This window comes from Erythrolamprus reginae, chromosome 2 (genome assembly GCF_031021105.1).
Source record: "Erythrolamprus reginae isolate rEryReg1 chromosome 2, rEryReg1.hap1, whole genome shotgun sequence".
In the NCBI taxonomy this organism is placed as follows: Eukaryota; Metazoa; Chordata; class Lepidosauria; order Squamata; family Dipsadidae; genus Erythrolamprus; species Erythrolamprus reginae.
In genome coordinates, this window is record NC_091951.1 from 180,974,237 (window position 1) to 181,046,325 (window position 72,089).

The following is a 72,089-nucleotide window of genomic DNA, read 5'->3' on the forward strand; positions in this document are numbered from 1 at the left end:
GTCCCCGCCCAACTGGAGCTTCCCTGGCGGCGGCAGCAGGTGAGCTTTGGGGCCTGGCGGGAGAGCGGCGGCAGCGGGAAGGCGACATGTAGCGGGAGGGCAGCGGCAGCAGGCAGTAGCCATGGGGCAGCGGCAGGGTGGTCAGCTGTGAGGCGGAGCTCCGGAACAGGCATTGACGGCGGCGGCTGGATATGCTGGAATTGCGTGGCTGGCACTTGCCTGCTGGCTGGGCTGGGACGGAGGCTCCAGCCCCACGTTCATGCCCAGCGCAACGCCAGCATGTACGGCATCTAGCAACACGTCCAGCCGCCACCGTCGGTGCCTCCGTTCCGGAACTCCGCCTCACAGCTGACCACCTTGCCGCCGCCCCACGGCTACTGCCCAATGCCGCTGCTGCGGTGTGATGTAAGAGAAAGAGAGAGAGAAAGAAAGAGAGAGATGGAAAGAGAGAGAAAGAGATAGCAAGAGAGAGAGAGAAAGAGAGGGAGAGAGAGGGGAGAGATTGGGAAACACTGCCCTTAACCATGCTGTACAACAGAGGTCCCCAACCTTTTTTGCACCAGGGACCGGCTTTAAGCTAGACCAGTTTTCCATGGCTCGGTGGGGGGGGGAGCTAGCTGTCAGCGGCGCCGTAAAAGGGGCGATCAAGAGAGGAATGGGTGAATGAATGGACGGAGGGTGGGAAGGAAGGAAAGAGGGAAGGGACAGGAACAAAAGAAGGGTGCAAAGGAAGCAAGGAAAGGTGTGAAAGGGGAGAGTAAGAGAGGAAGGAGTGAAAGAAGGGAATGAGGGAGGAAAGAAGGGAGGAAGGAAAAGGAAAGCAAGAAATGGAGGGAGGAAAGGAAGGAAAGAAAGAAAGAAAGAAAGGGGGAAGGGACAGGAACAGAGGAAGGAAGCAAGGAAACTTATGAAAGGGGAGAGTAAGGGAAGAAGGTAGGAAGGAGAAAGAAAAGAAGAAATAGAGGAAGGGAAGGTAAAAGAGAGAAAGAAAAAGAGCAAGAAAGAAAGCAAGAAAGAGAAAGAAAGAAAGGCAACTTCAAAGAAAGGCTCACTGAACATCTCTCACTCTCTCTCTCTTTCTATCCCTCTTTCTTTCTTTCTCTTCCTTTCTCTCTCTCCTCTTCCTTTATCTCCTCTCTCTCTCCCTCTCTCTTTCTCTCCCCCCTCTCTCCCCCTTTCCCTCTCTCCCTCTCTTGCTATCTCTCCCCCCCTCCCTCTCTCTTTCTCCCTCTCCCTCTCTTTCTCTCTCTCCCCCCCTCTCTCTTTCTCTCTCTCTCCCCCTCTTTCTCTCTCTTCTTCTCACTTTCTCTCTCTTGTTTTCTTTCTGTCTCTTTTGCTTTCTCTCTCACTCTTTCTTGTTTTCTTTCTCACGCTCTTTCTCTCTCTTGTTCTCTCTCTTGCTATCTCTTTCTCTCCCCCCCTTTCTCACTCTCTCTTTCTCACTTTCTCTCTATCTTGCTGTCTGTTGCTCTCACTCACTCTCGTTCTCTCTCCGTTCTTCTCAGCGATGACGCGCGCACGCCCTGCCCGCCTCACCTTTGCGAGAGCACTTTCGCCCCGGGCTCTCAGCAAGGGGGTTTGCAGGAGAGGCGGGGCCGGCGAAGGTGATATTGAATGTCGGGGGAGAACGGGCGGTTGCGCGCGCTCCCTATCCCCCTGCTAGCCCACTCGGAATATTCAAAATAAGAAAAGCCTTCGCCGGCAAAGGTTTTTCTTATTTTGAATATTCCGAGTGGGCTAGCAGGGAGATAGGGAGCGCGCGCAACCGCCCATTCTCCCCCGACATTCAATATCACCTTCGCCGGCCTCCGCTGAGGAAAGCCTTTGCCGGCATTTCCTCTCGGCGTCAAGGAGGCACAGCGGCAGGCGGAGAGAGGGAAGGGGGGGCAGCGGCGTCCCTCCTGGCCTTGGCGGGCCGCCCAACCCTCCCCACCTCCTGCAAACGCGGCAGGCGGCGGGGGGGAGAGCGAGGAGCCGGTTCCGGCGGGCGCGGGGCTTGGCTGGCTGGCGGGGGGAGCGCCGCTGGTGGTGCGGAAAGGCCGAGGGGGCCCTGGCGCCGCGGACCGGCTGAAAAGCCCCAACGGCCCGGTCCCGGTCCGCGGACCGGCGGTTGGGGACCTCTGCTGTACAAGACACAATAGCTGGGCTCATAAAACAAACCAGGCCAAGCAAGCCCTATTTATAGTTCTGTGGCATAGAATCCATTAGCCATTGTGTGACCATCACAGATGGAAGCTATTTATTAAGATATTAATGACTGGGAGAGCCAGTGGTAACAAGGTCAGCCAATGAATAGGCATAGCAACTGAGTCAGTAAATAGATGCTGAACACATCTGAGTTTGTGCAGAGAATCGAAACTGAGAAACTTAAGGCTGGGCCTGGCTCAATCCCCACTCTGTTCTCTTCCACTCTGAACTCTGCTGAAATGAAACTAACTGTTCTCTGCTGCCTGTAACTGCTTGAAGAAGAACTCTGCTAATGGTATTGTAAATCCATCTGTTACTATGTTTATAAAGAAATTGATGAATCCAGCTGTCTCAGTCATCGGTGTGTGCTTCTGGTTTTGATTTTTATGCAGCAAACTTTAATACTATTGCAATCCACCAGGAACATAACTGGTAAGAATGGACTTCACGGACCCTTTTCAAAATGGTACCTTTGCCTTGTAACGTCTAAGGTAGATTGAGGATATTATAAAGAAGCTTATGAGGTTTCTTTATGGTTTGTTGCAAGATGCAGAATGCAATTCAGGTCTTTCACAAAAACATTTGCTCTCCGTTTTCTGGTGGTTCTAGCCATCCTCCAGTTGTGAAAAGAAGCAGTGTGTATGGAAATTTTATTAACATAGAAAACTAACAGTGTTCAACAGATGGTGTTGTGGTTAGCTCTGGCCCAGCTCCTGCCCCAAGGACTGTGGATGTGGGGGAGACATCCACATGCTGCAGGGCCTGTTTTGCCCCTGGTGGAATCTGCTGATGAAGGCTCCTCTGACCAAGAAGACATGAGTGACAGGGAGGAGGAGAGTGTGGCAGACAGCTCAGAAGGAGATCAATTATCTAGCTCTTCCTTGGATTCAGAACAAGAGTTAATGATACAGCCAAGCATGCAGAGAGCGATGCATAGGCAACAACAACTGAGAGATTATTATCAAAGAAAATGAGGCCACCTGTGGTTGGGTGGGGCTGTGGTAATTAGTGAGGTTGCTATAAATAGCAGCCTGTGGGTTTGGTCATTGTGGAGGATTATCTGATCGTTGTGTTTCGTGACTGCTTTACTGACTTTGACCTCTCGTGTGCTGATTTTTCCCCGCTTTGAAATTAAACCAGGGCAAAGTGTGTTTCACTTTGTGAAAGAAGAAGGACTGTGAATTGCCTCACAGCTGCAAGCTAAGTATTACAGAACTGATAAGGGACTTGTACAAATTACCAGTTTGGTTAGAGACGAGTGCTCTTTGCTATACAAAAAGAGTGCTTAGTTTAAGTGAATTTTCATTATAAAGAACATTGTTTTGAATTTTCAAACATGTGTGTGTCTGAAATTTGTACCTGTGAATTTTTGGGAGGAATGTACCAGAGAGCCCGACAGAGCAGATGTTAATCCTCCTTTCTCTTCTTCCCCATCACTGAATTCTAGCTGGCCACTGTAGAAGCGAATTGATTAGGCTTGGCACCAAAGGAAGCAACCTCAGGGATGTGCAGAGGAGTCCTCCCCTTTTATCATTCTTTCTCTTTGCTCCATTCCCCAAGGTGATGGTGAGGATTAGATCACGAGGGAAGGCAGTGAGTGGAGGGGTTGTGCTAAGAGGGTGGCTGCAGCTTCTTTAAAAGGTGTCTTGTCTGAAGACTTTTTCATCCAGGTGCAGCTGTCAATGTCCCAATTAACATCCGAGAAATAAATCAGAGTCCAAACCTTGGCCTTCTTCCAAGTTCCAATTTATTAACAGAGCCATGTTGGATATGACCTGTAATCAAACCAATAGTACGTTTTCCTACAGTTCTCCACCCAGATTAAGGGTCATCCCCTGTCATCATCAATATTATTATTCTTATTCTTATTATTATTATTATTATTATTATTATTATTATTATTATTTAGATTTGTATGCCGCCCCTCTCCACAGACTCAGGGCAGCTCACAACAATAGTAAAAAAGTGTACAATGAACAAATCTAATATTTAAAAAAATATCTAAAAACCCATTAATTTAGAAACATACAACACAAGCATACAATACATAAAACTATATAAGCCTGGGGGAGATGTCTCAATTCCCCCATTCCTGACGGCAGTGGTAGGTTTTAAGGAGTTTGTGAAAGGCAAGGAGGGTGGGGGCAATCCTAATATCCGGGGGGAGCTGGTTCCAGAGGGTCGGGGCCGCCACAGAGAAGGCTCTTCCCCTGGGTCCCGCCAGACGACATTGTTTAGTCGACGGGACCCGGAGAAAGCCAAATCTGTGGGACCTAACTGGTCACTGGGATTTGTGCGGCAGAAGGCGGTCTTGGAGATATTCTGGCCCGATGCCATGAAGGGCTTTATACCCACAAGTTCATCACGTGGACCACTCCAGTTCTTTCAGCGTCCATGATCCTCCCACGTACTTCCGGCTGGTGCTGAACAAAAGATGTCCTTGAACCTCTGGAAGGAATTTGTTTTGGGTAGTATTTCTTCCTCTCATGCAACCACCCCTCCCAAATTCCCGCAGTACTATTCTACTTGTGGCAGACCAACTCAAAACAATGACTTCGGCCTGACAGCAGCCTTAGGACCACTGTTCAACATTGACACTCTTTAAGAGGTGGTATGTGACATCACTAGTGGTAATAGTCATCTTCCTCATCATCACGACAAACCACTATCACCTGAAGAACATGAAAACCCTGGTTGTGGTGAGTTATGGCTACTCATCCCTGCCAGATGGATTTCTCCAAGAAATGTCCTCCCTTCTTTTCCCCCCACAGAAGCCACTGGGGTTTTTTTGCCTCACGTAGTCTGACAGCGTCAACTGAAGAGACGGAGGCCTCCCTCCTTCCCAAGCTTGGGCTGGAGCCTGCCTCTTGTTTCTCACCAACCCTGGGCTCATCCATCTTGCGACGTCTCTTGGCAGGGGTGGGGAAAGTCCTCATAATCCCATTAAGAGCCGCCACTCCGTCTTCGACACATCACGGCAACCAAGGCTGGTATGCCAGGATGGAGGGAGGCAGCCACAGCCCTGGAATGACAATGGAGGCGGCAGCCCAGCAGGAGAAATAGCTGGCATGCCTATCCTGTCACCGGGGACACCAATCCACTCTCTATCTGTCCGTCCCTCCTTCCCTCCGTCCACCCACCAACCCACCCTGGCAAGGATTCTTGGTCTGACTCTTCTGTCGGAGAACCAGCTTAGTCTGGGCCTGCCCACCATGCAATGTCACTAGATGGCCAAGCATCTCAGAGCAGCAATGGGTAAAGCAGAATGGCCTCCATGAGACCAGGGAGAATACCTAGAAATAGTGTATTAGAATTGTTAAATATGTTAATATAATATTGTGCATTAGTATTGAAAAGTACATTAATATTGTTAAATATAGTAATATAACATTGTGTATTAGTATTGATAAGTACACTAATATTGCTAAATATACTAATATAATATTGTGTATTAGTATTGGAAAATATACTACTATTGTTAAATATACTAATATAATATTGTATATTAGTATTGATAAATACACTAATAGTGTTAAATATACTAATATAATATTGTATATTAGTATTGATAAATACACAAATAGTGTTAAATATACCAATATAATATTGCATATTAGTATTGATAAATACCCTACTATTGTTAAATATACTAGTATAATATTGTATATTAGCATTGATAAATACACTATAAAATTATAGTTTTATTTTGAAGCATTCAGAAAATGAAATGAATGGCTACAGGTAGTCCTCAACTTACAACAGTTCACTTAGTGATTGTTTGAAGTTACAGTGGCACTGAAAAAAAGTGATTTATGACCATTTTTTACACATGATCATTGCAACATCCCCATGGTTACGTGATTTATATTCGGAGGTTTGACAACTAACTCACATTTACAACAGTTGCAGTGTTCCTGGGTCATGTGATTCACCTTTTGTGACCTTCTGACAAGCAAAGTCAATGGGGAAACCAGATTCACTTAACAACCATGTCACTAATTTAACAACTGCAGTGATTCACTTAACAAATGTGGCAGGAAAAGTTGTGAAATGGAGCAAACGCACTTAACAAATTTTTCACTTAGCAACATCAATTTTGGGCTCAATTGTGGTTATAGGTTGATGACTGCCTGTACATAAAAGGAAAAAAAATGAAAAAAAGATATAAGGGAGTGGATGGTAAATAAAATATCACTATTTCTGTTTAGAATGGCATTTACAATGCTGCTTTTTCAAGAGGCAACTGAATTTTCTTTCTTTTTTACTTGAAGACGTTTCTCTTTTCATCCAAGAAGCATCTTCAGGTCTGACTCAGAGCTCATTTCCTAAAAAATGCACCCTTGGGACCAATAATGGACAGCCAAAATTTTCACTGCCACACTGTGGGTGTGGCTTATTTTGTGGGTATGGCTTGATGGTCATGTGACTGGGTAGGAGTGGCTTGCCGGCCATGTGACCAGGTGGGAGTGGCTTGAACGATCATCATCATTCAAGTGAACTGTTAAGTCCTCGATTATAACCACCAGTGTTGCTTGCTGGGCTGACAATTTGCTTCGCATTTCCCACTCTCTCCTTCCTGGGTCACCCCCGCCTCAGGCTGGGTAGCTAGGTGAACGGGTGCTGCCAGAAGCATAAATGATGCCAGCGTCGCTTCCACCCACGCCTTCTGCTTGCACCTCAGGTGGGAGGTGGCCGCGTGAGGCTGGAAGGGAGCTGGGCAGGCGAGAGGGAAGTTCATCCAAGGCCAGGAAGGAGGAAAGAGGAAAAAAGCAAGGAGTTCAGATGCAGCAGCAGCAGCAGGGAAAAAAAGGAGAGCCAAGCTGAGACCAGTAACCCAGGAAGTGACAGCCGCCAATCAGCTGGAGCTGTGCACACATATTCATTTCCTCTGGTGGAACTGTGTTCCATCCTGTCCTGCCTACTGCCCACCCCTGCTTGGGACTACTATGATCTATATCAGTGTTTCCCAACCTTGGCAACTTGAAGATATTTGGACTTCAACTCCCAGAATTCTGGGAGTTGTAGTCCAAATATCTTCAAGTTGCCAAGGTTGGGAAACACCGACCTAGATGACTGATGATCTCCATAGACAACAGCATCAAAAGGTATCATCAAATTTAAAGCTCACTATTTCCCCAATTAAATAAGTGGGATATATAAAAATCTCATATCATCGTCAGAAATAATTGTTCATCTCATGGTTCATTCCTAGAGCATCTGTCCCCTGTCTGGTAGTTCTCATGTCATTTTCCTACACAGAATATGAATTAACTCCTTCTAAGCTATGCCAGAAACTACAATAATGGTATTATCATAAGGGAAATGTTTGGGATGGACAGCAAGTATTTTTTTCAGGACAAGGATAATGACATGGTCAGCCAGAGAACCACCAGATTGTGAAGATCAAATCACAAGGTATTCAAGTATTCTTTGCTTTAAAATATGTTGCCCCATTCTTCTTCTTAAGAAGTATTAGTAGTAGTTATTGCTATAACAAAGAAGCGTGTGCAAGACAATTAAATAGAAGCATGGTAGTTCTTCTCTTTAATGGTGTTTCTTCCTGGAAGTAGACACCGTTAACAATTAGTCCTAATAATATTGTTTCACGTGACAGTTTGCATTCCTAATTAAAAACCCAAGGATACCTTGCAGCTAGTTGTACATTGCTTACAACAGTAAGCCACAAATAAGTTATGTGGAATTATGTGTTTTTAGATAGTAAGCCCAGGATGGAACTCATGTTGATCCTGGTGGGTGAGGCATGATTACACCTACAATATATGTGTTATCTCCTGGTCGAATTGCATCATTGCTGGTTACAATGGTGATTTCTGAGAGGATTATTTCTGCTTGGAAAGTAGCCATGAATGGTAGCAAAGTTGTCCGAGTACAGTACTAAATGTCCAGCAAAAGAAGGACGTGGCCTCTTCATGTCTTCTACTGCCAGGCCTAGCCTTAAAATCAAAGATTGTCTAGATTTTTTAAATGTCTTTAAAAAAACACTTGGACAGTTTTTACAACAGAAGTCATTCAAACCTTGGGGTATTGTGGCCTTCCTTTCCCTCATCCATTGACAGACCCAGTGGCCTGGATTTATATTATTTGATTTTTTTGTTGTTGTTTCTAGCAATTGTCTTCTAGCAATATGTTCTTGAAAATGAAGACCTGTTGGAAAAATATTGAAGCTGAAGAACCAGTTTCAAACACCTGGAGGTCTACTTACATTTTGGGGGCAGGTTTTGCACTGTAACTTTTATTGTGGATGCCAAAAAAGTTAAACAATAAATGAATCCCTCTGCTTCCCCATTTGTCCTCCTTTCTAATTGTGCTTGTGCTCCGTGCCTTGTTCTGATAACTTCTCTCTTTTTTAAAAAAATAATCTTTATTAAATTTCTACATATAAAAACAGTCAAAACAAACAAAACATACAAAGAAAAAATAAGAAAGAAAGAGAAATGAGAAAAGAAGACAGGCAAATCAGCTTAGAACATATAAAATGTACAGTTTCAATGGTGTTTGATATATGCACATATAAAAGACATAATTTGTCGACCATATTGTTGACTATTACTATCAAGCAACCAGATATTAGGTATTGTGTCTAGTATGTGGAATTGTGTGTTTATTTTCTTTAGTTCTGTATACTATATTTGTATTCATTTTGGATATTTCTGAGGAAGGTACGAGTTCAATTTTAGGGGTTTTATGTTCCATCGATTTATGGTGCAGTTTCTATATTTTCATTATGTTTGGGTAAGAAAGGAAGAAGTGTCTAGTTTTACTTTTCCTTTAGGTTTTTATATGTATTTTTTCAGTTTGAACCATTTGTACCAACTTTCCCATATTTTGTAAAATCCGGATTTGTCTTTTTCTTGTAATTCCAAAGTCATTTTGGTCATTTCTGCACATTCATGGACCTTAATTATGAAACTTAAAGTCTGCTTGGAGATCGAAACCCTCTAGGGTTAATAGTCTGGTATTTTTGAGATGGATCCATTCTTTTATCCAGTTTAGTATTGCTGATTTATAATAAAGCTCCAAGTTTGGCAGACCAAGTCCCCTCCCTCTCCCTATGATCGTGTAATAGTTTGAGTTTAATCCTAGCTTTTTTCTTCGACCAAATGAATTCACGGAATTATTGATTAAGATTTGTAAAGAATATCTTAAGTTTCTCTATACCTCCTCTAAGGAAAAATAGGTAAACCAATTTTGATATTTTGCTGCCACATAGTGGTGACAGTGCCAAATGGCATGTTATTCTAACAGTTCATCTTACTATAAGTGGAGTTCATAAATGAATTTAGAATAGAATAGAATAGAATTATTTATTGGCCAAGTGTAATTGGACACCTAAGGAATTTGTCATTGGTGCATATGTTCTCAGTGTATAAATTTTAAGTATACAAGCAACAAGTTACAGTCATACAGTCATAAGTGGGAGGAGATGGGTGATAGGAATGATGAGAAGACTAATAGTAATAGTGCTACAGCTTTAGTGAATAGTTTGACAGTGGTGAGAGAATTATTTGTTTAATAGAATTATGGCATTGGGGGAAAATCTATTATTGTGTCTAGTTGTCTTGGTGTGCAGTGCTCTATAGCATAATTTTGAAGGTAGGAGTTGAAACAATTTATGTCCAGGATGTGAGGTGTCAATAAATATTTTCACTGCCTTCTTTTTGAGTGATGCAGTATACAGGTCCTCAATGAAAGGAAGGTTGGTAGCGATTGTTTTTTTCTGCAGTTCTGATTATCCTCTGAAGTCTGTGCCTGTCTTGTTGGGTTGCAGAGCCAAACCAGACAGTTATAGAGTTGCAGATGACAAACTCAATGATTCCTCTGTAGAACTGTATCAGCAGCTCCTTGGGCAGTTTGAGCTTCCTGAGTTGGTGCAGAAAGAACATTCTTTGTTGTACTTTTTTGATGATGTTTTTGATGTTAGGTGACCATTTTGGATCTTGAGATATGATAGATCTTAGAAATTTGAAGGTATCTACTGTTGATATTATATTGTCTAATATTATAAGAGGTGGTGGAATGGGAGGGTTTCTCCTAAAGTCCATGGCATCTTTTACAAGAACTGTAAAAGAACTGTTTACCTCTAAGAACTGTATTTTGTGAGATATAAATGACCATCTTTTTTTTTAAGGCAGGAATTCAAATTGAAAACTCCCTAATCTACGACTGTCAGCCTCTTCTTGAAGTCACCCACTACAGTAGAGTTACTGTATTTCCTTTGATGATTGGTTTCACTATCAGGATCCTCTGTGTTTTTCCTAATGTTCAAATCAAATAGGCATCTGTATAAGGTGCCATTATAAGCATGAATAAAATAGCCAGCAGTACCTTGCTTTCAATATCTGAAATAAACACACTAAGTTGCGGATGTTCTATCAAACTGTTCATCTGGGCTGCAATTCCACAGAATCAGAACCCAGAATACTGTATTTTGGTTGTTCAAGGTTTCTGCTAAATAAAATCCAGAGGTTTTTTTCTTACAGGGCAATTAGGTAGGACATAGCAGACATGCCTTGCTTCTCTTTTCCTCTCCTTTGCTCCATAGGCTGTGAACTGAACCATCTGCCAATCTTCCATCCCCTTCCTTTCTCTATCACGTCATCCTTGAAGCCAAGAATATTGATGGCAAGGTACCCAACTGGACTTTCCATCTCACAATCTTTCCAACAGCTTCATTTTGCTTAGCTGCCACTAAGATTAGGCCAATTCTGCTCGGAACATCTGTTTCGGTGCAGACATGGACTATTCTGAATTTACAGTGCACACAATATTTTATACATTCCTGCTTCAGACTATTATTTTGTGTCTTGCACTCTGAATTATATATAGCAAACCATAATTCATTCATTTGAAAAGTGCTATTGTGTCATCTTTGCTTTTGGCGCTAAGCATACCAAGTTTTCCTCAGTAATTGGACACATATTTGAGATCTGGTTAATGCAGAATATAGCAACAGTATTCAGGCTGCAATTTGAAAACTCTTTTTCTGCCGAGGCCATCTTCAAAGTGCATCTACCATTATTAGCAGTTATGTTGCACTGCTGACTCATGTTCTGCTTGTGATCAGCTACAATTAAAGGGGTTTTTTTTAAATTAAAGGTATCTCTATCGGGTCACTGAGAGTGAGTTGGGCAGCCACATAAATTTCCTTTTAAAAAAAACCAGTTCTGTGGGCGTGGCTGGGGAAGGATACTGCAAAATCCCCATTTCCTCCCGATCAGCTGGGACTCAGGAGGCAGAGAATAGAGGGAGGCGGGGCAAGTCACAGGTGGTATTTACCGGTTCTCCAAACTACTCAAAATGTTTGCTACTAGTTCTTCAGAACTGGTCAGAACACGCTGAAACCCACCTCTGCGGTATGTATCACAAATGAAACCCTGTCGCCTATAGTATCCGTGCATTTAATTATACTTTTTTCAATTGAGCACTTTGCATTTGTAAATGTTATTTATTTATTTTATTTATTTATTTTGTCCAATACACAATGAGGGTTTTAGTGGGTATATATCTATATACACATAGTAAAATACATGATGAAGGTTATAGAGGAGATACTCATAGTAAAATATATCTAAGAAATAATAGAAAAGAAGGTAGAGTAATAGAACATATCAATGAAAGAATAGAAGAAGATATATAGGAATAGAAGAAAGATATAGGAGAGCAATAGGACAGGAGACGGAAGGCACTCTAGTGCACTTGCACTCGCCCCTTACTGACCTCTTAGGAATCTGGATAGGTTAACCATAGATAATCTAAGGGTAAAGTGTTGGGGGTTTGGGGATGACACTATGGAGTCTGGTAATGAGTTCCACGCTTCGACAACTCGGTTACTGAAGTCATATTTTTTACAGTCAAGTTTGGAGCGGTTAATATTAAGTTTAAATCTGTTGTGTGCTCTTGTGTTGTTGTGGTTGAAGCTGAAGTAGTCACCAACAGGCAGGACGTTGCAGCATATGATCTTGTGGGCAATACTTAGATCTTGTTTAAGGCGTCTTAATTCTAAACTTTCTAGGCCCAGGATTGAAAGTCTAGTCTCATAGGGTATTCTATTTCGAGTGGAGGAGTGAAGGGCTCTTCTGGTGAAGTATCTTTGGACATTTTCAAGGGTGTTAATGTCTGAGATGCGATATGGGTTCCAAACAGATGAGCTGTATTCAAGGATGGGTCTGGCAAAAGTTTTGTAAGCTCTGGTAAGTAGTGTGAGATTGCCAGAGCAGAAGCTACATAGGATTAGGTTTACAACTCTTGAAGCCTTCTTGGCTATGTTGTTGCAGTGGGCTTTGGCACTTGAATCTTTTGTTATTAGTATACCAAGGTCTTTAACCGAGTGGGGATTATCTGTGATAATTAGATTATTCAGTTCGTATTTGGAGTTCAGATTCTTTTTCCCAATGTGTAGGGCAGAGCATTTGCTAGTTGAGATTTGGAGTTGCCATGTGTTAGACCAGTGTTTTTCAACCAGTGTGCCGTGGCACACTAGTGTGCCGCGAGACATGGTCAGGTGTGCCGCGAAGAAGGAAGCTCAGGTTCCGGTCTTGCAACTTTTTGCTGAGAGAGAGTGTGAGAGTGAGAGAGAGAGAAAGAGAGTGAGAGAGAAATCAAGAGAGAGAAATCAAGAGAGAGAAAGAAAAGAGAGAAAGAGAGAGAAAGCAAGAGTGAGAGAGAAAGAAAGCAAGAGAGAGAGAGAGAAAGAAAGAAAGCGAGAGAGAGAAAAGGAGAGGAAGGGAGAGAGAGAGAGAGAGAAAAGAGCAAAAAGGGGAGGAAAAAAGAGAGATGAGAAAATGATTGAGACAGAGAATGAGAGGAAAGAGAAACAAAAGAGAGAGAGGTGACTCTTGATTTAAAGCATATGATAAAAAGCACCCAAAGAATAAGAGAAAAAACCCAGCCCTCACCTGTTTTTGGAAATGGTTCAAGAGTGTGTACACACACACACACACACACACACAAGGGTGGGGAGGAGACAGGGATGGAAAAAGAGAGGAGAGTGTCTTGGGGTGTCATTTTGTGTCAATTTGGTTGGTGGTGTGCCCCAGGATTTTGTAAATGTAAAAAATGTGCCGCGGCTCAAAAAAGGTTGAAAATCACTGTGTTAGACCACTCAGAAACAGCGTCAAGGTCTTTTTGGAGAGTAGTTGTGTTATTGGTGGTGTTGAAGAGTTTTACATCATTGGTGAACAGAACACAGTTGCTTGTGATGTAATCGCAAAGGTCATTGATGTAGAGAATGAAGAGTGTTGGTCTCATCTAAAGCTTTTTTAAATCATATTGCTTCTATCTTCTATAATACTATTTTCTCCATTTTATGGCATCTACCTCATAAATGAAAGGGTTGATAGATACTTGGCCCAGGATTGAAAGTTCCAGCACACTGATGGCAAACCTTTCAGACACCGAGTGCCCAAACAGCATGCGCGCACATGCCCAAACTGAAAGATGCATGCATGCACACACTGACATGCTGCACATGCAGCTGCACAAACATGTTGCGCATGTGCAGCAGAGACCCAAAGACCAGCTGGCTGGCGGGAAGTGGGGCATCCCAACACCAGCAGCACGGCAAGAGGTAAGGCATTTTTCTTTTGTGAGCTTCTCTTTCATCGTTTGCAGGGAAACAAGCAGGGGTGGGCTACTGCCTGGACGGATGGGAATGCAGTGGGGTAGCGAAAATGGAGCTCCACCCCAGAGCACCCAATTTGCACTGAAAGATGTTGAAAGAAAATGCAGGGCGTCCTGCATAAGCCACATTCTTACTGCATATGGTAGTAAGAATTTTGGTAGCCCTTCACTGGAAACAAGCTCACAAAAGAAACACCATGGTGGTCTGACTTGGGGTGATGGCGTGCATGCCAGTAGAGAGGGCTCTGGCACGTGTGCCATAGGTTCGTCATCACAGCTCTAGCGCCTCACTTAATCCCCTATCCCAGTAAGTAAGCATTGATAAGTACGCACTGCACATGGGTTAACCTAAAAGATGTGCTTTTAACCAATGTTTTACTAGCTGGCTAGTCAGAATGTTCTTCTAACATTTTACTGAATCAAGATGTATTATGTCTGCTGCGTTTCCACAATACAAATAAACAAAGAACTTGTTTGACAAGTGTTGTGAGCTGGGGTGGTGCAGTGGTTAGAGTGCAGCACTGCAGGCTACTTCAGCTAACTGCTAGCTGTAGTTCAGCAGTTCAAATCTCACCACCAGCTCAAGGTTGGCTCAGCCTTCCATCCTTCTGAGATGGGTAAAATGAGGGCCCAGATTGTTGGGGAGAATAGGCTGATTCTATACACCGCTTAGAGAGGGCTGTAAAAGCACTATGAAGTGGTATTATAAGTCTAAATGCTATTCTTAATAGCTTCTAGATATTGTTACACTGTTTGCGATGTGTACAGATTGTTTTATGGTGTATTCCACAATGATTAGAGGGAGTTTAGTACAATAAGGCGGAACCAATGAAGATGTTCCGCCCCAGACGCCTGATGGACCCAGAGGGCTTTCAGACGGCGCTTGGGGTTATTCCAGAGGCACTTGTCCACAGTTCGCCGGAGTCTCTCGCGGAGGCCTGGAACACGGCTGCTGCGGAGGCTCTTGACCGGATTGCGCCTTTGCGACCTCTCCGAGGCGTTAGACCCCGTAGAGCCCCATGGTTCAATGAGGAGCTCCGGGAGTTGAAGCACCAAAAGAGACGTCTAGAGAAGCAATGGAGGAAGAGTAGGTCTGAATCCGATCGAACACTTGTAAGAGCTTTTATTAAGACTTACAAAGTGGCGCTCAAGGCGGCAAGATGCGCGTACCATGCCGCCTTGATTGCATCAGGGGAATCCCGCCCGGCCGCTCTGTTTAGGGTGACCCGCTCCCTTCTTAATCAGGGGGGAGTTGGGGAGCCCTTACAGAGTAGTGCCGAGGATTTTAACACGTTTTTCGCTGATAAAGTCGCTCAGATTCGGGCCGACCTCGACTCCAATTGTAAAACAGAGTCGACTGACAACGAGTCAGTCGAGGTGACTGGGGCACGTACTTGTCCACCTGTCTGGGCAGAGTTTGATCTGGTGACACCTGATGAAGTGGACAAGGCCATTGGAGCTGTGAGTTCCGCCACCTGTTTACTGGATCCGTGTCCCTCCTGGTTGGTTTCGGCCGGCAGGGAGGTGACACGGAGCTGGGCCCAGGAGATTACCAACGCTTCCTTGGGGAGGGGAGTTTTTCCATCACTCTATAAAGAAGCGCTTGTGCGCCCCCTCCTCAAGAAGCCCTCCCTGGACCCAGCTGTGCTTAATAACTATCGTCCAGTCTCCAACCTTCCCTTTATGGGGAAGGTTGTTGAGAAGGTGGTGGCACTCCAGCTCCAGCGGTCCTTGGAAGAAGCCGATTATCTAGGTCCCCAGCAGTCGGGTTTCAGGCCCGGTTACAGCACGGAAACCGCTTTGGTCGCGTTGATGGATGATCTCTGGCGGGCCCGGGACAGGGGTTTATCCTCTGTCCTGGTGCTCCTTGACCTCTCAGCGGCTTTCGATACCATCGACCATGGTATCCTTCTGCACCGGCTGGAGGGGTTGGGAGTGGGAGGCACTGTTCTCCAGTGGTTCTCCTCCTACCTCTCTGGTCGGTAGCAGCCGGTGTTAGTGGGGGGTCAGAGGTCCGCTCCGAGGTCTCTCCCTTGTGGGGTGCCTCAGGGGTCGGTCCTCTCCCCCCTGCTATTTAATATCTACATGAAACCGCTGGGTGAGATCATCCAAGGACATGGGGTGAGGTATCATCAATATGCCGATGATACCCAGCTTTACATCTCCACCCCATGCCCAGTCAACGAAGCAGTGGAAGTGATGTGCCGGTGCCTGGAGGCTGTTGGGGCCTGGATGGGTGTCAACAGACTCAAGCTCAACCCGGATAAGACGGAGTGGCTGTGGGTTTTGCCTCCGAAGGACAATCCCATCTGTCCATCCATTACCCTGGGGGGGGAATTATTGACCCCCTCAGAGAGGGTCCGCAACTTGGGCGTCCTCCTCAATCCACAGCTCACATTAGAACAACATCTCTCAGCTGTGGCGAGGGGGGCGTTTGCCCAGGTTCGCCTGGTGCACCAGTTGCGGCCCTATCTGGACCGGGACTCATTGCTCACAGTCACTCATGCCCTCATCACCTCGAGGTTCGACTACTGTAATGCTCTCTACATGGGGCTACCTTTGAAAAGTGTTCGGAAACTTCAGATCGTGCAAAATGCAGCTGCGAGAGCAGTCATGGGCTTACCTAGGTATGCCCATGTTTCATCATCACTCCGCAGTCTGCATTGGCTGCCGATCAGTTTCCGGTCACAATTCAAAGTGTTGGTCATGACCTTTAAAGCCCTTCATGGCATTGGACCAGAATATCTCCGAGACCGCCTCCTGCCGCACGAATCCCAGCGACCGATTAGGTCCCACAGAGTGGGCCTTCTCCGGGTCCCGTCAACTAAACAATGTCAGTTGGCGGGCCCCAGGGGAAGAGCCTTCTCTGTGGCGGCACCGGCCCTCTGGAACCAACTCCCCCCGGAGATTAGAACTGCCCCTACTCTTCCTGCCTTCCGTAAACTCCTTAAAACCCACCTTTGCCGTCAGGCATGGGGGAACTGAAACATCTCCCCCTGGGCATGTTTAATTTATGCATGGTATGTCTGGGTGTGCGTCTGTTAGCATATGGGGTTTTTTAAATATTTAAATATTTTTAAATTTGTCTGTTCACTTATGATTTGTTTCTACATGTTGTGAGCCGCCCCGAGTCTTCGGAGAGGGCCGGCATACAAATCTAAGTAATAAAATAAAATAATAAATAAAATAAATAAGATAATGAGGCTACAATGCAGCTAAACGTTGACTTAGGACCACAATGGAGTCCAAAATTTCTGTGGCTGAAAGAGACACTGGTTAAGTGAGATTTGCTCCATTTTATGACCATTTTTGCCACCGTTGTTAAGTAAATCACTGCAGGTATTAAGTTAGTAACACAATTGTTAACTGGATCTGGCGTTCCTCGTTGACTTTCCTTGTTAGAAAGTTACAAAAGGTGATCACATGGCCCCATAACATGCAACCAACATAAATATGAGTCAATTGCCAAGTGTTTGAATTTTGATCATGCGACCATGGGGATGTTGCAACGTTTGTGTGAAAAACAGTCATAAGTCACTTTTTTCAGTGCCCTTTGAATTGTCACTAAATGACCTGTTGTAAGGTGAGTACCTGTATCTACTTTCTCTGTACCTCTCATACTTTAATGCATGTCTAATCTCACTCCCACACACCTCATATAGTTCTCATTTGAACATGAGAAAAAGAATCTCACCCATTATTTCAGGACTTAGAACAACATTACAGAGCAGTTCAATATTTGTATAAGAGGATTACAACATTGGCTAAATTCATTTTAATTTTTTCTCAACATGAAATTTATCTTTTTTACAGCTTTGGGATTCAAGGCACCAATCTACTGTATATTGAATTGTGAACTGTTTCAAGAACCACTGAGACTTGATTTTTCAGTCTGGCCTCCAGAAACCATCTCATTCTTTACAATGTTTTATTCCTTTCTCAAGGTAACATAGCAGGTGTTACAAAACAACTAGCTTGTTTGCTTTTTACGTCATCCTTGAACATTGGCAAACGCTATGCAATTTGAAAAAAGTGAATGTTTAAAGCTTGGCATTCTTTTCATTCTGTATGTTTGGAGAAACTTCGTAGCTGAATAGATGTTGAATTCTAAAGAGCTTATCCCCCCCCCCCCCAAGAGTTAAGCATGTTATCCTGATATATTTCTATGGTCAGGATGTGGTGTTGTCCATAGTGTTTGAATCATGAATAGTTTGTTTGTAGAATGTCTGCATTTAAGTATAATATCGGTTTTCAGATAAAGCCACAACTCCATAAAAGATTGTTTACATAACTCATTCTGTATTACCTTGGCGTAGGAATTTAATTATCTGACAGGGCAACAGATATAATCATTGCTTAAGTTTCAGACATTATGGTAATCCAGTTCGCTTAATACCATCAGATATTTCCCTGCCTCTTGCAACTTCCTTTTCCAAATCAATCTCTTGGCCTATCATTTGTAATTCTATTTTGGGTACTGTATCTTGTCAGTTAAATTTGCTTCACATTTGTCATTGCCTCATTATCATTTTTTTTTTTTTTACATAATCAAGCCATGGAATGAAACATCCTTACTGACACTGTTCATTTCATAGCTGCTGATTTCTGACTCTGTTCTTCAAAGATGTTCTTCAATATTTCCAATGTTATGACAGTTTGCATAATTTTGTATGTCTCAGTTAACCAACTCCAAGACCAGGCTTGTATTTCTTTTTCCTTCTACTCAGAATCTTTAATCCCCACTAATTTCCAATTTCTAAAAACGTCTGTTATGAGCCAAGATAGCTAAAATAATTCTGGCTTCCATGAGAACTTTTTTATAATTTCAAAACCTTATAGTAAAAATCAATGTTCTGAATTTAACCAGACCTTTAATTAATTTGTAACTTATTTATATCAAAATCATATAATTTTTTGTTGTTTATTTCAAATTCTTTAAGTTCTTAAACTAGTAATTCATTTTTCTTTTGTACAGATTTGAAACTAAACTACATGGTGACTCTTCAAACTTGCTCCGAAGGTCTGAAAGCTTTAAGATAATTAAACAAATTCTGAAAGTCATTAGAATGTGAGGCTTGCAAATTTTTGTGTCTCCTAAAAGGGTCTGACACAATTGCAGGCAAAAATGGTTAATCCCTTCATCTCCCACTGCTCAAATTCATGAAAGGCCACTGCCCCCTGGCCTCTTCACAAGCCACAACCAACTGGAGCGTACATGGGCAGTCTCTTATCTTCTCCTTATTCTACTCCCCAGTCCTTCAGTCTTTGATGCAGTTGTCACCTCTGCTTTTGCAGAGACATTTGTAACACAAATCTTTGACTAATATTATAAATAAGCATAAATATAAATAAATACTAGATTGCACAGAAAATCAATTCCCTCCCACACCCATTGTCATAAAGCAGAGGTCTTCAAACTTGTCAACTTGTGGACTTCAACTCCCAGAATTCTCCAGCCAGCTAAATTTACAAGCCTTAAAGTTGCCAAGTTTGGGGACCCGGGACATAAAGCAATGGAATAATCTATTTGAGCCAAAGGTTGAGCAGTTGTGTGACTAGATAAAGGTATTCTGCAGCCTGAAATGTAAGGGAAGAATTACCATCCCTTAAATTTAAAAAATAATGAATATAAAATTTATCTGCAGGATATTTCTGGTTTACTTAATGAAGAGAGTGGCTACATGATCTGGGAGTCCCATCCTGCTAACCCCTTCAACCAAAATTTTTCTATGACATCTAAGAATCAAACTTTGGGATTTTCGTTTATTTTACAGATGATTGTTTATTGTTGTTTTTCACATTGCTAGAGGAGCATTCCAATGTTTTCACACCACTTTGAGTCATAACTCAATTTATTTCACGTTACTAGCATTTGAGAGTACATAAATCTTTCATCTTTTATTAAAGATTCCACGGAGAAGAATATTTGAATTTAAACACACACACATACATTTGTATCCCACCTTTATTATTTTTACAAGTAACTCAAGGTGGTATATTTTCCTCAGAACAACCCTGTGAGGTAAGTTGGGCTGAGAGAGAGTGTGTGTGTAGCTCAAAGTCACCTATCTGGCTTTCGTGACTAAGTTGGGACTTTGCCTCACAATCTCCTGCTTTCTAGACTGATGGCTTAACCACTAAACCAAACTGGCTCTCCAATGTCACCAATGTATGGGCAGGCGCAGGCATGCATAAGTGCACCAGAGTGCCTTCCGTCCCCTGTCCTAATGTTTCTCTTTTACTAGTATCATGTATGTAAATATTATTAGATCTTTGTATGCCAACAATACATACTTGACAAAACAAATAAATAAAATAAATATACCATTTTCAGAGTTTGGGTGGGATGATGATGATGATGATGACAAAAACATGAAGCAAAAGCTTTTTGTATTGAGGAAGTGAATTGGAGGTGTAATATAAAAAGCCTAATTTTATTTTATTCAGAACTGTAATTTATATCAAACATAATAAAGAATACCTATCCATGTTAGAACAAACATATTTTAGGTTGTTTCCTACCTCAAAACAGCATAAGGGGGCGCAGCGGGTAGAGCGCAGTACTGCAGGCCACTAAAGCTGACTGTAGATCTGCAGGTCAGCGATTCAAATCTCATCACCGGTTCAAGGTTGACTCAGCCTTCCATCCTTCCGAGGTGGGTAAAATGAGGACCAGGATTGTGGGGGGCAATATGCTGGCTCTGTTAAAAAGTGCTATTGCTAACATGTTGTAAGCCGCCCTGAGTCTAAGGAGAAGGGCGGCATAAAAAAAATCAAATAAGTAAGTAAGTAAGTTATTCAGTACTTATGCCTTGGTCACTTCTCACTGACTACTGTAATGTGCTCTACATGAAGCTGCCCTTTAAGAGTATCAAAAAGCAACTGGTGCAAAACACAGTACAGGTAACTCTCAACTTACAACCACAACTGAACCACAAATTTGTTGCTAAGTGAAACATTTGTTAAGTGAATTTTGCCCCATTTTACCATTTTTCTAGCCACAGTTGTTAAGTGAATCACTGCCATTTTTAAGTTAATAACATGGTTGTTATGTGAAACCTGGATTCCCCTTAGACTTTCCTTATCAAAACATTCCAAAAGGTGATCACATGATCCAAAGACCCTGCAACTGTCATAAATATAAATCAGTTGCCAAGCATCTGAATTTTGATCAGATGATCTCAGGGATGCAATGGTCAGAAGTGTGAAAACTGGTCATGTCACTGTTTTCAATGTCTCGTAACTTCAAATGGTCACTAAAAGAACAGTCGTAAGTTAAGGGCTATGTGTAATAGAGTCAGTTTATATGTTTTCAGCCATGCTGTGAGATGCCATCTAGAATAGTTCCTTGGGAGTTAACCTGAGATACAGGACCGATGGGAAACTGTTCAACCTGCAGATTCCAAGCTGTCACCAAGATAAAGGAGACTGCACTACATGATCTCCTCTTTGCTGATGACTGTGCCATGAATGCAGGAAATGCAAGCCAGTGTGGATAATTTTGCAACAGCATGCGACAACTTTGGTTTCTTTATCAACATAAAGAAGACCAAAGTGATGCATCAGCCAGCTCCAAAAGCCAAATACCAAGAGCCCACCCTCACAGTAAAGGGGACAAAATCTACAAGCAGTGGACCAGTTTACATGCCTTGGCAGCACCGTCTCCTGCGCAGTGACAATTGACATTGAGGTCTACTGCAGAGTTCTGCATTTGGCAGACTAATGATCAACGTATGGAACCGACATGGAATAAGCCTTGCTACAAAGCTCAAAGTCACCCTGTTGTATGCCAGTGAGACTTGGACTGTATACAGGAGACATGCTGTGCAATTGAACCACTTCCACATGACCTGCCTCCATAGAATTCTGAGGATCCGGTGGCTGGATAAGGTGCCTGATACTGAGGTCCTCTCCAGAACAGGCCTGCCATCAATTCCCACCCTGCTGATGAAAGCCCAGACACACTGGGCAGGCCATGTTGCTAGGATGCCAGACCATCGCATCCCTAAACAGATTCTCTATGTTGAGCTGTCTAAAGGAAAGTGATTGCATGAAGGACAAAGACATGCTGAAAGCCTCCTTCAAGTCCCTTAATATCGACAGCACCTCTCAATCTTGGCACATGCTGATCCACCAAGACTGCCAGACACCTGAGGCCAGAAGAATATTCATAGCAGAAGAGAAGCGAGCACTCCATAAAGCCAGAGCTGCAAATGCTGTGACAATGGTGCCCACATGTCTGCCCAACATGTGGCAGAACACAACACGTACAGCCCACAACCCATTAGATGTCAAAGTCCTCTTCTAACACGATGGACGAACATCATCATGTTGGAACTGCACATGAAACAACTCTACTCAATAAACTACATTGGTTGCCTGCTATCATCTATCTATAGTTCCACTACTATATTGTTTTTATTACTGTTGTGAGCCGCCCCGAGTCTTTGGAGAGGGGCGGCATACAAATCTAATAAATAATAATAATAATAATTATCTATCTATCATCTATCTATCTATCTATCTATATTATTTCTGCAAATAACTCAAGGTGAAGATCATATCTAACATACCTTCTTCCTCCTTTTTTCCTCACAGCAATAATCCTGTGAGATGGATTGGGCTGAGAATAAGTGACTGGCCCAAAATCAGACAGCTGGTTTGCATGCCTAGGATAGGATTTGAATTCACAATGTCTTGCTTTCTAGCCTGGTGCCTTAACCCAGTGATTTTCAACCTTTTTTGAGCTGCAGCATTTTTTACATTTATAAAATCCTGGGGCACACCACCAACCAAAATGACACAAAATGACACTCTAAGAGATTCTCCTCTCTTTTTCCATCTCTGTCTCCTCCCCCCCTTGTGTGAGTGTGTATACACACTCTTGAACCATTTCCAAAAACAGCTGAGGGCTAGGGGGTTTTCTCTCTTATTCTTTGGGTGCTTTTTATCATATGCTTTAAATCAAGAGTCACTTCTCTCTCTTTTGTTTCTCTCTTTCCTCTCATTCTCTGTCTCAATCATTTTCTCATTTCTTTTTTCCTCCCCTTTTTGCTCATTTCTCTCTCTCCCTTTCTCTCCTCCTTTCTCTCTTGCTTTTTCTCTTTCTCTCTTTCTTTCTCTCACTTTCTTTCTTTCTCTCTCTCTCTCTTGCTTTCTTTCTCTCATTCTTGCTTTCTTTCTTTTTTTCTTTTTTCTCTCTTGCTTTCTCTCTCTTTCTCTCTCTTTCTTTTTTTCTCTCTCTCTCTCTCTTGCATTCTTTCTCTCTCTCTCTCTCTCAGCAAAAAGTTGTGAGACCAGAACCTGAGCTTCCTTCTTCGCGGCACACCTGACCATGTCTCGCGGCACACTGGTTGAAAAACACTGCCTTAACCATAAGATCAAATTGACTCTCAATTTGTTTCCAGGTCAAGATGTCAAGACCTTTAAAGCTCTCTGTCCTCGATTGCATCTATTTGTTTCGCTAAGTCCAACAGGAAGGGCACCTCCTGTTGCGGCCACCCTTTGGAACTCACCCCTCCCCCAGGTGAGATTGGCTCTAATCCTATTTCAGAAATCCTCTAAAACCTGGTTCTGTCAATCAATGGACCCCATGGAAATAGAGACCACATAAATTGACTAGTTTCATAAATTGACTAGTTTGTATGAAATATTTTGAGGGCACTCTTTCCATGGTTTGGTTTATATATTTATTTTTAATGATTTTTAATATTTTAATAGCTTTTTTATTGTGTACACTTTTTTATTGTGTACATGATTCAGAGTTACATACATGAGATGGCGGCTACATACATTTGATAAACAACCAGAATATCCATTTTTGAAAACCCATCAGAGGCCACAAAATATGGGGCTCAAGGACCCCTCTCCGAAGCCCCCGCTCCGAGTCTCCGGGGAGGGACGGCATACAAATAAAAATAAATAATTATAATAATATATGTTGCCACAGGGCCATTAGGATATCCATCCCTGGTTTAGCATGTTGTGTGAATCCAAATAGTTGTTGTTTGGATTCTCTATAGAGTAAATCATTTCTTATTGTTGTACATGCTCATTGTTAAAGCTTGCTTTTGGCATCAAAGCTATATATATATACTTGTAAATCACAAAGAATATTTTTGATAATGTGCAGAGTAACTTTTTTTTAGTCAATATATCCATAGCCAGTGTTAAGGTACCTTTTCTTTATACATTTCCAAAGTGTATGCCTTTTGTGCCGACCTATATTACCAGAATTTTTCAACCTTGACAACTTGTGTAGACTTCAACTCCCTGAACTCCACAGCCAATAATTCTAGGAGTTGAAGTCCACGTATCTTAAAATTTCCAAGATTGAAAAATGTTCATATACCATATATATATAAAAGTCGGCCTTTATATATATACATGAGATCGGCCCATGAACGTATAGATGGCTGCAATTACAGTGATCCCTCTATTATCGCGAGGGTTCCGTTTCCAAGACCCCCTCGCGATAATCGATTTTTCGTCGATGTAGGGTTGCGGAAGTAAAAACACCATCTACACATGCGCGCCCTTTTTTTTCTATGGCCCGCGCATGCGTAGATGGTGGGAGTTTTGAGTTCCCTGCCGCCCACACAAAGGGGGAAACCCGATTCGGCTCCTCGCTGCTGCTGCGCTACCGAGCAGATCAGCTGCTGGGCGGCGGGGCCGAAGGAACCTTCCCTGGGTCTTCCCCCTCTTGCTGGCGGGCTGGGCGAGCGGCGGGCATCAGCGAGGAGCCGGGGTTTCCCCTTTGCGTGGGGCGGCCGGGGAAGACCCAGGGAAGGTTCCTTCGGCCGCCCAGCAGCTGATCTGCTCGGTAGCGCAGCAGCAGCGAGGAGCCGAATCGGGGTTTTCCCCTTTGCGTGCGGGGAAACCCCGATTCGGCTCCTCGCTGCTGCTGCGCTACCGAGCAGATCAGCTGCTGGGCGGGCCGAAGGAACCTTCCCTGGGTCTTCCCCCCTCTTGCTGGCGGAGCGGGGCGAGCGGCAGGCATCAGCGAGGAGCCGGGGGTTTCCCCTTTGCGTGGGGCGGCCGGGAAGACCCAGGGAAGGTTCCTTCGGCCGCCCAGCAGCTGATCTGCTCGGTAGCGCAGCAGCAGCGAGGAGCCGAATCGGGGTTTCCCCTTTGCGTGCGGAGAAAACCCCGATTCGGCTCCTCGCTGCTGCTGCGCTACCGAGCAGATCAGCTGCTGGGCGGCCGAAGGAACCTTCCCTGGGTCTTCCCCGGCCGCTCCACGCAAAGGGGAAACCCCGGCTCCTCGCTGATGCCCCCGCTCGCCCGCCCACCGCCCGCCGCCCGCCAGCAAGAGGGGGAGAGATAGAGAAAGAGAGAGAAGGAAAGAAAGAGATGAGAGAGGGAGGAAGAGAGTGTGAGAGAGGAAGAAGCAAGATAGAGAAAGAGAGAGAGAAAGAAAGATGAGAAAGGAAGAGAGTGACGTCATTGGGTGGAAAAATTGCGATATAGCGTTTCGCGAAGATCGAGATCGCGAAACTCGAGGGATCGCTGTATTTTAAATTGAAATGTTTTTTATACTGATTCATGTTCATTTTTGTTGTGAGCCACCCTGAGTCCTTGGGGAGTTGGGCAGCATAGGATGGATGGATGGATAGATTAGATAGATAGATAGATTAAAAAGATTAAATAAATAAAATTAAATAAATTCAAATCCCGATAAGTGTATGGCTAGCTGATGAAAGCTAAATAGCTTAAAATAGATCTATACGTCTCTCTTCAAATAGATCTGTAGTGCACGAGTATTCCCTTCAGCAAAAATATGTTACACACATGCGCACACACGCACACACACACCCTAAAAATATAATTTGTGCAAGTTGCCAAGCACAACTTTTTCACTTCACTTTCTAAGTGAAGGTTCTTCTGGCATAAGACCCAGACCCATCCCCCTGTTAAATCACGATTTAATCCACCCCATTTTCAGGATTCACAGGTACTGTGAATGAGTCACAAAGGGGGCCCTGGCTTGGACTCCTTCTTGGATGGAAGTAAGGCGCAAAGCCCTGCGTCTCCCTTCCCGTTGCCTCTTGCTAAAAGGGCCCCACTTGCTCTCTCGCTCGCTCTCCTCCCTCTGGGGCGGGGATGCGGGCAGGCAGGGGCGGTGCCAGGAGGCACTCTCAGCCTTGAGGTATAAGCCCCGGTGGTAGTTGCTGGTTCTTTCTTTTGCCCACCCCAGCCGCCTCCGTCTCCCCTCACTATGTGGCTCCGTGTCAGCCTCTCCCCCTTCCTCCTCCTCCTCCTCCTGAGGTGCGGAATTAGAGGCCAGGAGCAGCAGGAGAGCAAAAGCGAAACTCCGCTCCAGGAGCTGCAGATTGAAACCCTGGTAAGTGTGGCGGGGCACCTCTGCCTCGGAAGGCACAGGCGCCCTTCGCTGCCGCTACTTGCAGGGAGGAGCCGGCACGCCTCGGGCCTCCGGCTGCTTCAATTGACAGCTGGAGGCGAGAGGATGCCTAGCCCGGCGGCAGTTCCAGGCGCTCCCTCAGGTGGCCAACGCTTCGCCTCGAGGGCGGAAGAAGAATTAACCCTCTGCGGGACGGAACGTTTGCGCGCGCGTCTCCTCAGGGCGAAAGCTTAACCCGCTATTCCCCTCAACCGAGGAGAAAGAGAGAGAGGGAGGATGAGCAGCTGGCCGCCTCCCCCATCTTCCCTGCGTCTCTCGCTTTCTTTCTCCCCCCCCCCCCCCCCTTTTTCCTTTCCGTAGGTGGCGTCCCCTGAAGGCTGCACGGAGCGTTCGGCCACGGGCGACACTCTGGCCATCCACTACACAGTGAGTCAAGCCGGGAGGGGGGGGGGGCGGAAAACAAAGCAAAGCAAAGCCACACGAACACGTCAGCACAGCCTCCTCCCGCTGGGGAAGGGAAGGGGAGTGTGGGGGGGGGGGATTTCCCTTACGGGTGGGCGGAGTTTGCGAAGGGCTCCGCCTCCTTTCATAAAACACGAATCGAGAGGGAGGAGGAAGTCTCGCAAATGTACCGTGAAGTTTCCTGTGGGATGCCCAGACTAGGCTTGGGGGCAGGGGGCGGGGGAGGAGTCCAGCCGTTTTAAGGGAGCGTCCTTCCAATCGCGTTGGGGGGGGGGGGCAGAGACTGAAGGAGGAGGCTTAGTTCGTGACCCCGCTTAAACCGCCATGTGCCCTCTGGAAGTTTTGGAAGGCTTTATGCGCGACGTGTAGCAGCCATAGTGTGGGGGGTCTATAACGCCCAGAATTCCTGTGCTAGAATGATTGGCTCAGGAATTCTGGGAGTTGAAGTCCACAAGTCATAGAAGAACCAACTTTGCTGTAGGCTTTCTATATTGAAACATAGAAGATTGACGGCAGAAAAAGACCTCATGGTCCATCTAGTCTGCCCTTATACTATTTCTTGTATTTTATCTAAGGATGGATATACAGTATATGTATGTTATGTATATGTATGTTTATCCCAGGCATGTTTAAATTCAGTTACTGTGGATTTACCAGCCACATCTGCTTTAACTTACCTTAACTTGCCCCTGAAAAATAAGAGTGGGGGGATGTGTAGCCCCCCAATTTATGTGTGATTCCTCCAACTTAGTTTGACATCTGTCACCATATCTAGTCATTGGGTTTTATTGGCTGCGGGTCCCTTCTTAAGAGAAACAAGCTCTCCTTTGTTGCGGGTGTTCAGTGAAGTTAGAGAGCCATTTAACTAGAGGAGATCCTGTACTGTAGTGGTGTAGAAAATTGGGGGGGGGGTCACTTTTTTCAATGCTGTTGTAACTTGGAACAGTCACTAAACGATTGTTGTAAGTGATTTATGACCAGTTTTCGCATGACTGTTGTAGCAGCTGCAGGGTGGGTCACATGATTAAAATTCAGATGTTTGGCAATTGACTCAAGTTTATGACCATTGCAGGGCCCCAGGGTCACTTGATCCCCTTTTTGCGACTTTCTGACAAAGTCAAAGAGGAAGCCAGATTCACTTAACAGCTTGACTAAATTTAACAAGAGTGATCCACTTAATTGTGAAAAGAACAGTTTATAAAGTGGGCGAAACTCACTTAACAAATGTTTCATTTAATCGGAAGCAACAGAAATGTTGGGCTCAATTGTGGTAGTAAGTTGAGGACAACCTGTAGAGGGCTTAAACAGTTTGGTGCTCTCGGCCAGGAAATGGAGATGAGCACTGTAGAATCAGACATGACTGGACAGGGAAAGCTTTATTTTAACCTGTTCAATATGTATTCCTGCATGAGCCAGGATAGAACCTGGCTTAAGTTACACCTCGAACATTTTGATTCTAGGAATGTAGTAACATCTGATGGGCCAGTGTTTTTCAAATAAAGTCATTATTTTGCAGCCCAGCTCACCTCACAGGGTTATGGGAAAAACAGTAGGAAGAGTATTAGTATATTTGCCTTTTTATTGGGGGGAAAAGGGCAGGATAAAAATCTACCAAAAAAAAAAAGACATCTTAAAGTTGCCAACTTTGAAAAGCACTGGGCTGTAGCTTTTTCCACTCTCCTACATGCAGGGTGGATAATCCTGTGTCTCCAAATGTTTTAGCCAAGGTTGATGGAAGTGGCTGTCAGGAGGAGGTGAGGTGTCTATACTACTAATGCAAAAGAGCTATGCCAGTTAAAGGTGCAGAGGCAGGTGTAAAGTAGGCAAATGGATGAAAAGGTTAAAACAGGAAAGGCTCTGCTGTGGGAAGGCAGAAAACCCATCTTGTCAAGTAGCACAGCCCTTGCCCACACCTTTTGTTTTATGCAATTATGTAAAAAGGCCTGGTAGTTTAAATATCTGTAATTATTTGAGTGAAGATATTTGAAGCTAATGTAGAAACTCTTGGTTAGTACAAACTGTAATTACTAGTAGACTTTAGCCACAACTAGTCAGAGTATATTGTACATTCTTGGACTTGGCTTTATTTTGAATCAATTTTTTTATCACTTGCTACCCAGAGATCTACAGAGTAAGAGTTGAAAGCATCTTCAGATACTTTATCCTAACAGGAAAATGGCCAGTTCACTCTTTGGGGGCCTCCTATCTTTGCGCCCCGAGCCAAATTGAGATAGTGATCCAAATATCAGTATGTTTTTTTAAAAAGGTAAATTTTGCTCAGAACAGCATCATAACCAGCTCTTAGTATGTTTAATCGTCTGAAAGAAAGGGAGCGTGATTTACTTCAGTGGGAATTAGCCATTCATAAATTGATCACATACTGTAACACTGAATATGAATAAAAATAACTATTCAGAATTACCCTGCTATTACAGTAGTTGCAGGAAATGCTGTTATGAAAAAGATATCTCTGTGACTAAAGAAGAGGAAAAATAATACCCCATGCTTGCATACAGTATTTTTGTTTTGAAGTATAATAGAAAATTAAATTGGCCTACATGAAATTGCTATCCATACTTTTTCATCATGGGACATAATGATATTTCATTTCTTGCGAAGTTTACAGGTTGCAGCACTTTCTTTTGATTTAAAACAAAACAATTTTGGATAGGTCAATTGCTAATTGTCATTTGACGTTATAAATATGCACATGTACCCTCAATTTAAGGATTTCTTTTTAAAACAGGGTATTCTTGAAGATGGTCGTGTTATTGATACCTCACTCTCCCGAGATCCATTACAATTGGAATTGGGCAAAAGACAAGTCATCCCAGGTAGACCTCCATTCTTTATCATAAGATGCTTAGTTTAGCTGAGGAATACACCAAGGAAAGCAGTATTTGTTTGTTTGTTTGTTTGTTTGTTTGTTTGTTTGTTTGTTTGTCAAGCATGTACAATGTAGCAGGTACTGGTATCAATATAAACATTAGCAAAGTATGTACAGGTAAATTAGGCAATAGATCAGTAGGACAGAGATGTCAGGCACGATGATGTGCTTATACGCCCCTTACAGACCTCTTAGGAATGGAGTAAAGTCGACTGTAGATAATCTAAGGTTAAAGATTTGGGGGTTTAGAAAAGAAGCCACAGAGTCAGGTAGTGCATTCCAGGCATTGACCATTCTACTGCTGAACTCGTATTTTCTGCAATCCATTAAGTTTGAATCAATTGTGTGTTTGTGTATTGTTGCGGTTGAAGCTGAAAAAATCATTGACAGGTAGGATATTGTAGTAAATGATTTTATGAAATACATTCAGGGCAGATTGAAGGTGACAAAGTTCTCTCTAGGCTATCTAAGCCCAAAATTTCAAGTCTGGTAGAATAAGGTATCTGTTGTGACTTGTGAGCAGTGGAATGGAGAACTCTTCTTGTGAAATATTTTTGGACTCTTTCAATTGTATTGATATCTGATGTGCAGTGCAGGCTCCAGACAGGTGAGCTGTATTCAAGAATTGCTCTAAGCAAATGTTTTGTATGCTCTGGTTAGTAGATTAATATTGCCAGAGAAGAAGCTATGCAGGATTAGATTAATAACTCTTAATGCCTTTTTGGCAATGTTGTTATAGTGGGCTCTGGCACAAAGGTCGTTGGATAGGAATACTCCAAGGCCTTTGACAGAGTGAGGGTCGTCTATAAGGTCGTGTCCTCCAAGTTTGTATTTTGTGTTCTGATTCTTTTTGCCAATGTGTAAGACAGAGCATTTGTTGGTTGACATTTGAAGTAGGGAGACAAAAAATAAATCTGTGTCCACAAACAATTTTGGTCAGAGACATACTTGAAACTGTTTCTTCACTAAATAAGTATTTTGCGGAGAGGGGCGGCATAAAAATATAATAAATAAATAAATAATAATAATAATAATAATAATAAATAATAATAATAATAATTAATAAATAATAATAATAATAATTTTCTCACTATGCCACTTTCCTATTTTACAGTTGCCACAAAAGTACAGTTTGAATCTCTTCTCACTTGTAGGTGGCTGTGGCACCAAACATATTCCAACTTCTTTTTCCTGCTGTGTCCTCATGGAATTTGACTTCATCATTTGATCCCTAATTTATAACTGAGAACTTTCAGTCATCTTTAGCTTGTACCATTGCTGAAGTAGTGGTTTCCTCCCTTATCTTCCCAACATAGACTTTTCTCTGCACACAATCTGATATACTTTACTGATTGTTGAAGTGGTGCTCTCAGTTGACTTTTGGAAATGGGATTAGCCCAAATTCTCTTGTTAGTGCAGATATGCTCCTTCCCTTTAGGACACACATGATGGCAACATGAAGTGGCATGGTGGAATGGAGAGAGATAGAGACAACTATATCTCTTCCAGCCCTTTTAAATTTATTTATTTATTTATTTATTTATTAATTAGATTTGTATGCCGCCCCTCTCCGCAGACTCGGGGCAGCTCACAGCATTACACAACAATGTCTAATAAATCCAAATAAAATTTAAAATATTTAAAAGAACCCCATTTTGCTAACAAACACACACTCAAACATACCATATATAAAATGTACATGCCCGGGGGAAGTGTTTCAGTTCCCCCATGCCTGACGACAAAGGTGGGTTTTAAGAAGTTTACGGAAGGCAGGGAGAGTAAATATTGCTCAGGTTGCTTTTGGAATATCAAAAAGAATGGAGCCTGACTATGGCTTAAAAGTCTTCCATTGAATGGCATCCATGCAAAATGCCTGTACTAAAACAGAGCAAGATTTGACAAATGGCTAAATTTGCTGGTCTAGCCAGCAGGCAAAACTCATCTCCTCCCCAATTACATCCAAATATTGTACTTTCCTGATTACGGTTGATGCTTGGTAGGAAGAACCTGGAAACAAAGCCAGGGTATTCACCAGTTCTTTTTCCTTAAAATGTTCTGTATGCCTTGAGTTAGAACAGCAGCATTTGCTGATGATATCTTGCCTGTGGCAGGATAGACGCTGATGAGGAGTTAGCACATATTTCACTGATATCTTTTATGCTACCTCAAGGATTGATGGAAACCACTTGGCCATGAAGAAGGCCCAAACTCAGCATAGTACCAGCAGGATAGATTTTAGTTGAAAATTAGAAAAAAAATTAGTTAGAGCATTAGATCCTGCAACCTAGTATAGTGCTTTCTTTTAGAAGACTTCCAGCACAAGCTAACTACAGTAGTCATCTGGGAGATTGTGTAAGATTGTGATTGGCATGTTCTATTATATATACACCATTCTTTTTGTCCTAGGCTCCCAACTTTCTTTTCTGCCTGTTTATTATTATTATTATTATTATTATTATTATTATTATTATTATTATTATTATTTGTTTGATAGATTAATCTCAACCTGTGTCCTGGCAACCAAACAGAGATTTATCATTTTACTATGAAGAGCTCCTTTTATAGAAGATCTGAATGTTCTGGAAGGGAGGGGGGAGAACAGTAAGACTTCTAATTAAATTCTTTTTTCCTCCCAATTCAGGTTTGGAACAGGGTCTGCTGAATATGTGTGTTGGGTAAGTAACTCCCAGTAAGTAACCAGAAATCTTCATAGATAGTTGCTGTACTCAGGTCAAGCTTTGTTTTGAATTCTGTTCATTCTCTGTGAAAAGGCAAGGTGGGCTACAGTTTCCAAGCAACACAAAAAGTACTGTCTGCATTCCGATATTTTTTTTTCCTTATTTGCCTGTTCAGACCACAGTGGAAAAACTCTGGACCTTTAAATATAATACTGCATTTGCCAGCATTCCTTACTAGAGGCTGTATTCCTAGAAGTTATGGAACATGAATTAAACACCTGAAAAACAATATAGCTCCCATTCTTGTGATTATATAGAGGAGCTACTGCTAAAAGGGCAGTGATCAATAGAGAAGGGAAAGAGGCTGAAAAAATGTTTGCAAGAACGATCATAATAAAATAAAGATTGTACCAAGAGTAATAGGCACCTTTGGTGCCATCCCAAACCCTCTGGAGTGCTACTTGAATACCATCAGCATTGGCAAAATCACCATCAGTCAATTGCAGAAAGCAGCTGTTCTTGGAGCAGCTTACATCCTACAACATTCCCTTTAACAAATAGCACCTGTCTATCCTCGGTCCTTGAAAAAGACTGAACGGGTGGATAAAAATGCAAAATCCAGTTTAAACATCTGACAGCTGTAGGTATGATCAACCACAATATTTTAACTGCCCAACTCTCAACAGCTCCAGATTGCTCCAAGTTATTAAACAAATTACAAGAAAATCAATAGAAAATAAAGTAAAAGAGGGCAATTGCAATGAAGTAAAGGATTTCACTTGCCAAAGATAAAGATTTGGGGGACAAGAGGGGTTGCCTTCCAGTCAATCCTGACTCTTGGTGACTCCCTGGACACAATCCTGCAGTTTTCTTGATAAGATTTCAAAAGTGGTTTGCCATTGCCCCTTTTCTAGAGCTGAGAGAAGGGGGCTGGCCTAAGTTGGCTTTGTGCCCAAGGTGGGACTACAACTCAGAATCTCCTCCCAGTTTTTAGCCTGATGCTTAAAGATTAAGAAACTGGAATATGTGCAGAGTAATATGAAACAACTTTTGGAGGACAAAATGTAATTAGAAAAAATTCTCATTTAGTTTTCTTTCACACCCTTAATGCAAGCCCTCACCATTTCATTCTGTTCCCATCTTAACATTCACAAGTGTTCTAAACTTTAATTTCAAGAATTCAAATTCAAAAATTATGTTCCAGTTATGTAAATGTCACTCCACACATGAAAACAGGCAATCCGGTCAGAAAACTGGTCCAGCATGTCTGCCCAGTTTTTAACCGGACTGCCCCTTCTCTCAAGGGCATAGCTTGTTTTGCTGAAGGCCGCAATGCTTATTCTAGCTTAAGAGGTGATCGGTTGGCAAAATTCCCCTGAAACCAAGAACCTTGTGCACCTGTATCTTATCTGTACCCACCTGGCCTTTACTCATTTTGTTTTCTGGCAGGGAGAAACGAAGAGTCATTATCCCTCCTCACCTGGCATATGGCAAGCGAGGTTCTCCCCCAACTATACCAGGTAGGATTCAGTTACCAGCAATTATTTAATGGCCAGTCAGTCTACCAGGTTAGGAGGTAGCCAGATATTTAGCACCACATGGACAAGGACATCCAGCCCTGTGGCTTTGTAATGTTGATTGGATATGCTATCTCTAACTGGGCCAAGAAAGAGAGACTGGAAAGGAATTGACAGGGGGCATTTAGGAAGTAATATTGCAAAGCCTCATCTGGGCTGCAATTTTTATTTTATAAACCAAGGGAGGACTTAAGAAAAAAGTGAAATAAAACTCTGGTGAAGAGGAAATGCACAAAAGGATAGCTCAGGAATATCACTGCATGCAAATATATAAACTCAAAAATAATACTAGGTTTAGTTTGCCTTGTGGAATGTGGCATTATGTGTAATCTCTTAGCATCTTCTAAGAGACAGGTTTTTGTCTCTTTCCAGCTGATGCTGTTCTGCAATTTGAAGTTGAATTAATCCAGCTCTCCAGAGCCAATTACCAGCAGAAGCTGTTCAACGATATACTCCCCTTGCTCAGCATTGTGCTTGTCCCAGCCCTGCTGGGACTGATTGGCTACTATCTCTACAAGAAAGCCCAGATGCCCCGAATATCTAAGAAGAAACTCAAGGAAGAGAAGAAAAGCAAGGCCAAAAGGAAATAAAGTTCTTCTTTATATTTTTCAACATTGTTTCCCAGTGAAATGTGTGTGTAAGGGAGGGGGGTAGTGCTCACGCTGTTTCCCCCACACACCCCATATCTAAACAACTTAATTAGGCATAACTCTTACACAAAAGGCCAAGGATGGAGAATCAGTTCCCATCATTGCATAAACTTCATTGTATTGCCCTTTATGTGAGATCACAACTACTTCCTTCTAGCCAATGAGCTTTTAAGAAGACTGGATTCATGAAGGCTGATCTAATAGTTTGCACAGAAGTGGTACAGAAGGGTGATTTTGAATGTTTTTTACATACTTGACTTAAACATGTTAATTCAAGAAGTGGTCACTACATAGGTTCTATATAGAGCATCTATTAATACGCCTTTATAGTATAGATTTTACTTAAACATTCATACTAAAGATAGCTAAAATAGGAGAATGCTTTACAATTCCTCAGGTATATTTAATAAGTGCCGGAGAATGATAGGAATTTGTCCAATAATAGACTTAAATGGTACTAGGTAGCTTAACTCCAATTACAGTCCAAACGTACACTGCTCTAATGGCCATTCCTTCTCCCAAGAAATCATGAGAACATATAAGGATAGTGAGAGATTAATACTACTGCCCTGTAGCTGAACAACTACATCAATGACATTGGTCTAAATCAAGTGTACGTTTGTAAGATAAATAAGACCTTAGAATAAAGATCATCTTGATGGCTCACAGGCTGTGTGTTCTGGTTGTGAAGGTGTCAAAATAATGTCCTTGGGTTTTGTTTAGAGTTTCTATTCAAAGAGCGTACTTTCCACCTTCTCCACACTCGTTTCAAGTCCTTGAACGGGGAATTTTAAACATTGCGTATAACAGATTTGAGAGGCAAAAGAAGGTATGGTAAAGGGGGGGAAAAGCTTTATTAAATGTCCACTCTGCAAAGGCACAGAGACAGATGTGTTTCAAAGTTTACACATAGGCACGGGGCATATATTCAGCTTCCGTTGTGCAGGCCTTTGGATTGGATTCGCCATGGAAGAAAAAGCCACAAGATACATCGGGTACTATTTAATGGCAGTTCGGGGGAAATTTTCTAAAAAGGGCCTAGCGTAGATTGTAACTAAAACGGACTGGCTCTTCTCTGTGCTCAGCAGCTGTGTTAACACAGTAAAAAAGGACCACTTGAGCTCACCAAATGCCGATTCAGAGGATATGTGAAACTTCATGTGCTGCCTCTATAATATTATAGATGGGCCGCTTGGCTTGGGCTCCTCTGGCAGGCGTTGCCTGAGACCCATCTGAGACAGTTGTAGATTGATTAATTATCATCAGAGGATTGATCTGGCTCAGGACTTCATCGTTCACTGAGATGCCATCCAAATACTGCTTGAGGAGATGCCTCAACTTAAAATTGTCTTGCGTCAGTACTTCTTTTTTCCGCTCTAGCGAGAGCTGTTCCAACCTCACCTTGTTGTATCTTTGCCAAAAGCGCTCCAGACCCACGTAGTCCACCATCATCTATAAAAAGTTGAAAAGCCTTGATTGGTTTCAAGGAACTACATCGCAACTTTGAGCGTTCAAGATCTGCCTACATAAAAACGCCTGCTTCGTAGTTGCTGTGTGAAGCAGGCAATTCCCAAGCCAATTCTAAATTGGGAGACCCTTGTGGGACATATGCAACCACTAGAAAGGTTACAAAGTCCAGTTCCTTTAGGTAGGTAACAGCCCAATGCAAAATGAAAAGCTGCACTTCAGACAAATTTGCTCTGGCAGAGGGGAAAGCAAAATGCTAAAATGTTAAAAGTCCAGAGGCAAATTCTGACCAAATACTAAGAGAGTCAAACTGCACCAAATGCCAATCATCTCATCTGAATCAGATTTTCTCCTATGAAGAGCAGATTCATAAGTAATTGAGGATCAGGAAAGAGGGTGAGGCTTAATTTTTTTTCTTTTGCTAAGGCTTCAAGAAAACTTTCTCTGAGCAGCTGGTGCCCAACTCAGGAAAAGAAGCCCTCTTAACTTCAACAAGTCTTTGCCTCGATCTTATCATCCCTTCTGGGAGAGGCACAGTAAATGCCAACCAATAAACCCTGGAGATGCAGATTAATTTTAACATGCAGCTAGATTATTCCAAACAATGAACTGAGGAAGCATTTCTTCCATTTGGCAACAAAGAAGACAAAGGGGTATAAACCCAACTGCACCGCACCCCCAAATTTCTGAATTCAGATGATTCACCTGAGCAAGTGGTTCAATTGGTTTTTCCAAAGCCAACTTATCAACTGCTTTCTGTTCTTCCCAGTTGAGGGAAGTCGCATAAAATGGTACCACCTTCTCCTGTTCAGACTCCAGCCTACGACACATTTCAGCCAGGCGCAGAATTATCTCGGCCTACAAAAACAGGGGGGGAGGGGGGGGAGAGAGATTGGATCTGGTTTTTGCTAGGTTTTTTGGCACAGTATATTTAGAAAGCATAGTAGCCCTTGATTTATGACAGCAATGGAGCTTGCCTATTGGTCATGTGCTGTAATGGTTGTGAAACCATTTTATGATCTTTTTGAAGTGGACAATTGGTGGGCCATTGTGTGACACAGAATGCCGGACTCAACGGGCTTTGGCCTGATTCAGCATGGCTCATCTTATGTTCTTAAAATAAAGCCCTTTCTCACAGACCCAACAAATGGGTCTCTTAAAGTGGAGCATCCTTAAACAGTCTTTTCAGCCAGCCAAAATTTCTGGAATGGCTGATATCAAGATAGTCCCTCAGATAAACTAAGCCCGCAATGGCAAACCTGGCATATGGGAGGGTACGTGAGACTTCTCCATGTTTCAGCTCCAGCTACCAACTGATTTTCGGCCTTGGGAAAGGCCATTTCATTCATTCATTCATTCATTCATTCATTTATTGATTTATTAGATTTGTATGCCGCCCCTCTCCGTAGACTCAGGGCGGCTCATAGCACTAATAAACAATATATAACAAATCTAATAATTTAAAAGAAACACTAAAAGCCCCATTATTAAAAGCAAACATAAGCTGTGTAGGCCCAGGGAAGATGTTTCAATTCCCCCATGCCTGACAGCAAAGGTGGGTTTTAAGGAGTTTACGAAAGGCGAGGAGGGTAGGGGCAGTTCTAATCTCTGGGGGGAGCTGGTTCCAGAGGGTCGGGGCCGCCACAGAGAAGGCTCTTCCCCTGGGGCCCGCCAAGCGACATTGTTTAGTTGACGGGACCCAGAGAAGGCCCACTCTGTGGGACCTAACCGGTCGCTGGGATTCGTGCGGCAGAAGGCGGTCCCGGAGATATTCTGGCCCGATGCCATGAAGGGCTTTATAGGTCATAACCAACACTTTGAATTGTGACCGGAAACTGATCGGCAACCAATGCAGACTGCGGAGTGTTGGTGTAACATGGGCATACCTAGGGAAGCTCATGATTGCTCTCGCAGCTGCATTCTGCATGATCTGAAGTTTCCGAACACTTTTCAAAGGTAGCCCCATGTGGAGAGCATTTCATCCTCTGGACATTTCAGGGAAGCTTCCCTGAAGCCCCGGAGGTGAAAAAAAATCCTCCAATGGATAAACTGGAAGTTTGGAATAATGCACTTCCAGTTTGCTTGTTTGGGCATTTTTTTCAATTACCAGGAGTGGTTGGTTAATACCGGTGTGGGCCAGAGTGCCGCACCAGTAGGAACCCACTGATGATGTAATTTTCCACAATTTTTTTCAGGCATCTCCTCAGAAGGAGCATCTCAGCTGTGCTTCGAATAAAGGTTGGCATTAAGACGAGGGCGGGTGGGAGGGCTTCTTTCTACACAGGGATGCGAGAAAAAAATAGCTGGAAATTGCATCATCAGTGGATTCCTACCGCTGAGGCACTCTGGAGCACACCGATAGGAACCTACCACTGCCTACCAGGCTTCAGAAAGGCCTGTGCGCATGCATGGGGGCAGTGCAGTTAGGGTGCGCATGCGTGGGGAGGGAAGGCAGGGGTATGGGCACGTGCACACATGCTAGCACACCCAAAACACCCCTCTTGGCATGTGAACCCAAAAAGGTTCACCATCACTGGACTAAGCCATAAGCCAGTTAACATTTTAAAAGCCAATACTGTACTTCCAATAATAACAAAATATGCTCATGGTTAGGCTTTCAAAGCTGCTATATTTATGGTGGTTCATTTTTTTTTCATTCAAGCAGCATAGACTTTGGAAATTTGTTGGTGGGATGTTATCTTTATGGCTACCCTTCCATATCTGAAAGTACCAGTAACTCCCAAGATGATGAAAATAAAATTAGACATTTGCACAGTTTTCACACATTAATACATAGTTTCCCTTACATGGAATTTTCAGGCTGCTCAATTGCTTATTTAAAGAGAACATATGTCAATGTGACAAATAAATCTTTGGAAATGCAACCACCACAGAAGAACTATAAGTGGCAGCAGTTCCTTGGCAAGGAGAGAATATGTGACAGATTTTGTGCTACATAATATCTGGAAAGGTTTTCAGACATTCAAGACAAACAAGAGATGCTCCAAAGAGATCCATTAAACTCTATCAGGAATGATGAATAAAAATAGCCACATGCCCAAAATGTAACCAACATCTTCATTGCTATTGCTTATTCATCATCACAGATGTTTCATTTTGCAAAAAATCTCCAGCCATCATACTTTCTGTCCAGTTTGAAAATCCCAAGCAATTTATTCCTTTACCCCTTTTTATACTTCAACTTGGCTGAGTACTGTGTCTTTCATTCTGCATGATAAATGTTGCTGGGATTTTGGATGTTGGGAGAGGAATGATGGGTATTTTAATGGTTTCAGGTATTACAGTTTTTGTGGGAAATGTTCCTGGGAATCAGTGTGAAGTATAAGCACAATATTCAATAAAAGTCAAACCCTGTTGATTTTTATGCACTGGCCGGTCTCTGAACATTCTTGCATGTACATAGAGACCATTTTGTTTCTCTCTTGAACAAAAATAGCTTGGCCAATCTCTTTTTTCCTGCCTTGGCCTTGTAATGTTGTTTTAGTCTCATCGTCATCCCATGAATAAGGTAGCCTTAAATTGTCTCAAGCTGCACTGATATATCACAGGTATTTCTCCCCTTATTCCAACACTGACCAAGGACGGCCTCTCAGCGGCTTTCGATACCATCGACCATGGTATCCTTCTGTGCTGGCTGGAGGGGTTGGGAGTGGGAGGCACTGTTCTTCAGTGGTTCTCCTCCTACCTCTCCGGTCAGTCACAGTTGGTGTTAGTGGGGGGTCAGAGGTCGACCTCGAGGTCTCTCCCTTGCGGGGTGCCTCAGGGGTCGGTCCTCTCCCCCCTGCTATTTAATATCTACATGAAACCGCTGGGGGAGATCATCCAAGGGCATGGGGTGAGGTATCATCAGTATGCTGATGATACCCAGCTGTACATCTCCACCCCATGTCCAGTCAATGAAGCAGTGGAAGTGATGAGCCGGTGCCTGGAGGCTTTTGGGGCCTGGATGGGTGTCAACAGACTCAAACTCAACCCTGATAAGATGGAGTGGCTGTGGGTTTTGCCTCCCAAGGACAACTCCATCTGTCCATCCATCATCCTGGGGGGGAAGTACTGACCTCCTCAGAGAGGGTCCGCAACTTGGGCGTCCTCCTCGATCCACAGCTCACATTAGAGAAACATCTTTCAGTTGTGGCGAGGGGGGCGTTTGCCCAGGTTCACCTGGTGAACCTGTTGCGGCCCTATTTGGATCGGGTGTCACTACTCACAGTCACTCATGCCCTCATCACCTCGAGACTCGACTACTGTAATGCTCTCTACATGGGGCTACCTTTGAAGAGTGTTCGGAAACTTCAGATCATGCAAAAATGCAGCTGCGAGAGCAATCATGAGCTTTCCTAAATATGCCCATGTTACTCCAACACTCCACAGTCTGCATTGGCTGCCGATCAGTTTCCGGTCACAATTCAAAGTGTTGGTTATGACCTATAAAGCCCTTCATGGCATCGGACCAGGATACCTGTGAGACCGCCTTCTGCCGCACGAATCCCAGCGACCGGTTAGGTCCCACAGAGTTGGCCTTCTCCGGGTCCCGTCGACTAAACAATGTTGTCTGGCGGGACCCAGGGGAAGAGCCTTCTCTGTGGTGGCTCCGACCCTCTGGGACCAGTTCCCCCCAGAGATCAGGATTGCCCCCACCCTCCTTGCCTTTCGTAAACTTCTAAAAACCCACCTCTGCCGTCAGGCATGGGGGAATTGAAACATCTCCCCCTTGTCCATGTAGTTTTTGTGTATGATTCAATTGTGTGTTTTTTTAATATATTGGGGTTTCTTTTTTTTGGACTTTTAATTTAAAACCGTAACCTAGATTTTTAAATATTAGATTTGTTACTATGTTTTGTTCTTCACCATTGTTGTGAGCCGCCCCGCGTCTGCGGAGAGGGGTGGCATATTAATCCAATAAATCTAATCTAAACCACTCTAAACTCGACTGCAGGAAATATGACTTTAGTAACCAAATACTTGATGCATGGAACTTACTACCAGACTCTGTAGTATCATCCCCTAACCCCCAAAACCTTATCCTTAGACTATCCACAGTTGATCTCTCCAGATTCCTAAGAGGTCAGTAAGGGGCGTGCATAAGTGCACCAGAGTGCCTTCCATCCTCTGTCTTAATGTTTCTCTTTTACTAGTATCATGTATATAATACATGATACTAGTAAAAGATATATTATATATACTAGTAAAAGATATATTATATATACTAGTAAAAGATATATTATATCTTTGTATACCACCAATACATACTTGACAAAACAAACAAATATAAGTAAGTAAGTAAGTAAGTAAGTAAGTAAGTAAGTAAGTACGTACATACATACATACATACATACATACATACATACATACATACATAAATAGCTTTGGCTTATACTCCCCCCCCCCCGGGCTTAAATTCATGCCTGTTGCTGTTTGCCTTGACTTGCTTTGAAGATTGTTCTTTTGCCTTGGACCTTGCCCTTGTTTTATGGACTGCTTTGGCCCTTTGCTTTGCTGTGTCTTGACTTGGACCTTTTATTTGCCCTGAGGAGTGCTATCGTCTTGTACCTGGACTCTGTCTTGTGCACTGGACTTGGAACCCTGGACCTTGCCCTGTGAACGTGCGCCTACTCTGGGGACTTTATTTATACTATCGGGGCTCTTGTTTGGAGAACTAAGGGTGGCTGCCTTCAAGGTAGCATGGGGGTGGAAACTTACAGGTAGTTGGAGGGACATTTGCGGAGCCATTTGTTGAGATAAATTAAGGACTCTCTATAGGCCTGCCTTGCCTTAAGACACCCTATCATAATACTGTAAGAAAATAGTCTCAAACCAAGAGTGTAGCAGTCTCCAAAGAGCCTACCTTTCCCACCACATGTTCCAAGGTCTTGAGAGTTGCATTGCTTTCCTTTGTGAGCTTAGCCAGATTGCTACGGGCTTTAGCTCTTGCCCGGTTCATCTGGTTCTTTAACTTCTGCAGCTGTTTTAAAACCACTTCCTTCTCATCACGGACACGCCGATTTTGTTCGTCGCTCTCCCTTGCGTGGAGTGCAATCTTATTCTTCAGACCGGCAATGAGATCCTGGTGACCACAGAGGAGATATTTTCAGACTACAGAACATTTTTTTGTTAAAGGCAGAGAACGGGACGGGGGGAAGCAAAGAAAGGGAATAGAGAGAGAAAGAGAACAAACGATATTCTTACAAATTTGGCTTCATTCTTCGGCTCCAATTCTGTCAGCAATCCTGATCCACTACTCCCCCCACCCCGCTAGTCCCCTGACACATCCAAAATGCAGTCCCTGATTTAAAAGGAAGTTTTTCTATGGTGCTGAAAGTTGAAAAATAAGAGCAGCGTTGAAAATCCAATTAAATGACAGATTTAGACATGCTATCTACTCTTATTATACATCAAAGAAATCATAGGCTAGAGTATTATGGCTATTTTTTTAGCCTGGATGCTGAGGATAAAAGACGTACTATCAGTGATGGGCTACTATGGGAACGGTCAGGAACACTGTCCCGGTAGCAAAATTTGGAGCTCCACCCCAGAGCACCCAATTTGCACTGAAAGAGCACCCAATTTACTACCACAGTGTGGTAGTAAAAGTTTTGGTAGCCCATCACTGCATACTATGTTGGGAAAAAGAAAGTGACCAGTGGATGTGGCTTCCAAACCGTTTCCCAATGGGATCTTGGGAGTATGTGGAAGCTGATGAGCAGTTTATCAATAAGAAAACCCACAACTCGGGACCAAAATCTCTAAAGGTAGTTGCCCAACCAGGAGTGTAATTTAGGAGGTACTTTTAAATTCATGCAATGCGATAAGGAGGTACAGATGGACATCTCATTGGAAATGCCTAGATGCCGCAGAATCCTCTGCAATGTGCCAGGACAGAAATGCAAAAGTAGGGACAATTGAACCCAGAGAGAGCTCCCTGAAGTTAGAAAGGGTGAAAATACAAGTATTATTCGACTTAAAACAGTTTGTTTGTTTGTTTGTTTGTTTGTTTGTTTGTTTATTGGATTTGTATGCCGCCCCTCTCCGTAGACTCCATAGACTCCGTAGATTTCATTTAGTGACCATTCAAAGTTCACAATGATGGTGAAAAAAGTGACATGACCATTTTTTACACTTAACAGCCATTGCAGTATCCCCATGATCATGTGATCAAGATTCAGAGGCTTGGCAACTGCTTCCTGCTTATGATTGCTGCTGTATCCAAAGGTCATGTGACCACCCTTTGCGTCCTTCCGTCAAACAGTTGATAGGGAAGCCGGATTCATTTAACAATTGGGTTATTAGCTTATCAACTGCAATGAATCACTGAACAACCGCGGCAAGAAAGGTCATCAAATGGGGCGCCACCCGCTTAACAAATGTCCCACTTAAAAAACAGAAATTTTGGGATCAACTGTGGTCGTAAATTTACAACTACCTACATAGCTGAAGCAGTTTTAGCCACTCATTCAGATTCATGCAGGAAGAATCCTTACCTGTATCTTCTGCAATTTCTTCATCTGCATTTCTATCTCCCTGGTGCTCCTTTCATCCCTGAGCTTGAGACCTTCAAAAACAAATTTACGATCGTCTGTTGCTTCTGTGTAGTTACGTAATGCCTGTTGAAAGCGCTTCCACAGCTCTTCCACTTTCCCTTCCAACTGCATGCGAAGGTAATGTTTGTCCTCCAAATTCTGTAGGAAATGAAAATGGGTCAACACTCCCCCAATGCTCTCCCTGCTACCTTCAACTACCTGTGCTTTTTATCTATCTGATCGGGTGACATTTCTCAAGGGGAAAAAAACCCGCTTCCTTGCAGTCCCAAGAAAATATACTCAATTTGTTTGATTGCTTTGGGTCCTGTTAGCAGAACCCTTATTCCTTTTGATACAGTTCAAAGTATTGGAAATAAGAACAGCATCCATAACGAGTTATGGATTCCCAAACTGCCAGCATATTTCATAGTCCTTCAAGTTTAGCTCATGACTCATGTTATGCCCCGCGATATCTAGGAGAGTAGAGAAAATAATGCAGAGCAGAAATGGCTCCATATTTTATAATGCTTTGCTTCTCAAAACACATCAAGCCCTTTGGTTTTGGTTTGGCAAAGTTGTGAAAATGTGATCAATATAGTTGGTAGCATATGATTTTGTGTTGCATGAATCCTCCTAATAGTAGCTGTTTTCGATATATCACAGTCGCCCAATGATACCAACCCAATGAAAAAACCCACAGATTGTGCCCAGTTCAGCTACACTGCTACAGAATTCAACAACAGGTATCAGCTTGAAATAACAAAAAAACTATTGAGTTTCTTCCAAGTAGTTTGGTTAGAGAAGCCTGGCTCAACATACCATATTTTTGGAGTATAAGACACACTTTTTCCTCCCTAAAAGAGGCTGAAAATTTGGGTGTAGCTTCTTCAAAGCTTTTTTCCCAGACCTAACAAGGTGCTAACGATCTTCCCAGCTCTTATTTTACTGTCTATTTCATTGTTACTCTCTCTCAAGAATGTTTTGCCAGCCCTTAGTGTTTGCAGGCTTTTTTTCATTGCTCTACCTACTCTGAATAAGTTTCTTTCCAGCCCTAACAAGGTGCTAACGGTCTTCCCAGCTTGTTGGCTCTTTCACTGTTACTCTCTTCAAATAATGCTTTTTAAAGCCCTAACCAGGGAATAAAATAATGTGCTGAAGCTGACCAGACTAAGGATACTAGCCAGATGAATACCTGGCAGGCAGATCCCCCCCCCCTATTTTCCTCCCCCAAAACTAAGATGTGACTTATACTTCAGTGCATCTTATACTACAAAAAATATGGTAATATATTTTGTTTCACTGAATATGTCATAATCTTTATTTAATTGAATGTGTCATAATCAGCCAGGTTCACACGTCTTAAACCAAAAACTATAGTACTACCAGTATTGATGCCAACTGGATTCATACAATACACTAAACTATAACTACGGAAACCACACCATGGCTTAGTATAATTTATGAATCTAGCCAATGTATCCTAGCCAGGTGTAACTAAGATGACAATGCACTGGAGAAAGAACAACCTAGCAAAGAATATAGATTTGAGTATTAATAAGCAACAGATAACAAACATTGTAGCTTGAAAAGATTGTGAAGTCTGATATCAAACAGCTGATCTATTTAGAACCCATGATAGGATGTCTTGGATTGATTACTGCCAAACAACTCCAAGTTCTACTTACCGGTACTAGTATTTTCCTTTTTAAATCAACACACCAATATAAAACAGAAATATAATTCTCACATAATACTCTATAAAGCCATAAAAGTCAAGAAAAAGAGAATGTTTTCATAGGTAATGACTACCTTGTCATTACAGTTTGTTAAAGAAAAAAGTAAGAGTTATACAATTGCTAAAACCTGCATGTACAGTTTTTTTTTCATGCAGATTCATCTGTCTGCTCTAAATTGTGATCAAGGCATGGGATGGGATGGGATGGAATGGAGTAGAATAGAATAGAATAGAACAGAACAGAACAGAACAGAACAGAATAGAATAGAATAGAATAGAATAGAATAGAAAGTGATTGGACACACAATGAATTTGTCTTTGGCGCATATGCTCTCAGTATATGTAAAAGAAAAAGATATATTTGTCAAGAATCAAGAGGTACAACACTTAATGATTGTCATACAGTACAAATAAGCAATCAGGAAACAATCCCCTATTCAACAGCAAATTCAAAAATATCATAAAGTTTGCTCTCCTGTTTTAACTCACACCTTATTTTTGACATCATCTCGTGTACTTTGGAAGTCAAGTTTGGCTTCATATTCATTTTCAGCAAAGTTCTGCTCCATCGCTAACAATACATCCTGGAGATAGACACTCTCCTCATCATGATGGTTTAGGATTAACTTCCTGGCAGAAATGGAAATGGTCCCATGAGCGTCAAGGATTTCACAAATCAAGGCCCCATGACCATCTATCTCAACTCTATGTCCTTTCTTTTATCACATTCCTACCTCTCCGTGTCAAATTCCTTCTGCAATGCCTGCAACTCTGTATGGTAATCCTCTTCTAAGTAACCCAGGCGACAGTTCTGGAGTTGTAACAGTTGATCCATGTTGTGTAAGTGGCTACGCAGAGCATGGGTATACTGAGCTTCTGCTTCAGCTAGGTCTTTAGCAAGCGACTGGGAGACAAAGTAAACCATAACGTTAGGACAAAAAACAGGTTTGAAACAACTATGGAAACCTGTTGTGGTCTACCAGTGGCCTGTGCAGTTGGCAGCAGAGCCAGACAGCGAGGAGACACCTGAGCCAGGCCTAGAGTCTGGAGAAGGCCAAGTGCCAGCTGGGGCCTCCAGAACCTCCAGAGGAAGCAAGGAAGACGAACAGGAGGAGTCTGTTCTCAATGTGCACATGCGCAGAGCTGCCAAAAGGCAGGAGTGGTTTCTTACTCAGGAGTAAGGCTTGGGACTAATTGGCCACTCTCAGAGCCTATTTAAATGAGGAAAACCTAGGAGGAATTTGCAGGAAGTAACTTCACTCATTTCAAGTCGTCGTCTTTGAATCCAAGCCTCTGTTTTGCTCCTGTTTGAAATCGTCAAGTTTGCCTGCAAATTGTTCCCAGGCCGTCTGCCAAACAAGAGCAAGATTTGTGTGGGTTATCTGCTGTTATTTGAAAGACTTTACGTCAGACTTGTATTATTTTGCTTGCCGACTGTTAAGGAGACTAAGTAACAGCCCTTGCACAGAAAAGACTTGTTTATCCTTTATTTTGAACTTAGGACGATTGCTAAGTAAGACAATTAGCAGCCGTTACTATTAAAAGAAGATTTTATGTACACTGTGCTGTGGACTGTAATCAAGAAGCTGAATCAGAACAAAATCAGCATTAAAAACAATCAGAAATTTACAGTAATCAGATCAATTACATCAAGCTGGCAAATGTATACAAAGCTACTATTTTTTTTCTTGTTATCCATAATGATAATACTATTAAAGTAGTAGTAGTACAGTGTAGCTGAATGTGTGGGAGGTTACCCACTAAAGCTTCAAAGATTTTGGAATTATATTATTTTGAACAACCCTTCAGAGGACTCTTTTAAACCCAAAAAGATGGGTTATGTTTATGGTCACCAGTTTTCTGAGGGTAGTACCAAAATGATGGCATACTGATTTGTGTCTTGCTTCTTCCATGGCTTAATGTCTATGGAGATTCTAATCATGGTTGTTCTTCAGGATTTTCTTTGGGTTTTTTTCCCTTGAAAACGTTTTGCTTCTCATCCAAGAAACCTTTTTTTAGTTCTGACCTGAAGAAGCTTCTTGGATGAAGGGGAAAAAAACCCAAGAAAGTCCAGCTGCCCTTTGAAAAAAGCACATTCTGGCCTTCCATGGCCTCTTCCTGAAGAGTTTCTTGGATGAGAAGCAAAACGTTTTCAAGGGAAAAAAACCCAAAGAAAATCCTGAAGAACAACCATGATTAGAATCTCCTGATGCTCTGCTTGTGTGGCAACTTCCACACAAGCAGAAGAGTGCTGTACTTCCTGTCCCTTTTCTGTTTTCATAGAGAGGATTAAACCTCATAATGAGAGAGTGCACTAGCAGCCTGGAATAACTGCCTACTTTAAAATTAGACAGATGAGAGGGGAACAAGTAATATTGCTGGTCTTCTGGGCTTGAGAATCCAGGGAACAAAACCAAACTACTGTACAGTACTTTATTACCTATCTCGGTTTTACGTGAGATAATAAGCACTTCCATTTTTCAGCGAAGTTTCTTAAAGTAATATCTGGATGTTTGCTAACACAGCGTTGTATTAATAAATCTTGCCTTTCCTCACAGTATACAATATGTGACAGTATATGTTTATGTTTGTTTGTTTATGTTTATTTAGATTTGTATGCCGCCCCTCTCCGCAGACTCAGGGCGGCTCACAACAGAATAACAGAAAACAGTTTCAACAAATCTAAATTCCTACTAAAAACATTTTAAAAACCCCATTTTCTAAGCACACATACATACACACATACCATTCATAAATTGTGTATGCCCGGGGGAGATGTCTCAGTTCCCCCATGCCTGACGACACAGGTGGGTCTTAAGGAGTTTACGAAAGGCAAGGAGAGTAGGGGCAGTTCTAATCTCCGGGGGGAGTTGGTTCCAGAGGGTCGGGGCCACCACAGAGAAGGCTCTTCCCCTGGGGCCCGCCAACCGACATTGTTTAGTTGACGGGACCCGGAGAAGGCCCACTCTGTGGGTCCTAATCGGTCGCTGGGATTCGTGCGGCAGCAGGCGTTCTCGGAGATATTCTGGTCCAGTGCCATGAAGGGCTTTAAAGGTCATAACCAACACTTTGAATTGTGACCGGAAGTTGATCGGCAACCAATGCAGGCTGCGGAGTGTTGGTGTAACATGGGCATACCTAGGTAGGCCCATGACTGCTCTCGCAGCTGCATTCTGCACGATCTGAAGTTTCCGAACACTTTTCAAAGGTAGCCCCATGTAGAGAGCATTACAGTAGTCGAACCTCGAGGTGATGAGGGCATGAGTGACTGTGAGCAGTGAGTCCCGGTCCAAATAGGGCCGCAACTGGTGCACCAGGCGAACCTGGGCAAACGCCCCCCTCGCCACAGCTGAAAGATGTCAACTAAAGTCAACTAAAATATACTGCTCAAAAAAATAAAGGGAACACTCAAACAACACATCCTAGATATGAAAGAATGCAATACTCTCATTGAGTACTTTGTTCTGTACAAAGTTGAATGTGCACAACAGCATGTGAAATTGATTGTCCATCAGTGCTGCTTCCTAAGTGGACAATTTGATTTCACAGAAGTTTAATTTACGTAGAGTTATATTGTGTTGTTTAAGTGTTCCCTTCATAAACACTACACATAATATCAACCGAGAACAATTTTTATTTAAAGTTATATAATTTGTTCTCACAGCTCATATTCTTTTTGCATAATGCCATATAGCCTGAGAGTTTCACAAGTGGCTTTCTATTCCTACCTGCCTTGCCTTTCTATATAAGAGTATCCCCAATTGCTTGATACAGTCTTCTTCCCTGGACTTCGACATTGCTGCTCACCTTGATGACATTGTCTTTGCAATCCACAACACGTTCAAATGTCTGACTGAGAATCTCAATATCTTTACGTAGTTCCCTGGCCTTGACTTCGCGAAGAACAGTGCGCCATTGCAAGTTGATCTTGTGCAGATTCAATGAGCTGTTGTGTTCCTCCTTGGCCAACTTGTCCTGAAACACAAGTCACAGCTTACAATGCCTTCCCCCAGAGTTTACCCCTGAATCAAGGAGACAAAGTAGGTGGTGACTAAATATTAAATGATTCTGAAAAATGTCTTAAATATTTTTTCACTGAGAAAAATATGGGAAATGAAGCAATTATGGCCATTCAGAATTCATAATGGAAACAGTTGCCATCAACTATCTGCATTTGTTTGATTAGAGTTCTTGTATAAAATGGAGCAAGTATGCACTGAAATAATATAAAGAGATATTTATTGATTCTGTAATCCCAATACAGACTTAAAGATCTTCATTCAAGAATTTTTCCCTACAGGTGCCTAGTAGTTGAAGGATGAACTTCGCTGCCATGTAAGCTGAAATGTGTTTATACAATGAAGATGTCTCCTAGCCTCTCCACTCCTTTGCACCCTGTCCTTTAAAACCTGTTCCAAAGATTTTCCATCAGAGAAGAGCTTGAAGGCATATCAGAAGCTGCAAGGGGAAAGTGGAAATAATCCCCCTCAGTGGAATGATAACATCTTAACCATTGTTTTGAATGTTAGGTATTATTCTGAGCCAAATATTACTTCACTGATTAAACATTTTAAGTTCCATGTGAATAAGACAGGGAGTTTTCATTAAATACTGACTAACGGCATTACCTACCTTTCCTTGTCTTATATATATGAACCATTATTCTATTCATAGAAACATAGAAACATAGAAGTCTGACAGCAGAAAAAGACCTCATGGTCCATCTAGTCTACCCTTATACTATTTTCTGTATTTTATCTTAGGATGGATATATGTTTATCCCAGGCATGTTTAAATTCAGTTACTGTGGATTTATCTACCACGTCTGCTGGAAGTTTGTTCCAAGGATCTACTACTCTTTCAGTAAAATAATATTTTCTCATGTTGCTTTTGATCTTTCCCCCAACTAACTTCAGATTGTGTCCCCTTGTTCTTGTGTTCACTTTCCTATTAAAAACACTTCCCTCCTGGACCTTATTTAACCCTTTGATATATTTAAATGTTTCGATCATGTCCCCCCTTTTCCTTCTGTCCTCCAGACTATACAGATTGAGTTCATTAAGTCTTTCCTGATACGTTTTATGCTTAAGACCTTCCACCATTCTTGTAGCCCGTCTTTGGACCTGTTCAATTTTGTCAATATCTTTTTGTAGGTGAGGTCTCCAGAACTGAACACAGTATTCCAAAGGTGATCTCACCAGCATTCTATATAGCGGGATCATAATCTCCCTCTTCCTGCTTATTATACCTCTAGCTATGCAGCCACGCATCCTACTTGCTTTCCCTACCGCCTGACTGCACTGTTCACCTATTTTGAGACTGTCAGAAATCACTACCCCTAAATCCTTTTCTTTTGAAGTATTTGCTAACACAGAACTGCCAATACAATACTCAGATTGAGGATTCTTTTTCCCCAAGTGCATTATTTTACATTTGGAAACATTAAACTGCAGTTTCCATTGCTTTGACCATTTATCTAGTAAAGCTAAATCATTTACCATATTACAGACGCCTCCAGGATTATCAACTGATCTTTTTTCTTTACATTAAATAAATTCATTATTATACAATCACCTCTTATTCACTTCACCTCATTAATTTGAAACTCTGTCACAGGCTGATCAAAACTTGAGGTCCAAAATATATGTAAAGATGTTGCTCATTTCTTTAAATATAAAGTGCACTTGCCCTTCAGATGGCAAGGTATTCTTCAATCATTTATTAATATCACTTCTATTATTTTGTGATGCATGCTATTCACATTTGAAAGCCATGTTCTGCTTCAATTGTAATATAAAGAGAACTTTGACATGACTTTTGATTTTGAGCAAGTTTGTATATATTTGATACAAATAGTATTTCTATTTTGTAAAGTTATCATTCACATTTGACAGAATGCAGCTCATTTTGCTGGTCTCCTCCTTAGAATAAAGTACGTGTCGCTTAATTTTGGCTTCATTGTAGCATGGTGTTTTTTAATGTTTGAGTACCAAGTAGTACCTTTAGAAATTGGATCAACATATCTTCCTTCTTTTTACTCATTTCCTCCTCAGCCTGCTCCTTTTGTTGCATCATAAGCGACCGCTCTTCTTCAGAGGGTATAGTCCGTTTGGGTCCCTTTTTTCTGGGCATGTTTAGAAAATGGAGAGATCTGTCAAGCAGAGGAAAGACCCAAGTTAATAAAGTTGATGTAAAGCCATTTCCCAATATATTGGGATCTAGAGCAGAGGTAGGTTTCAGAAGGTTCTGATCAGTTCTGGAGAACCAGTAGTGGAAATTTTGAGTAGTCTGGAGAACCGGTAAATACAACTTCTGACTGGCCCTGCCCCATCTATTCTCTGCCTCCCGAATACCAGTTGATCGGGAGGAAATGGGCATTCTACAGTAACCTTCCCCTGGAATGGGGTGGGAATGGAGATATTACAGTATCCTTCCACTGCCACCCCCACCAAGCCACCCCCACAGAACTGGTAGTAAAAAATTTTGAATCCCATCACTGATTTAGAGGTATTAAATTGCATACCTATTATATTTTCTGAGTTGGACATATCCTGTCTAAAGACTGTGTAAATTGTTAAGATAACACTTCTCAAAAGTTCTAAATTGAGAAATCCCATTTTAAGCTAAGAGATACAATTCTGATTGCCAAACCAAGCTACTATTTTACTTCTCTAAATTTAATGACTGTATTACTCATCCCTTCAATCCTGCCTGTTTACCATTCTTTATACATAATTACCCTCACTTTCTTCTAAAATGTTAAGACATAATATATTATTTTTTGCATCCCACCCTTTCATCCTCATAACCCTGTGAGGAAGTTCAGGCTGAAAAACAGAAAGTCAACCATGTGCTTTGCAGTTGAGCTGGGATTTGAAGCCACTAAGTTACTTCCTGTATGAACTATTGTAACACAATGTAACTTGAACATATTAGAAGCATCAGCTGATCAGGAATGTTTTAGGCAAATTATTGAATGGAACCAGTTCTAGGAGCTGTGACTTTACAGTAGTGTTACAGTTACTTCTTTGAGTGTCACTATGCTCCTTTCCATAATTCAAAATTCTGCTGATCAATGATAAGAAATATCACGTTCTCCATACAATCTTTTCCAAACTTTACAACTGGAGTTCTCTTGGTCCTAATGCTATCAGAAGCAGTTTAAGGGAGAATAGAAAATAATTCCTTCTGAATGAATGGTTCACATTTTGAACTTCCCTACCAAAGAAATACAATTTGATGTTCTCCTTCCTGCTCTTCCAATAGTAAGCAAATATGTTTTTATTTAAGCAAATGGGTTAATGTCAAAATTAATTATCCGTAAATTTGGTCTTAACGTGGTTGAACACTGTGCCTTTATATTAACAGGATTTTAATTAACCAATTACTTTGTCTAGATTTTTCTTTGTTTTTATAGTGTTCAATACATTTGGTGCCTCTTTTAGGAGAAAACAGTGTGCAAATTCAATAAACAACATAAAACAAATGCATTGTTCTTTCTTCTGCTTTTCTTTTCCTTATTTTAATTCTATACCTGTGGTCTTAGATGCTTTTTACACTTAAACAAGGGGAAACTTGGCCTTTGACTTGTGTGCCCATTGTTAATTATGTTGAGCTTTAATTGGCATATAATTCTTCACGTATGGCCTCTGCCAATTAAAATAGTTTGCCACAGAGGTTAAGGCACTGGTTTAGAGACAAAGAATTCTACTCACTAACCCTAAGCCTATCTTAGGCACAAAGCCACTTGAGTAACTTTGGGACAATTCCTTTCAGCCTTAGAAAGCAAACAATGGTAAACCAAGAATCTGCAATCCTGCCAAGATTAATATTCCGTTGGAACCAGAAATTTCCTGGGGGCTCATAGACAGTCAACTAAAAAAGACGTGTAGAAGACTGTTTTTGTACATGGTTACTGCCAGAAGATTACTGCAGTCGCAAAGATGGAAAGATCCCAAAATACCCACAACAGAATGACTGGGGAAGATGACCGAATTTGCAGAAATGGGAATTTTTGTTTGATTAAAAAAACTGATTCTTTACATATTTTCTTTCTTTCATTTCCTTTTTTCATGTCCCATTTTTCTTCCCCTTAAATCTGTATATTTGTATATATTACTGAATAAAATCCTTTACTAAAAATTACAAATGCCATGGCTTCACAGCACTTGTTAAGCCACAAATAAGCCCATCAATTTAAAAATTAATAGGAATGCATTCACCAGATTTGTAACTGATCTGGTTAAGACTGTTGTGACAACACAAGCTCCAAATCCCTGCTTTTAATCAATGTCTTCTTCCAATTAGCCTTTACCAAAGAGGTAATATTATAGAGTCCTTGATGCTCTGAGCTTGTCTTTTTTGAGGGCAGACATCTCATTACCCAAGTAGGTAACATCATCACAACTAGGGAGTGTGAGATCTGTTTCCTGTTTGTACAGTATACAGTAGAGTCCTCGGAGAGGGGCGGCATACAAATCCAATTAAATATAAATATAAATAATACCCTGCCTAGTTTTCTCCTTGATTAGGATACTAGTTTTGCTAGATTGTTTTTCTGGTATTAATCCCTACTTATCTGGGTGTTGGTTGGTGAAAAGGATGTTTTCTGGTCTGTTTCCTTCTTAGCTTTTTATTGTCTCTTCTGGTTCATATATGTGGCTTGTGGCTATGTGATTTGTCTGAATGGTAAGCTTCTAGTGTTTTTGGATTTAGTTTGGTCTAGCACACAGGTGTCAAAGTCACTGCATCATGTTGTCATCACAGGACGTAACATGACATTTTTTCCCTTCGTGGAGTTGGGGCAGACATGGCCTGCATGTGATGCATTCAGTTTGTGTGTTGACAGTTTCAGACTCCTGGCCCAGGACGCTCAAGTTTTCTCGCTTGAAAATAGGGTCGAGTCTTTCCATGGGGAATTCAACTTGTGACGGAATCCTTCAATCACACCAAGGGAAGTGAGGGGTGGAAGCTTAAGAATTCACTCTCAAAAGAAGCTGTTTTTGAGGGGCCTGGGGCCAGCAGTCTAGACTCCCTTTTCAAACAGTAGCCAGGCCAAAACTCTGTTTCAGATAACAATAGCAATAGCATTTAGACTTATATACAGCTCTATAGTGCTTTTACAGCCCTCTCTAAGCGGTTTATAGAATCAGCCTATTCCCAACAATTTGGATCCTATTTTACCAATCTCGGAAGGATGGAAGGCTGAGTCAACCTTGAGCCGGTGGTGAGATTTGAACTGCTGAACCACAGCTAGCAGTTAGCTGAAATAGCCTGCAGTGCTGCACTCAAACCACTGCGCCATCCCAGCTTTTAACACAGGTGGTCCTTGACCTATGACCACAATTGAGCCCAGAATTTCTACTGTTAAGCGATACATTTGTTAAATGAGCTTTGCCCCCATTTTGCCTCGGTTGTTAAGAGAACCACTGCCCTTGATTAAGTTGGTAACCCGGTTGTTAAGCGAATCTGGCTCTCCCCCCCCCCCATTGATTTTCCTTGATCCATGATCTTGGGACACAGCAACGGTCATAAATACGAACCAGTTGCCCAAGCAGCTGAATTGTGATCCCGCTGAATGCTACAAAGGGAATAAGTGTGAAAAATGGTCACAGCGCAGGTCACTTTTTCCAGGGCGTTGTAACTTTGCAGGGTCATTAAACGAACTGCTGTAAGGGCTATCTGCAGATATTCAAGTAAAACTGTTTTTGGCATGTATGGTGTTTTTTCAAAAATCCTCTTTCCCTCATCATCTCATAATAGGAATGGACTCTGAAACACCCTCACTCACACACACACTCGCAAACACAAAACTTCCCCTACGAATTGACACCGACCTTTCCACCAAAAGAGGCTGCTGGTGTATTATTTATTCCGGCCCTTCCGTTCTCCTCCTCCTCTTCCTCGCCTTTCTACGAGTGGGCCGCTTGCTCCAAGCCGAGGCTTCCCGGTCTCCTAGCAACGACCCCTTTCCCTGCGACGCAACGGAGAGACGATCCAGCGCCACAGCGCCCCCTAGTTGGGCTGTCCGGTAGGACTGCCTTAAAAGAGCGCCCTGAGCCCTGCTGGTGCTATAGAGCCTCGTGGGGGGAGGAAGGACGAAGCGAAAGGGAGAGGCTGCAGCCATCTCCCCCCAGGGGAAAACTAGGCCTTTCCAGGAAACCTAATTACAAATTTTGAGTGGTTAATTCTTTGGGTAGGTTTGTGATATTCCCCCACCCGGGTAAACTCCCTGAGCTTTACAAAAGTTTATTAAAAATAACAAAAGTTGGAATAAAACTTTTGGAAAGCAAGCCACACTGGCACGAGGTGGCTAATACATTTAAATAAGTAGAATAGAATAGAATAGAATAGAATAGGAATAGAGAATGGAATGGAATTCTTTATTGGCCAAGTGTGATTGGACACACAAGGAATTTGTCATTGGTGCATATGCTGTCAGTGTATGTAAAAGAAAATACACATTTGTCAAGAATCATGAGGTACAATACTTAATGACTATCATAGGGGTCAAATAAGCAATCAGGAAACAATCAATACAAATGGTAAGGATACAACAAGTTACAGTCATACAGTCATAAGTGGGAGGAGATGGGTGATAGGAATGATGAGAAAAAACTAGAAGTAACAGTAGTGTAGATTTAGCAAATAGTTTGACAGTGTTGAGGGAATTATTTGTTTAGCAGAGTGAGGGCGTTTGGGGAAAAACTGTTCTTGTCTAGTCTTAGTGTGCAGTGTTCTATTGCGAACTTTTCAGGGTAGGAGTTGTAACATGTAGACTATATGTATTAATTAAGTCTATATCTTGATTTGTACAGAAGCTCAAGATTATTTTTTTTATCATTTAAATTTTTATTAGTTTATCAAAGTATAAAATACAAAGGGAAAAGAAAAGGCATTTCTTAGTTTTCCAGAGGATGCAAATTATTGGGAGTCATCTACTGATCTACTTAGTCTGAGCCTTAGCAAAAGGAGAATAAAATTGGGATTGAAAATCGAATCCTGATGCCAAATAGAGCCAGTTAACACACCATATGTGCTCCTGTAGATACTCCCCTAAGATATTTTAATGCATCAGTATTTAACAGCAATGTCCTGGTCTGAAGATGAGAGAGTCTCAGTTGCTATAGTAACAGCGCTCTGTAGTCAACTTATTCAGATATAACCTGGACCTACTTAGGAAGATGCAGTCTAAATATAGCCAAGGAGCCCCCTTTTTATTTTAGGTCATCTACATTTCCAGTGGAAAGGGAGAAAAATACACAGAACAGAAGGGGAAGCGCAGTAGGGATGAAAAGAATCAGGACTAAAATATTTTAAGGAATAATCCCTGTAAAATATTAAACCAGATCAGCATTTCTGTGTTGAGCTCAGTTTAGATAAAGGGGGATTTCATTGCCCCCATGAAAATCTTGTACTCCTCCCAAATAATTGAGGCCCAAATTTACACCGCAGGGCACACATTCGATCTGTTGTCCCCTTCAGACACATGATCTGAAGCTAAAAGGTAGTACTGCATCACAGTCACAACATATTCTCAGGACGTTGAAGTTCATGGCTGCCACCAAATACTACTAAATAGTCTTCGGTTATGGTTCCAGCTGGTTGCCTCAATTTCCTGGGAAATTTGGAAGCATTTAGTCAGGCAGTTGGCTGACTAGGCAAACTTTAGTACATGGAAGCAATGAAAAGGCAGTGAAAAGACAGATTCGCACTAAAACTACTTCTGAGAAGCTGCAATAAAAAGTCACAACAAACTTAGATCCAAACCAGATCTATCTCTATTACACTAACATTGCCAAAAAGGCTTCAAGAGTTGTTAACCTAATCTTATGTAACTTCCTTTCTGGTAACATCACACTACTAACCAGAGCATACAAAACTTTCGCCAGACCAATCCTTGAATACAGCTCATATGTCTAGAACCCACACCTCATATCAGACATAAACACTCTGGAAAATGTCCAGAGATACTTTACTAGAAGAGCCCTCCATTCCTCCACTCGCAACAGAATAACTTACGCAACCAGACTTAAAATCCTGGACTTAGAAAGCTTAGAACTATGTCATAAGCATAGCTCATAAAATTATCTGCTACAATGTCCTACCTGTGAACGACTACTTCAGCTTCAACCACAACAATATATGAGCACACAACACATACAAACTCAAACATGACTGTGGAAAATATGACTTTAGCAACAGGGTGGTTAATGCCTGGAACTCACTACCTGACTCTGTGGTTTTGTCACCAACCCCCCAAAAGTTTACCCTTAGACTGTCCACTGTTGACCTCACCTGATTCCAAAGAGGTCAATAAGGGGCGTGCATAAGTGCACCAGTGTGCCTACCGTCCCTGTCCAATTGCTCCTTCTTATCAGTACCCATCATGTATATAAACAATGTTATATCTATGTACAGTGTTCCCTCAATTTTCACGGGTTCGAACTTCGTGGAAAGTCTATACCACGGTTTTTCAAAAATATTAATTAAAAAATACTTTGTGGTTTTTTTCCTTATACCACGGTTTTTCCCACCCGATGACATCATATGTCATCGCCAAACTTTCGTCTGCCTTTAATAAATATTTTTTTTTAATAAACTTTAATAAATAAACATGGTGAGTAATAATCAAAATGGTTGCTAAGGGAATGGAAAATTGCAATTTTGGGGTTTAAAGGGTTAAGGGAAAGCTTGTGATACTGTTCATAGCCAAAAATAGTGTATTTACTTCCGCATCTCTACTTCACGGAAATTCAACTTTCGCGGGCGGTCTCGGAAGGCATCCCCCGCGAAAACCGAGGGAACACTGTATACTGTATTACAAATACGTACTTGACAAATATATTTTTAATGGAATACAGTGGAACCCCGACATAAGAGCTGCTCTACTTAAGAGCAACTCGAGATAAGAGCTAGGAGGGGAGAGATATTTTTGTTCTACTTACAAGTCCAAATTCGAGATACAAGCGCCAAGGAGCTGTCTCCTGAAGCCAAACGCTAACTTCCGCGTTCGGCTTCAGGAGACAGCTGCGAAGCGGCGCGCGTGTTTTAAAAGGTTGCAGCCGGCCTGGGGGGCTCGGGGGGGTGCTTGCAGCTTTCTTTCTTGCTCTTTTTCTTTCTCTCTTTTACCTTCCCTTCCTCTATTTCTTCTTTTCTTTCTCCTTCCCACCTTCTTCCCTCCCTCCCTCCCTTCACTCATTCCTCTCTTACTCTCCCCTTTCATAAGTTTCCTTGCTTCCTTCCTCTGTTCCTGTCCCTTCCCTCTTTCCTTCCTTCCTTCCCACCCTCCGTCCATTCATTCACCCATTCCTCTCTTGATCGCTTAAAGCCGGTCCCTGGTGCAAAAAGGGTTGGGGACCTCTGTCCTACAGGATTGGGTAGCAGAGAAGTTGAACATATGTAAATTTAAAAGTTTAAGAAAGTTTACAAGTTAAGTGAAAGAAACTTCATTATTCATTTATATGTACATGTACATTTCTTCATTAAAAACATGTCTTTCTGCATAATTTAGACTAACTTTGTGAGTTTTTTGAGGGCTGGAACCAATTAAAATTATTTACATTAATTCCTATGGGGAAAAGTAGTTCGAGATAAGAGCTGCTCGACTTAAGAGCCCAGGTCCGGAACGAACTAAACTCGTATCTCGAGGTACCACTGTATCTCAAATTGAAAGGCCACAAGGTGGCAGCCCTTTCAACCAGTTGCTATCTCTCTTACTTTACTTTCTTCTTTCCTTTCCATATAGATGAACTGTCCGAATACCTCTACCAGCAATCACATCATTCATGCATTTAAATCATATTCATCTGCTGCTAAAACATATGCATGGTCCATGGTAAACTGCTATTTCCAATGAATTGGCCTCCAGACGAAACCTAATGCTTTGCCAATGGTATTTTATTCCTGTAAGAGTGCAACCTAGCTCCTTTTTAAAAGTGTCACCTGAAAGATGCTATTTGTAGTAAACAGTTGATTAAAGGGAGAAACAATGGCAGCAAAAGTACTTCTGAGTGTGAAAATGGAAAAAAAGAGGGAAAGATTTGGCTGTAATCCCAAAAGGCTGTAGTTTTTCTTTTCTTTTTCTTCAACCCACTCCTCCTTCTCATAATATAATGCCTTAAGCAGCATATCAGTTGCCCAGGAATATTCACTTAGGTTGCTCTTAAAGGAATAAACTTGGGAAAATGTGAAATAATACCCTTGTTAACATAACTGTTTTTTTTCTTTTTTGGAATTTAGAATATATCTTGTTTGCCTCTCTCCCAAAACCGAGTCCAACAATGCTCACTTGATTGAGTTGGGTGGTATAGAAATTGAATAAACCCCCAAAATACCCAGACAATGAAATAAATGAGGCAAAATAATACATAAAATATAGAACTCTTATCATTCATATACGGTAATTGTCCCAATGTTTCTGATTTTCTTTCATTTGTTCCACGTTTTTTCACGGCGGGGGGGATGCTTTTATAATCCTCTCTAAGCGATTTACAGAATCAGCACATTGCCCCCAACAATCTGGGTCCTCATTTTACCCACCTCGGAAGGATGGAAGGCTAGGTCTGTTAGGATCGGTGCCTACTTGATGTAATATTCCAAATTGCAGAGACAAGAATTGTAATGACTTTAACAATGTAAACCTGCTTAGTCACGGCAAATATGCAGATTGTAATGTAATCTGATTATCTGACAAAAGTATATATACATAATGCACCTTTGCCTAGGTGTGGCTTGGCTTAGAAGTTATTGTGACTAGTGGCTAATGGACTTCTTGCCAAAACTTCAGCCTTTTGTTTTCACTCCGACCAACCTTGAGCCGGTGGTGAAATTTGAACTGCTGAACTACAGCTAGCAGTTAGCTGACAGCCGACGTAGCCTGCAGTGCTCCACTCTAACCACTGCACAACCCCTGTTTTTAGAAGACCCAAAGAAGGGATAAATATCCACCCTAGTTTTTCTTAATTATAGTCTCTCTTGATGTATGTGTATGAGGCCTCTTATTCAGCAATTCCAAAACAACATGGCTGTGAAACTCGTTGAGAGGAACTCTGGGAGCTGTAGTCCCAATGCAAATTAAAGGCTATACAGGCTAGTCCCTGACTTATGACCATAATTTGACCTAAAATTACTGTTATTAAATGAGACATTTGTTATGTGAGTTTTGCCCCACTTTACGTCTTTTCCTGCCACCGTTGTTAAGTGAGTCACTACAATTCATAAATTAGTAACTTGATTGTTTAAGTGAATCTAGCTTCCCTGTTGATTTTACTTGTCAGAAGATTGCAAGAGGGAATCACAAGATCCTGGGACATATATAAATATATATATGTGTGTGTGTGTGTGTATATATATGTGTGTGTGTGTGTGTGTGTGTGTGTGTGTTTTCGTAGATTTTCACGGGTACATGTATGATGGTCTTGGTATATTCGGGTTTCTTCCCGTGTAGGATTTAGAAATTTCTGGCAACGTTTCAACGAGGTCCCACTCGTCATCTTCAGGCTGGTGCTTCTGTCCTTGTTCTAGGACGAACATATATTTATGTAAGCATGTATGTAAGTATGTGTGTATTTATTTATTTATTTATGTATGTAAGTATGTATGTAAGTAAGTAAGTATGTGTATGTATGTATTTATTCATTCACTCATTCATTCATTTCATTCATTCATTCATTCAATCATTCATCCATTCAATTTTTTATACCACTCTTCTCCTTTGACTCAGGGCGGCTCACAACATGTTAGCAATAGCACTTTTTAACAGAGTCAGCATATTGCCCCCACAATCCAGGTCCTCATTTTACCCACCTCGGAAGGATGGAAGGCTGAGTCAACCTTGAGCCGGTGATGAGATTTGAACCGCTGACCTACAGATCTACAGTCAGCTTCAATGGTCTGCAGTACCGCACTCTACCTGCTGCGCCCCCCTGGCTCATAAACATAAATATGAGTCAGTTGCCAAGTATCTGAATTTTGATCACATGATCGTGGGGAAGCCGCAAAGGTCATAACTGGGAAAAATGGTTGTATGTCATATTTTTCAGTGCTGTTGTAACTTCGAATGGTCACTATATGAACTGTTGTAAGTCAAAGGCGACCTGTAATTGGAAGGCTTACATAGCTACCACTAGTAGCTAAGGTCAGGGGAAATTAACTCTGGCCTTGAAAAGGAAGTGGGGAAGAAGAATGGAATGATTACTTGGCCCTGGGAAAGTAGAAAGCACTGGAAAGAGAGCAGAACTGCCCTTTGGTTTTATTTAATTTGGGATTAGAAGGCCAATAACGCCACACAATTCTGAGCAGTGTGCAACACTACACGGAGAGCAGGTATTGCAACAGAAAAGCTCTGCTTTCTACAGCTGACAGACCACATTGTTTATGTGAAGGAACCCACAAAAAGGCCCATCCTGCCATATTGCATAGAAAGGAAGGGCACGAATTATCAGAGTTACATGGTCCCTGAAATGTCCAAAACCTAGGCCAGTGATGGCAAACCTTTTTTCGTTCCTGTGCCAAAAGGATGTGCGTGCTGGCGTGCGCTTGCATGCCCTCCCCCATGTATGTGCATTCTTCCCTTGCTGCAACCGAGCATGTGTGTAGGCCTCACAATGGATTCCTGAAGCCTGGGGATGGCAAAAAATGGCCCAATGGACCAAATGGAAGTTTGGGCTGTTGGGCTGTTTTTCGCCATCCCCTGGTTTCAGGAAGCTTCCCTGAAGCCTGGGGAGAGTGAAAACAGCTGAAAAGAAGGCTGAAAATCAGCTGGCCAGCGCATGCATGTGCTGGAGCGGGCATAGTCCCACAGAGTTGGCCTTCTCCGGGTCCCGTTGACTAAACAATGTCATCTGGCAGAGCCTTCTCTGTGGCGGCCCCGATCCTCTGGAATCAACTCCCCCTCCTTGTCTTTCGCAAATTACTTAAGCCCCACCTGTATCACCAGGCATGGGGGAATTGAGACATCTTCCCCAGGCTTATAGAGTTTTATGTATGGTATGCTTGCGTTGCATGGTTTTTAAATGATGGGTTTTTAGATGCTTTTTTAATATTAGATTTGTTTACATTGTCAAATTGTTATTATTATTGTTGTGAGCCACCCCGAGTCTCTGGAGAGGGGCGGCATACAAATCTAATAAATTATTATTATTATTATTTATTATTATTATAGTGCAATGCCTTGCATGCCCTCCGATATGGCTCCGTGTGCCACCTGTGGCACACACGCCATAGGTTCGTCTTCACAGACCTAGACCTTTAATAGCTTTATAAATGATAACTAACACCTAGAATTGAAGCTGACTGGCAACCAGGTCAGCTTCAGAGACAATGTTGTCGTAAGAGCACAGAAAGGCACTGACAGCATTGCTTGGGTAATTCAGGGATGAGATGTATTATTCGATATCATTAGAAAGCTGATGGTACCAGACCCCAGACCGATGCAAGTTCTCACCCAGTTGTTTCATGTAGATGCAAACGGAAACTCTAAGTTGTCTACAAATGGTGGATTCTATCAATTATGTAAACCCCCCCACTCCCAATCTCCATAATAATCTCAGAAGGGTACTGTTAAATATTCATGAAGAAGGTTCCAGAGTTCAAAATCCGCATAGAGCCTCCTGAGCCGTCCTGATTGGTTGCTTCGTTTGGCGGGAGACTTGTTACCATGTCAGATAGAGTTTTTTACATTGTGAACCCTATAAATACAAAAGTTGGGGCACTTTCTTTAGAACGATTTTGACTGTAACCCATTTGCGTTAACCCTGTCAGCTCTAGCCGAATAAACAACTGCTAATTTCACCAGTTAACTCTCCAAGTATTTTTCAGGTACCAGTGTAATGGTATCAAAAACTGCTGAGAAATAATGGAGAACCAGGATGGATAGGCCACGCCTGTGCTAGCTCCACCAGATGTCATCAACAATGTGATCAGTGTTATCTTCATACTATGTCCTATATTATTTAATAAAAAACTAAAAACCCTTTTTATAAAAAACCAAACATACACACAAACATACCATACATAACTTGTAATGGCCTAGGGGAAGGAATATCCTAACTCCCCCATGCCTGGCGACAAAGGTGGGTCTTGAGTAATTTGCGAAAGACAAGGAGGGTGGGGGCCCTTCTAATCTCTGGGGGGAGTTGATTCCAGAGGGCCGGGGCTGCCACAGAGAAGGCTCTTCCCCTGGGGCCCGCCAAACGACATTGTTTGGTCGACGGGACCCGGAGAAGGCCAACTCTGTAGGACCTTATCGGCCGCTGGGATTCGTGTGGTAGAAGGCGGTTCCGGATGTATTCTGGCCCAATGCCATGTAGGGCTTTAAAGGTCATTACCAACACTTTGAATTGTGACCGGAAACCAATCAGCAGCCAGTGCAGGCCGCGGAGTGTTGCAGAAACGTGGGCGAATCTAGGAAGCCCCACAATGGCTCTCGCGGCCGCATTCTGCATACCATCTATATACCAGTGTTGGCGAACTTTTTCGGCACTGAGGGCTGGAATAGGAGCATATGCATGTATGCTCGAAATTGGAAGAGCAGCTGCCCTGTGCACATGATATTCCAATTTCCGGCGCACCACCTGGTCTGATTTCTGGAGCACATTTGTGCACAAGCAGCAGCTGGTCTTTGCGCAAGCACATGCATGGGAAACTGGAAGGCATTGTGGCCAGCGTGCACACATACAATGGAAACTGGAAGAGCATCCGCACAGTGCACATGTATGCGCTGATAGGATCTTCTGGTTTGCTAGCTGGTCTTTGCACACATATGTGCACCATAAACCAGAAGACCAGGTGGCCAATGTGACTGCGCCTGCCCAAAACCGGAATATCATCTTCCCACCGTGTGCATGCACACCAGGGGGGGGGCTGCTCTTCCAGTTTTATGCGCTCCCGCACTCATAAAGACCTGCTAGCTGGCATGCTAGAACCTGGAAGAGCAACAGTGGAAGGCTCATGTGCCTGGAGAGAACAGCTCTGTGTGCCACTTTTGACACCTGTGCCTTAGGTTCGCCATCACAGTCCTAGTCTGAAACTTTACCAAAACGGGTCTACAATAAAACACTTTCTCTTAAAAAAAAGGAACTTGTTTTAAAGATTAAACCTGCCCAGAATTGTTGGGTACAGCAATAGCTTATTGAGAATGGATGCACCCCTCCCCACCTCCTTCCTTTTAAGGCCAGTAAAACCAACCTCTCCCTCCAAGAATTTTTTTTTTTCATTCTCTTCATCAACGACCTCTGCGATCATATCACAAGCAACTGTGTTCTTTTCACCGATGATGTAAAACTATTCAACACCACGTACAACACATCTACTCTCCAAAAAGACCTCGACTTTGTCTCAGATTGGTCCAACACCTGGCAACTTCAAATATCAACCAACAAATGCTCTACCCTCCACATTGGCAAAAAGAATCCAAACCTCATATATAAAATGAATAAACAAAATCTCACAGCCAACCCCCACTCAGTAAAAGACCTTGGAATACTAATATCAAATGACCTAAGTGCTAAAGCCCACTGCAACAATATCACCAAAAAGGCTTCTAAAATTGTCAACCGGATCCTACGTAGCTTCTGCTCCGGCAATCTCACACTACCCACCAGAGCCTACAAAACTTTTGCCAGAACCATCCTTGAATACAGTTCATCTGTCTGGAACCCATACCACATCTCGGACATCAACACCCTAGAAAATGTCCAAAGATATTTCACCAGAAGAGCCCTTCACTCCTCCACTTGAAACAGAATGCCCTACGAAAGCAGACTATCAATCCTAGGTCTAGAAAGCTTAGAACTACAACGCCTAAAACACGATCTAAGTATTGCCCACAAAATCATATGCTGCAACGTCCTGCCTGTCAATGACTACTTCAGCTTCAACCGCAACAACACAAGAGCACGCAACAAATTCAAACTTAATATTAATTGCTCCAAGCTTGACTGTAAAAAATATGACTTTAGCAATAGAGTTATCGAAGCGTGGAACTCATTACTGGACTCAGTAGTGTCAACCCCTAACCCCCAACATTTCTCCCTTAGAGTATCCACGATTGACCTCTCCAGGTTCCTAAGAGGTCAGTAAGGGGCGTACATAAGTGCACTAGCCTGCCTTTCGTCCCCTGTCCAATTGTCTCTCCTTATCTCATATAACATATATCTTTTCTTCCCTCATATATCTTCTCCTCTATTTTTATATCTTCTCTTTATATATAATACTTCATGTCTATTCTCTTCAATATGTATTGTGTATTGGACAAAATAAATAAAAAATAAAAGAAATGATCTCACAACATGGACCCAAGTGTAAAACACCTCTCAAGGAGACTTAACAAGCCAAGAAGGACATGGATTTAATAATGGCCAGGTTCATAATCTGAAGGACCCCGTTTACTGGCTTGGGAGTCATAGGCTCAATCATTCCATCACAAGACCATGCCTCAGGCTGCTCAGCTGGACATGTCCAGGCAAGAGTCCAACTGCTAAGTAGATTAGAGAGACTTTATCTTCCAGATAGCGGCCTTATCCGCTGGATTTCACACAGCATCTGATGGCCTACGGATTGTTCTTCTCCAGCAATGAAAACATTCATCCTGGTTCAAGGCTGCCAGATTGGCATGGCCTTGATTTACAGGACTGTCTTTTGTCTCACACGTCCCAGCAACTGATCAGATCCCACAGGGTTGGCCTCCTCCGGGTCCCGTCAACCAAACAATGTTGGCTGATGGGACTGCAGGGGAGAGCCTTCTCTGTGGGGGTTCCAGTCCTCTGGAACCAACTTCCCCCTGAGATCTGCACTGCCCCCACCCTCCTGGCCTTCCGAAAGGCCTAAAAAACTTGGCTTTGCACCAGGCCTGGGGTCGTTCAGCAACAACACATTGCCCAGTCCCAAATCAATGCATGACTGACAAATGAGAACGAATGTTTTTATGATGTAAGTTTTATGATGAATGATTGAGGGGTGAATGTCCACTGTAAAAGGGTGGCCTATAAATCTAATAAATGAAATGAAATGAAGATCAGAGAAATAAATACTTTTTGCTATTCTTGTCGCCAAGATGTGATCTACAGTGTGGCCTTTTATTCATGTTTGGTTGGATTTTACTCTTCCTCTTTCTTCAGTGATGCTCCAGACATCTCTTGTGGCCGTTCTTCTCCCAGAATTCCTTGAAGAATCCGGGATTGACAGAGTTGAGAGAAGCCACATAAGAGAAATTCAGTCCAAGACCTCTATATCAAGATGTCCTTAATTACTGGGCCAAACTGCTTACCAAATTTTCAAAGAAAATCCCAAGGCCTCACAGAATCCATTTTTGATTGAATAGACCAATTTGGCAGATCCTACCTCTCTGTGGGGCCTGAGGTAGCTGCAGTAGCAAACCAAAAAGCCTGGTGCACCAGTTGCGGCCCTATTTGGACCGGGGCTCACTGCTCACAGTCACTCATGCCCTCATCACCTCAAGGCTCAACTACTGTAATGCTCTCTACATGGGGCTACCTCTGAAAAGTGTTCGGAAACTTCAGATCGTGCAGAGTGCAGCTGCAAGAGCAATCATGGCCTTCCCTAAATATGCCCATGTCACACCAACACTCCGCAGTCTGCATTGGTTGCCGATCAGTTTCCAGTCACAATTCAAAGTGTTGGTTATGACCTATAAAGCCCTTCATGGCATCGGACCAGATTATCTCCGGGACTGCCTTCTGCCGCACGAATCCCAGTGACCAGTTAGGTCCCACAGAGTTGGTCTTCTCCGGGTCCCGTCGACTAAACAATGTCATTTGGCGGGGCCCAGGGGAAGAGCCTTCTCTGTGGCGGCCCCGACCCTCGGGAACCAACTCCCCCCAGAGATCAGAATTGCCCCCACCCTCCTCGCCTTTCATAAGCTCCTTAAAACCCACCTTTGTCATCAGGTATGGGGGAACTGAGATATTCCCTTCCCCCTAGGCCTATACAATTTATGCATGGTATGTTTAAGTGTATGTTTGTTTGTTTTTTAAAAAATAAGGGTTTTTAAAATTATTTTAAATATTAGATTTGTTACATGTTGTTTCATTATTGTTGTTAGCCGCCCCGAGTCTAGGGAGAGGGGCGGCATTCAAATCAAATCAAATCAAATCACAAATAAACAAACAAACAAACCACCAGAAAGTGGTCTGATCACCACAATGATTAATACTGCCAGATCTGTTTCAGCTGCCCTGAGACAAATAGGGGTGACCAGTGATCACTGTTATGTGTTGCACCTTCCATAACTTGGGACAGGTTCATGGTTATCAAAGCTCTGAACTTCTGAGTTGCCCCATAATAAATGTCTCCAAACGCAGGTTGAAATTGCTGATTACCTGGCAATGAAGAGTAGCAGATGGGGTAGGGATGATGCTGGGCAATGGAGAATCCAGTTCAGCAGGAGCATTCCTGAGTCTTCCTTCCTATAGCACAACTTGATCCAGAGGGTCTCCCTTCCAGTTATCTATGGGGCTCTAAGGACAGATCTGCACATAACAATAGCCACCCTGTCTTCTCTCCTCTGGGCTCACAACTAATGCCTAACTTAAAATCCAGCTCGCACATCTTTGAAAGAAAATGACACACATCCATTCACCAGACCTACCCAGATCCTTGTTATATATAGTACAATATTTTTTATTTATTTTTATTTAATCAAGCAAAATAAAACATAACATAAATATATACGTATAATACAGTAAGTATATGCATAAGAAATTAGTGCGAAAGCTAGGCTTTCTAAAATGTACTCAAACGTATCTTCTCTATGCTGGAAATGTAAAAAAAAACCAGGGAACATACTATCATATGTGGTGGACTTGTACATACGGCCAAAAATTTTGGACACAAATTAAAAGAATAATGGACCAAGTCATATTGACAAAGATTATAATTAAACCAGAGCTATTCCTTCTGGGCATTTTTAGACAGAAACTAAGTAAAGAAGACAGATACCTTATTATCCAAATACTAACGGCCGCCAGATTAACATACGCACAGCATTGGAAAAAAGAAGACATTCCGACAAATCTAACCATCATTAGTAAAATTATGGAATGTGCCGAACTAACAAAAATAACAATGGAAATTCAAAACAAAAATGATTCAGAGTTCTACAAGGCCTGGGAGAAATGGTTAAGATGGTTATCTAACTCTAAAGACAACAAAGCAAAAAATAATCAAAATCTCTTAATATGAATCAAAATAAAAATATGCACAACAGAAATTCGGACCAAAATCAATACAATCCCTGTCTGAGTTCAATCCACTTGATAATTACTAGAAACTTACTAATATTACAACCTACAATTACTTCTCACTAACAAAAACAACAAACATAACCAAACTAAGCCGTCACAATCCAAATGCCTGCTAGTTTGCAGGTACTAGTCCTTCTCTCTTTTTCTCTCTCTTCTCTCTTTCTTCTTTTCTTTCTAACCTCTTTCCTTTTCTATCTTTTCTCTTTCCACGTTATTCTTGGACTATTAAATATTACAGCTATAAGATTATCCAAATAATATTGAATACAAAATATTTACATATAGACAAATACTCGGAATGTATATACAATAATATACATAAGCTGTTGTATAATAATACTGTTTACCCCCTCCCCCTCCCCCTTCTCTTTTTTGTATTCCCATCCCCCCTTTTCCCTGTTTTCTTTTTATATATATATACATATAAACTAATCAAGTATATTTTAAAAAAAGAGAGAAAAATTAGTGCGAATAAATGGGAACAATAAGACAAGGATGGTAGGCACACTGGTGTGCTTATGCACACCCCCTTACAGGTCTCTTAGGAATGGGGTGAGGTCCACGATAGACAGTTTAAGGTTAAAATTATGGGGGTTTAAAGATGTAACAACTGAGTCAGGTAGTGCATCCCTGGCATTATTGCTGAAGTCATATTTTATGCCATCGAGTTTGAAGCGGTTTATTATTAGTTTACGTATATTTATTGTTTGCCTGTGTATTATTGTGGTTGAAGTAGTCATTGACAGATAGGATGTTGTAGCAGACAATTTTGTGTAGTAACTTAGGTCAGAACGTAGGCGGCGGCGTTCTAGGTCAGTGATGGTGAACCTTTTTCTGGTTGTGTGTCGAAAGTGTGTGTGTGTTTGTGTGCCCGGGATAGTGTGCCACCTTCTCATTTTTTTACTACCATAGATTAACATGGTTCTCTTTCTACAAAACTCAAGTAAAATATCTTTAATATTAATCATAGGGGAAATACAGAGCCTTGGAAACTACCAGGGGAATTTCCCATCTCCTTTTCAGTTAATTCATTCAACAGGTAAAGTCTCTGAATAATTTGAAGCATTTGTTCCCAGTTTTCTTGTCACCTAGGGGCTGTCATTTATTAGACTTATTACTTATTTTTATTGTCCCTTGCATTCCTTTTTCACCCTCCCAAATCTCTCATGCTATTTAGGGAAGGTTGTTTTCTAGGCCATAAAAAAGCTGTGGGATATATGCATATAATATAGATAGATAGATAGATAGATAGATAGATAGATAGATAGATAGATAGATAGATAGACAGACAGACAGACAGACAGACAGACAGACAGACAGACAGACAGGGATGGATGGATGGACGGACGGACGGACGGACGGACGGACGGACAGAGAGAGAGAGACAGACAGACAGACAGACAGAGATAATAGATAGATAGATAGATAGATAGATAGATAGATAGATAGATAGATAGATAGATAGATAGATAGAAAGACAGACAGACAGACATGGATGGATGGATGGATGGATGGATGGACGGACGGATGGACGGACGGACGGACAGACAGACAGACAGACAGACAGAGATAATAGATAGATAGATAGATAGATAGATAGATAGATAGATAGATAGATAGATAGATAGATAGATAGATAGATAGATAGGAGAGACAGACAGACAGACAGACAGACAGACAAGCAGCTGGGTAATTATTGCGATGCTCAGCTTGGCTATTGTTCAGTGATTTCTACAATATTGATTCAATATTATTTTAAATGACACCTGGATCTGAGACATACCTCTTGGCTGAAATGAGACTGGAACCAGTATTTCTTGAATAACAACTTTACCGGTTAGCCACTAAATTCGTTCCATAAATGACTTTCTACACACAGCTATATGGGATTACTAAGGAAAACAGATCCAGCTTAATTTTTTTCCTCTTTCTAAGTGACTTTGGGTTCAACGTAGCATTCTATTTCACAATTTCCAGGCATCAGAGCTGTTTTTTTACTGTTTTACACTTACACTGACATCATCAGAATTTCCACATATGATCCCAAAGCCAGGAAAACATTGGTAGAAAATACAACTCTGCAGTGCAGCATTCTTCTCCTATTCATCATTACATTCATGTCATTCTACATACCGTGGGTCTGTCTGTTCTCCCACTACTTCCTCCATGTTCCAGTTTGCCAAACAAAACACAGCAAAATCCAAGTAACTCAACCAAGTAACATATAAGCTAGCCTAGTGAAACAAAAGCAAACACACAAAGAAAGTTCAAAGCAAAAGTTTCAAAGCATTTTTTTAAAAAAAAATCCTGTACATCACTGTGTTTTTAAAACTTAGCTGATATGTTAGAAGAATGATTTTGCAATCCTGATTTAAACTGAACTTTATGCAATACGCTGAAAAACATTAATGCATATTGTAGGGATTCATCTATGTTGTGTTATTTGGAGACAAGATCATACAACATAGCACCTATTTGAAACCTCATAAGAACCCTGCCCCCACAATGTGGGGCTACTAACACTGGACAGCAAAATATTGAAATTTACTAGAACAATTTTCCATATAGTATTTTTAAAGCAAAATAGGTATCCGAGGGCTCTACTACTAGACTTAATATCCATAATTTATTATAACCCCAACAGAACAAAAAGGGGGACCCAAAATTTTGCCCTGCCTCATTTAGTTCATCCCCATTATATCTACTGTCCTTCTCAACCTGAGGGTCAGGACGCCTTTGGGGGTCGAACAACCGTTTCACAAGGGTCGGCTATGTCCATGGGAAAAGACAAATTTCCCAGTGTTAGGAACTAAAGCTTCTATTCTGGCACCTTGGAATACATTTTTACAATCCAACCAATCAGGTGTTTACAGTGGGAGTGTCTCTCTGACCTTCGTGTCAATCAGCTTAAAGCTCTGTTGGGAGAATTGGCGCTAGGCTTCTGATTGGGGGTCACCACAACGTGAGGAACTATATTAAGGGGTTGTGGCATTAGAAAGGTTGAGAACCATTGCTTTAGAGACTGAAAGTAACTGGAGGAAAATGCAAATTGGTGACAGAAATGTTTCCCTGTTCCTCCCAACTTCACCGAGAGTTCTGTGTGGATTCAAAATTGTTGGTTTCTTTCATCAGAACTGGGAAAAAGAGATTTGGCAACCTTCCCAGTCAATAGAATCAATTAGGAAGAACGTGGAAGTACATTGGCTTTCTTGTATAGAACTACTGCAAACATCCAAATACACCATTACATGGCAGGAGAGATGTAGAAAATTCTGGTTCTTTGTTGTTACCTAGTAGTTGCTATAAAATATTTTCATACAGATACACTAACCTTATTTTTCTAGCTACCTGTGTTTTCCAGAAAATAAGATGGCGTCTTAATTTCCTTTGGGCCCCAAAATAAACACTAGGGCTTATTTTTGAAGGGTGTCCTATTTTTTCCCCATGTACAGAAGGCCCACTTCTTCTGCTTGCTTGCTCGCAACAGGGAAGAAGGCTGTGTGACGTGCTAGAGCCGCCACTGTGAGGCGAGATGGTGCTGGGGATGCCTCACATGCCCCACACCGGCTTACCTCAGGGCCCTCGTAGTCAGGCCATCCATATCTTGACATGTGCCTCATCTTGCAGCGGTAGTTCCATTAGC

At 42.1% G+C, this 72,089-nt stretch overlaps 2 protein-coding genes across 2 annotated transcripts; one reads left to right on the plus strand and one right to left on the minus strand.

Annotated features, from left to right (window-relative positions):
- The first annotated feature begins 25,988 nt into the window (after window positions 1–25,988).
- FKBP11 (FKBP prolyl isomerase 11) lies at window positions 25,989–34,404 on the plus strand. The gene is made up of 6 exons (XM_070740598.1): window positions 25,989–26,170; window positions 26,549–26,614; window positions 29,397–29,484; window positions 32,179–32,212; window positions 33,665–33,735; window positions 34,165–34,404. The coding sequence occupies exons 1-6, from the start codon at window positions 26,045–26,047 to the stop codon at window positions 34,380–34,382; spliced, it is 603 nt and encodes a 200-aa protein (XP_070596699.1). The 5' UTR covers window positions 25,989–26,044; the 3' UTR covers window positions 34,383–34,404.
- An 868-nt stretch (window positions 34,405–35,272) lies between these two features.
- CCDC65 (coiled-coil domain containing 65) lies at window positions 35,273–55,162 on the minus strand. The gene is made up of 9 exons (XM_070740597.1): window positions 55,019–55,162; window positions 51,183–51,333; window positions 48,990–49,157; window positions 45,917–46,086; window positions 45,674–45,812; window positions 43,409–43,606; window positions 41,776–41,994; window positions 36,615–36,767; window positions 35,273–35,894 (listed from the first exon to the last, which is right to left on the minus strand). Exons 2-9 carry the CDS (start codon window positions 51,312–51,314, stop codon window positions 35,580–35,582), a joined length of 1,494 nt encoding a protein of 497 aa, XP_070596698.1. The 5' UTR covers window positions 51,315–51,333; window positions 55,019–55,162; the 3' UTR covers window positions 35,273–35,579.
- Window positions 55,163–72,089: the final 16,927 nt, after the last annotated feature.

Coding starts and splice junctions, on each gene's coding strand:
- FKBP11 (XM_070740598.1), top strand. CDS start 26,045: ATGTGGCTCCGTGTCAGCCTCTCCCCCTTCCTCCTCCTCCTCCTCCTG. Junction 29,485..32,178: donor CAAAAGACAAGTCATCCCAG/GTAGACCTCCAT, acceptor CTCCCAATTCAG/GTTTGGAACAGGGTCTGCTG. Junction 33,736..34,164: donor TTCTCCCCCAACTATACCAG/GTAGGATTCAGT, acceptor GTCTCTTTCCAG/CTGATGCTGTTCTGCAATTT.
- CCDC65 (XM_070740597.1), bottom strand. CDS start 51,314: ATGCCCAGAAAAAAGGGACCCAAACGGACTATACCCTCTGAAGAAGAG. Junction 45,813..45,916: donor AAGGAATTTGACACGGAGAG/GTAGGAATGTGA, acceptor CATTTCTGCCAG/GAAGTTAATCCTAAACCATC. Junction 35,895..36,614: donor CAATTGAACCACTTGCTCAG/GTGAATCATCTG, acceptor AACTTTTTATAG/ATGATGGTGGACTACGTGGG.